General features: G+C 33.6%; 3 protein-coding genes and 1 non-coding gene across 8 annotated transcripts; 2 read left to right on the top strand and 2 right to left on the bottom strand.

The window, feature by feature from the left end:
- Positions 1-19403: 19403 nt before the first annotated feature.
- Positions 19404-26613, bottom strand: LOC134233581 (N-acetylglucosamine-1-phosphodiester alpha-N-acetylglucosaminidase-like). The gene is made up of 11 exons (XM_062715561.1): positions 26490-26613; positions 24852-25417; positions 24466-24559; positions 23835-23968; positions 23486-23594; positions 22193-22321; positions 21757-21959; positions 21386-21562; positions 20824-20946; positions 20500-20569; positions 19404-20301 (listed from the first exon to the last, which is right to left on the bottom strand). Exons 1-11 carry the CDS (start codon positions 26552-26554, stop codon positions 20052-20054), a joined length of 1920 nt encoding a protein of 639 aa, XP_062571545.1. The 5' UTR covers positions 26555-26613; the 3' UTR covers positions 19404-20051.
- Positions 26614-26673: 60 nt separating this feature from the next.
- On the top strand, positions 26674-50653 carry LOC134233580 (engulfment and cell motility protein 1-like). Of its 5 annotated transcripts, XM_062715556.1 has the most exons (24): positions 26674-26935; positions 28016-28056; positions 28255-28330; positions 28563-28613; positions 29341-29516; positions 29637-29736; positions 29922-30007; positions 30184-30255; positions 30762-30834; positions 31001-31051; positions 31360-31413; positions 38884-39006; positions 39703-39813; positions 40701-40808; positions 40934-41042; positions 41287-41423; positions 41664-41833; positions 42451-42566; positions 42671-42772; positions 43254-43333; positions 45570-45605; positions 47421-47450; positions 49680-49808; positions 50436-50653. In XM_062715556.1, exons 1-24 carry the CDS (start codon positions 26816-26818, stop codon positions 50589-50591), a joined length of 2307 nt encoding a protein of 768 aa, XP_062571540.1. In that variant the 5' UTR covers positions 26674-26815; the 3' UTR covers positions 50592-50653. The 5 variants fall into 5 exon arrangements, with proteins under 5 accessions (XP_062571540.1, XP_062571543.1, XP_062571541.1 ...); XM_062715559.1 differs by lacking the exon at positions 31360-31413; XM_062715557.1 differs by lacking the exons at positions 45570-45605; positions 47421-47450 and adding an exon at positions 45968-46021.
- Positions 50654-54483: 3830 nt separating this feature from the next.
- Positions 54484-54555, bottom strand: Trnae-cuc (transfer RNA glutamic acid (anticodon CUC)). Its single transcript has one exon. It is a non-coding gene; the product is annotated as a tRNA-Glu (tRNA).
- Positions 54556-59200: 4645 nt separating this feature from the next.
- Positions 59201-63930, top strand: LOC134233599 (uncharacterized). Its single transcript, XM_062715583.1, has 4 exons — positions 59201-59257; positions 62960-63076; positions 63314-63430; positions 63778-63930. Exons 1-4 carry the CDS (start codon positions 59225-59227, stop codon positions 63928-63930), a joined length of 420 nt encoding a protein of 139 aa, XP_062571567.1. The 5' UTR covers positions 59201-59224.
- Positions 63931-72089: the final 8159 nt, after the last annotated feature.

The raw sequence follows: 72089 nt of genomic DNA, 5'->3' as shown, positions 1-72089 counted from the left end.
TGGTTTCTAAAAGAGGCCTTGTGTCAAAGATTACATATGGAAAGTATGAAAGCGCTGGCCCGATCCGTTCAAAAGTTATGGCTAAGGTTAAAGTTTGTAAAAAGTAGGCCAAACTCCATGATCAAAGGGTTAAAGTTGTTGATATCCAATGAAAGGTCTTGTCACAAGGATTACATATTTGAAGTATGAAAGCTCTAGTCCTTACTGTTCGAAAGTAATGACCAAGGTTAACGTATGTTAAAAGTAGGTCAAACTCCAAGGTCAAGGTCAAATAGTCAAAGTTGGGGATATCCAATGAAAGGTCTTGTCACAAGGATTACATATGTGAAGTATGAAAGCTTTAGCCCTAACTATTCAAAAGTTATGGCCATGTTAATTTTTTTTTAAGTACGGATATCTCCACGGTCAAGATCAAAAGGCTAAAATTGTTGATTTCAAAATGAAAGATTTTGCAACAAAAATTGATATTTGAAATAAATTCCTGGTATCTACCGTTTAAAAATTAGGGCCAAAGTAAAAGTTTGAATTTTTTGTGTAAAAATGGGTCAAACTCCAAGGTCAAGGTCAAAGGGTCAAACTTCTTGATATCAAATGAAAGGTCTTGTAACAAGAATTAAATATGTGAAGGATGAAAGCCCTAGTCCTAACCCAATCAAAAGTTATGGTCAAGGTTGTATTTTAAAAGTAGGTCAAACTCCAAGGTTTAAGGTCAAAGGGTATCTTGGTATCCAGTGTGTTTTCACATGGATAACATTTTCGAAGTATGAAAGCCCTAGCCCTGTTCCTGTTATACAAAATTACTTCCATATAAGACTCGGAAATGTGACATGTATGTAGATTTTATGTCCAAAATGATCGGGGATGGGTCGTTTTTTTTTGTTTTTTTTTAACTACGAATTTCTAAGGTCTAACAATGCACACTTAAATAAAAAAAAAAGCTTTAAAACTTTTAATTACGTTTACAACGCGTAACCATATCTATCCGGATCTTAACCATGTTTTACGCTGGAACAATATCCAGGTTTCACACGACATTCAAACTATTCTTTACAATGAGAATATAGGGACCATTCAATCTTTACTGAATAACAAATATTGACTTGCCTCCAACGGATGATATACTGCCCGTCGCTGAGGGGACTATCTCAGTTAATATAGCCCTAAAAACAGTTGTCTTAAACAAAAAATAAAACAAAGCAATGAAATTTTTAAAAAATCTGGTATTTTTATACCTCTGGACCTTGACCTTTGGTTTTGAAATGCATGTACTGTTGCAAACTTTTACCAAACTTTATTCTTTGCTTTATGATAACTTTTGAGCAGTCGACACTTTCATATATCACAGGTGATTTCATTGTGATAAGGCCCTTTTTGAGGACCAGAATTTTTTACCTGAAATGGCCCATAAATTCATTTATTTACGCAAAAAATATTTTTAAAAACTTCAAATAGCAAATATTTGCAGCATATTCCGTCAATGGGGTATGTTACGACAGCATTTCTTCATCACCATAAGATAAATACTTCGCAATTTTTAAATCATTTGAAAGTGATGAACTTCATGGACTATCATCGATTTATCACGGTATGTATCAAAAGTGGGTTATGTTTTAGCCCCCAGGCATACTTGAGTGTAATACTGCACACACATACGTATGTAATTACGAAGAAACGATCAAGCGCAACTTAGCATTAATTCCTATAGTGACTACACCCTGTTCACGTACTCCTATCATCAAGGTTCTACAAAAACAAATGTACTAACTTTCAATTAATGCCGTAGTTATTCTTTAACATTTAAAAGTATGCTAAGGAAAATAAATTGTTCGAGTCGATTTTTCGAGGAGATGTTTTACAAAATAAAGTGCATGTCTGAACATTGTGCAAACAGTATGATTTCACAGGAATGTAGCTTTTTCAGGCACATTATATCTAGAAAAGAGGGGCTGTCGATCACGATTTCTTTTTCTCGATAATGGTCTTTGCTGTTCAATTTGTTTTTGTTTTTCCCAAAAAGATAGAAGACCCCTTCATTCCCCGAAATAGGTTTAATACTCAGTTCAAAAAAGAAGAAAAAAAACAAAAAACTAGGAAGGGTGGATGGGTGGTGATAATTTTTTTCATCACATTTTTATGCCCCACAATTGAAGATTTGGGGTATATATAAAGAGTTTGTTCCGTCTGTCTGTTTGTCCGCAAAAGTGTTCCGTTGCTTTTAATCAGTTAGAGCTACATGTATGGATCTCATATATATATCACACGTGCCTTCCTTTTTTACTATATCAACATATTTGAAATCTTGACCGTGCCCTTGAAGTGTTACCCCATTTTGTATTAATATTGAATTTATACAACTCGATCGGTCATAGCTTTGGTGTTAGGCCTATTATACTTCGCATGTGTATTTACTATGTCCCTGTACTCGATAATTTGGGTAAATTGTTTTTCATGTCCGTCCGTCAATCAGTCTGTATTTTTATATTTTAGTCCGCAAAAACTTTATTATTGCCTATATCTTTTGACAAGTTGGATCTATGACTCTCATAATTTATTTGTATATTCCTTGTGGTGACACGACCTTCGAATTTTGAAAGAAATGCTAGTACCCATTTTAACATTGTTTATGACTATGGATTTTCACAAATTCACATGTATACGTATTTATATGACATTTCTTGAAAATATTTTTAGCTTGATTTTGGAGTTTGACCCATCAAAAACTAACATTGAACAGAACTTTTTAAGAGTTAGTAGGGGGAATCCTGCTCTAGAGTAAAGATACCGACGTGAAAGATAAATCTATGGGAGAAATCTTTCTATATAAAAGATTCCGGCGGGAAAGCTATCGATTAAGATATCCTACACTAGATTACAGATTTCAGCGGGAAAGGTATATCTACAAGTAAGGAGGAAATCCTTTTCTAGAGTACAGATTCCGACGAGAAAGGTATCTATGGGGAATTCCTACTCTAGAGTTCAGATTCCGGCGGGAAAGCTTGATCTATTGGGAAAATCCTACTCTAGAATACATATTCCGCCTGGAAAGCTATATCTACGGGGAGAAATCCTACTGCAGAGTAAAAATTTCGGCAGGAAATCCATGTCTATTTGGGAATTCCTACTTAAGAGTACAGAATCCGGCGGGAAAGCTATCTATGGGGGGAAATGTACTCTAGAGTACATTCCTCCTGGAAAGCTATACCTGTAGTAGAAATCGTACTCTATAGTACAGATTCCGGCAAGAATGTGTATCTATTGGGGGAAATCCTTCTCTACAGTACAGATTCTTTTAGGAAAGCTTTCTATGGGGGAAACTTTCTCTAGAAAACAAAATTCCGGTGGGAAAGTTATCTAGGACGGTTCCTTCTTTAGAGTACAGATTCCGGCGGGAAAGCTATCTATGGAGGAATTCTACTCTAGGGTACAGATTACGGTGGGAAAATTATCTAGGGGTATCCTTCTCTAGAATACTAATTCTGGCGGGTAAGCTGTATATTAGAAAAATCCTACTCTAGAATACTGATTCAGGCTGGAAAGCTATATCTATGAGGAAACTCTACTCCAGAGGAAAGAGTTCGGCAGGAAAGCCATATCTATTTGGAAATCCTTCTCTGGAGTACAAATTCCAGCGGGAAAGATATCCATGAGGGAATCCTACTCTACGGTACAGATTCCACCTGAAAAGCTATATCTTTGGTGGAAATTCTACTCAAGAGTTTACAGATTCTGTCCGGAAAGTTATTTATGAAGAAATGCAACTCTAGAATTCAGATTCCGGCGGAAAAGCTTGATAATTGGGAAAACCCTTCTCTAGAATTTTTCTAGAGATTCAGCCAGAAATTTAGCCATCTATGGGGAATCCTACTCTAGGGTACAGAATTCTGCTGGGAATATAACTATCGGGAAATCCTACTCTAGAGCACAGATTCCGACTGAAAATCCGACTGACATCTATGGTCGAAATCTTACTCTAGAGTATACAGAATCCTAGGACAAAGCTATCAATGGAGATATTTACTCCAGGGTACAGATTCCAGCGGTAAAGCCATATCTATGGGGAAATCATACTCCAGAGAAAAGATTTGTGACAGGAAAGCCATATCTATGGGGAATTCTTTCTCTAGAGTAAAGATTCCGACAGGAAAGCTATCCATGGGGAAATCCTACAGTGAGTACAGATTATGCCTTGAAAGCTATCTATCGAGATATCATTCTCTAAAGTACAGATTCCGGAGGCAAAGCCATATATGTATAGTGGAAATCCTACTCTATGGTATATAGATTCCGGCGGGTTAGCTTACTATGGAAGAATCTTACTCGAGAGTACAGATTCCGCCTGGAAAGCTATCTTTAGGGAAATCTTTGGGGGGGGGGGGGTCCTACTCTAAAGTATACAGATTCTGGTGAGAAAGCTATCTACATGTATGATAGAAATCGTACTCTGGTTTACAGATTCCGGCGGGAAAATTATCTATGGGAGAATCCTGCTCTTGAGTACAGATTCCAGCGGCAAAGCTATATCTATAGGAAAAATCCTACTCTAGAGATTGCAGATTCTGGCGGGAATACTACGATACTACGGTAGAGTACAGATTCTGGCAGGAATGCCTGAACTATTGGAGGAAATACTTCTCTGCAGAATCCGATAGAAAATCTCTCTAGAAAACAAATTACGGTGGGAAAGCTATCTAGAGTACAGATTCCAGCGGGAAAGGCATATCTATGGGGAAAATCCTACTCCAGAGTAAATATTTTGGCAGAAAAGCCAGATCTTTGGTGAAGAAAATATTCCACGGGGAAAGCTTTTGATGGTGGAATCCTACTCTAGAGTACAAATTCCGCCTGAAAAGTTTTCTTTACGGAATTATACTCTTGATTACAAATTCCAGCAGGAAAACAATCTATTGTGGAATCCTACTCTGGAAAAAAGATTACGGTGGGAAAATTATCTAGGGGGATTCTTCTCTAGAGAACAGATGCTGGCGGGTAAGCTATCTATTGGAAAAATCCTACTTAAGATTACTGATTTCAGTGGGAAAGCTGGATTTATTGGGTAAATCCTTCCGGCTGGGAAGATAAGTATGGGGGAATCCTCTAGAGTATAGCTTCCGGCTGGAAAGGTATCTATACAGAATACAGATTCCTGCGGGAAAGCTATTTATGGTGATATCCTACTCTAGAGTACAGATGCCAGCGTGAAAACCATATCTATAGGGAATTTCTTCTCTGGGGTAAAGATTCCAGCAGGAAAACTATCTATGGGGAAATTCTACTGTGAATACAGCTTCCGCCTGGAAAACTATCTATGGAAGGATATTGAGATAACGAACAGTAATAAATATCAAAGTCCATAAAACAATACAAAACAGGAGCAGAGCAAACACGGACCTCTGAAACATCAGAATGGGATCAGGTGCCATGGAGGAGTGAGCATCACCTGCTGACCGGGCACACTCGCCTTGTGCTCTCGTCATGGTCAGGAAAAAAAACCCGGAAAAATCCGTCGTCAATTCGGTGTTTAAATAATGGACTAACAATTAGTATGAAAAAAAGTCAGTCAGCATTTGACTTAATGATAAATTGTATTTGCTGACAAGGTCATTGTATCTACCATAGAACTTACGAAATGATGACTTTAAACGAGACTGCTTATATTCTTGTTTCATCAACTTGTTTGTCAATAATTTACCTCGTTTTAAAAATTGTTCACACGTAGAGCATGCTCTTGCGTATAGAATCTGAGATATATACACACCGTATGCAGGTGATGAAGGTATATTGCTACATAAGTAAGGGAAGTTGACGATAGAAAAGTTAAAGTCATCACGTTTATCATATAGCGTGGTTATTAGATTACCATTAACGTCTTTTTTCAAGTAAAATATCCAAGTATGAAACAGCTAGATGTGTCAGACTCTGTGGTATCTTTTATCTCAAACTCACCAGGATATATCGTATCGATGTAGGAATGGAAATTTCCAATGTTAATTGACAATACGTTGTCGATATATCTAAATGTCGAGTTGAAGGCCACAGCAAGTGTTTTCTTCTTTTCACGCATAAGATTTTGAATAAATTCTGCTTCATATGAATATAAAAAATAGGTCTGCTAATTACGGAGCGCAGTTGGTACCCATGGGAATTCCAATAGATTGTTGGAATACATGGTCTCAAAAAAAAACACATAGATATTGTCAATCAGAAACTCAAGCATCTTTTTGATGTCAACTTCAGCGTACTTGTATGTGCAATCGGAATGTGTTTTAACAAAATAATTTTGCTAATGACCAATGACCAGGTAAGTAAATTTACGAGTTTCATTTTATTGAAGAAGCAGCTGTCAATGATATCAAAAAGCCTGGATTTTAATTTATCGTGGGGAATGATTGTGTACAAAGTTGAAAAGTCGTAAGTTTTTAAGCTGTTGATTTTGGTAAAATCTTGTGATTTCAAATTGTCCAAAAGTTCTTTAGAATTCTTGAGTATCCACATCTGATTCACACCACTTTTTGAATATATTGTTGCACAGTACTCTTGAAGGTGTTCCTTCTCCAGTGTCAATATCTTAGTGAGGAGTAACGAAATATATATTTGTTTGTAAGGATTTTTATAAAGTTTCGGAATCCAATACATTGGGTAGTTATGTTCCCCAAACGAAGTTGGGGAACATATTGTTTTTACTCTGTTTCTTATTAAGGTCTTCCGACTTCCTTCGGAAGACCTTATTGTTTTTCTTCTGTTTTCTATTATTATTATTATTCCACTTTTCATAGTACAGGTCATATCTCAGCTGTGCGTGGACGAATTTCAACGATTTTTTCAGGAATGATGCATATTGTCAATATCTCCAGGGGTGTCCCTCACTTTTTTGAAATTTTTTTCCGTTCGCGATTTTTGGGGAAAATTGTATTTTTTAAATGGAATTTTGTCGCAAAAAATTCTCGAGAACAGTAACAGATATAAAACTGAAACTTACGGACGTGATAGAACATCGAATGTAGATGTGTTGATCGACCTTCATTTTTCGTCGTTCTGACTTCCGGTCGCAAACGGAAGTGAATTCTAAAAGTCTAATTTTTCAACTTTTTTGTTTTTCACTATTTTTCTTTGGAAATCACAGGGTTGATAGAGTATCTTTTAAGAACTCTAAATATGTTTTCAACATTTTCATGCGTGCATTTGTTGCAAAGATATAACCGATCCAAACTTTGTCTCACTGTCGGGGGTTCGAATCCCGCTGGGGGCGTTGCAAAATTTTTTCTTTGTTTCTGTCTTTTTTCAGTTGCATATGACTTTTCTTTCTTTTTTATAATGTATGGAAGATTTTGTCGATTTTTAAAAGCTATATTTTGAGATATTTTGTGGAATAACTGTAATAATCACGATCTATGTTGAGAGACTGCTGTCAATGAAAGTAAACGATAAAAATACATTCTGAAATTTATTTAATGGCCTGTCGGAGCAGAGATTTCTAACGAAAAGTCGGGCGGAAGACCTGCTTGTTGCCTTAGCAACAAGAACGCATCTAGTTATTAAGGTCTTCCGTCTTCAGCGGAAGACCTTCTTGTTATTCGTTTGTTTCTTTTCCACTGTTTTTCTTATTATTTTTTTTCTCTCCGATTTTGTGCACGTGATTTCTCGAAAACGGCTCGTTAGATTTTTATGAATCTTTCAGGTCTGATAGAACATATTAAAAACTTGATGCTTTTTTTTTCATTTTGATGACGTCACTTCCGGTTCGAAAATTTTCGCAATTTTGTGATTTTTAAGGGTCATTTTGTCCGTCGCTCTTCTTAAAAATCGCTCATCACAGGAAGATGAAACCTTGTCTGGAAGATAGAGCAACAAATGTAGATTTGCATTGTGTTGTTAACTTTCACCGGAAGTACTGCACGTTAACGCTCGGTATGGTCTGAAAAAAGCCATATTTAGCGTTTCAAAATTTTTTACACTTTTTCCATTATATCTTTTTACTTGTAAATATTTTGTTAAAACATAAAGAACAAAAATTGTGAAGAATTCTAAGATCTTTCAAATGATATCTCAAAAAAAGGGCTGACCCCTAAAATTAGGGATCTAGAGGGGCCAAAAATTTTTACTTGATATCTCGAAAAGTATTGAGAATTTGTAATACTTCAAAGAAGCAAAGTTGTTCAAAATGACAAGCTTAATCTATCCGAGTCGTCAAAATACGCCCGGCGTCGTCACTTCCGGCCAAACCGGAAGTAGTCAAAAACGGGTATTTTTGCTGTTCTTTTCAAGTTTTTTGGTAACATATGTCTCATAAAAATTAATTTTCCGTCCGTCATCGTCACTTCCGGTTAAACCGGAAGTAGCAAAAATTGCTTATTTTTGCATTAATTAACATAGCTTTAGAGGATTCAAACCATTTCTAGGCGTTATTTCTCATTTTTGTCGAAAATGAAAGCTACTTCCGGTCAAACACGACGGAAGACCTACTCGTTGCTTTGCAACGAGCTTTGCTCTAGTTATTGTTTTTTTTTCTTACCGATTTTGTGCACGCGATTTCTCAAAAACGGCTCGATGGATTTCCATGAAACTTTCAGGACTTATGTAACATCACTTGAACCTTATGCGTTTTTTTTTGTTTTAATGACGTCACTTCCGGTCCGGAGTTATCAGCACTTTAATGGTTTTTTGAGGGTCGGTTTGTCCGCACGATTTCTCCTAAACGGCTTTTGATAGACACGTGATACTTTCAGGTCTGGTAGACCTATGTCTGTAGATTTGCGGAATGTATTTTATTTTTACCGGAAGTGCCGCACGTCGGCGCTCGCTATGGCCCGAAAAAAGTCCTATCACAAATTTCAAAATTTTGGACACTTTTTCTATGATATCTATTTACCTGGAAATATTTTGTTGAAACATATAGAACAAAAGAAGTGTAGAATCCAAAGATCTTTCAAATGATATCTTAAAAAAAGGGCTGGCCCCTAAAATTAAGGACCTAAAGGGGCCGAAAGATTTTCATTTATATCTCAAAAAGTATTAAGAATTTGTAATACATCAAAGGAGCAAAGTTGTTCAAAATGTCAAGTTCAATTCATTGGCGTCGTCAAAATACGTCCGGCAACGTCACTTCCGGTCAAACCGGAAGTAGTCCAAAAATGCACATTTTTGCCGTTCTTGACAAGTTTTAGGGTAACATATGTCACTGGAAGCATAAAAATTAACTTCCCGTCCATTGTCGTCACTTCCGGTCACACCGGAAGTAGCAAAAAATAGCTTAATTTAGCAATAATTAACATAGATTTGGAGGGTTAAACAATTTTTGGACTTCATTACTCTTTTTTTTTTCAAAATTAAAGTTACTTCCGGTCAAACAGGACGGAAGACCTACTCGTTGCTTTGCAACGAGCTCGGCTCTAGTTATTATTATTTTTCTTCTTCCTGGGTACTTTTTTGTCCGGGAGTGATCTTGTAAACTACACATCCGACTTAGGTAAAACCTTTTTAGGGTCAGTAGGCATGTTATGTAGATTTGCGGAACGAAGGTCATTTTGCGCGCACGTGCTTGCAAGAGCGTGCACGTGCAACACGTGAAATGACCGATTTATTTGATATAGGCGTAACTTTTAACATTTTTGATGAAATGCTTTGAAACTCAAAATATAAGGATATATTAGTAGCATAGACAATATGACATGGTCAAAATAGCAAGATCTCACGCGCATGCACGTGCACTTCGCTCTGATTGGCTGAAACTAAAGTCTCAATATCTTTCTTGTTTTTTGACAAAATCCTTTGAAATTTTGAACATAGCCATACATTATAATATCCTACAACATGATGTATAGCAATTATCATGAAAACACGTGCATGCACGTGCGTTGCAATCTGATTGGCTTAAACTTTAAATAGCTATAACTCTCTTGATTTTCAACCAAACAGGATGGGATTCGGAACATAGATAGATATAATGGACCTCTACAAGAAGGTATGGTCACCATGCACATGCATACACGTGCGTGTACGTGTGCTCTAATCTCATTGGCTGAAACTTTAAACAGCTATAACTCCCTTGGTGTTCAACCAAACGGGGTGGGATTTAGAACAAAGATACATGTAGATGTAATGGACTTCTACAAGAAGGTATGGTCACCATGCTCATGTATGCACGTGCGTGCACGTGAAATGAGTAAAATCCAAAATACACTTGAATGAGTATTTTTTTTAATACTTTTGGATAAAATACTTTAATATTTAGTATATTAAAATATATAGATTTTGTAGACAAGATGATATGGTCATTACGCACATGCATTCACACGCGCACGCGTGCAATGCTAAAATCTGAATGAACTTGGTACACTTCTGGGTAAACGTTGTTAAAATCTCAAATGCATAGAGTTTGTCTTAATTAAAGAAGCTTACAGGGAATATGGCACCAAAAGGGAGTTGGGGAGCGTTTGGGGAACATCTGTAACGGTCCCCGTTACAATTAGCACTAGTTCAAATTCATTTTGGTTCTGTGGAATATTAAAAATATTTAAAACTGACATATGGTTTTGAAGAATTTCTTCCTTAGAAAGGAAAGTATGAGTATAAGTAGGATTGCCACTTGTAGAATTAAATCCAAGATCTTCTAAAATACAATTTATATAATGAGCCTTACAAACGAAGACAAAGTTGTTGCCTGCTTTGTCGGCATGAACCAGAACGTACTGATCACGTAAGCTATCTAATTCTTTTTTCACTTCTAGATTATTGAACACAGTAGGATAGATGGTTTTCATTTTGCCCCTCAATCTTTAAATACGCGAGTTTAACATGGATCTGATACATTTAATCCACTCTGACAGGTGTCAATGTCTTCTTTTTCATATCTTGACCATCGCCTGGCGTAATTTTCAACAGAATCCATAATATTTATGAAATTCCGACGCCAATTGAAGGATCGGGGTTCCCTATATTTAGGACCTTTAAAAAAAATTGATCTAAGGTCCTCATTATTAACTATATTTACGTCACCTGTAATAATACGTCCAGCAGGACTATAGTTATAGGGCGAAGAAGAACATGAACACGATAGAGGATTATGTTTCGGATACTCGGTATCCAGGCCATGTAAATTTTTTGTTATTGAAAAGTTTGGAAGCAATGGTCGATGTAAATTTGTAGGAAATACAAGGTGAAGTCTTTAACATGAAATATGGTGGAATACGAGACTGGACCCTTTTGTGATTAAGAATATTTACTTATATTAACCGAGTCAATTCTTTTATTGGCTCATTGAAGTTTAAGGAAAAGACAGATTGTTTAAGCTGCATTTTCTTCCGTAAAACGCCCGGGTTTAAAAAGCCTATTCCTATTTTTGAGTAGGCAGAAATACTATTTATTTTAAGATATCTCCTACTTTAGAGTACAGATTCCGGCGACAAAGCTTTATCAATGGCGGAAATCCTTCTCTAGAGTACAGATTCCAGCTCTATATGATAGAGATTCTGGTGGGATAACTATCTATCGAAATATCCTAATCTAGAGTGCAGATTCCAGCGGGAAAGCTTAATCTATTGAGGAAATCCTTCTCTAGAGTACTGATTCTGGCAGGAAAGCCATATCTAGAGAGGAAATCATACTCCAGAGTAAAGATTTCGGCAGTTAAGCCATCTATTGGGCATTCCTTCTCTAGAGTACAGATACCGGCGGGGAAGCTATGTTTTGGGGAATGTTACTCTAGGAAACGGTAGGAAGGTTATCTAGGGGGATCTTAATCTAGTGTACTGATTCTGGCATGTAAGCTATATCTATGGGGATATCCTGCTCTAGAGTACAGATTCCACCTGGAAAGAGATATCTTTGGTGGAAATCGTACCCTGGGGTACAGATTCCGGTGGGATAGCTATATCTATGCGGAAATCCTTCTCTAGAGTATAGATTCCGGCGGGAAAGAGATATATTTGGTGGAAATCGTACTATGGAATACAGATTCCCATCGGATAGCTATCTTGAGATATTCTACTACAAAGTACAGACTCCACCGGGAAGGCTTTATCTTTGGAAATATCCTATTCTAGAGTACAGATTCCGGTCGGAAAGCTTTATCTATGAAGGAAATCCTTCTTCAAAGTACAAATTCCGGCGGGAAAGCATCGTCTCAAGCCAGGTCTCTAGTACGCATAAAGCTCTCTCCTACCCGTGGCTGCTTGGTCATAAAAAGTGTCGTTATCTTGAATATTTAAGCTTCTCTATTGTGACGTCATATTCAGTCAGTGGGAAGTTTTGTTTCCATCGCAGCAATGGAAATCATCAGAATACAAGGAATATTTCGCAAACTGCGATTGGATATTGAAAGGTCGCAATAAAGTTCACCATCCGACTATGCTTTACTAGCATTGGTCAATATTTTGGAGAGGATCGTACACTACATTTTGGCCGTGGTTTGCGACGATGGCGGGAAAGTTATCTATGGGGAAATCCTACGAATGTGATGGGTAAGCTTTATATTTTAAAATCCTACTCTAGAGTACAGATTCCAGCGGGATAGTTATGTCCATGGGAAAAATCCTACTCCATAGTAAAGAGTTCGACAGGAAAGCAATATCTATTGGGAAATCCTTCTCTGTGGGAAAGCTTTATCTATGGGGGAATTCTTCTTAAGAGTAAAGAGTCCGGCTGGAAAGCTATCTATGGGGGAATCCTACTCTATAAAACAGATTCCAGCGGGCAAACTATATTTGGGGAACATACTCTACAGTACTGATTCTTACGGGTAAGCTATATCTTTTTAGGAATCCTACTCTAGAGAACATATTCCGATGAAAAAGCTTACTCTATGTAAATATCCTACTCGAAAGTACAAATTCCGGCCGCAGAGATTTATCTATGGGGGAGATCCTTCTCTAGGGTACAGATTCCGGCGGGAAAGCTATCTATGGGGAAATCCTATTCTATAAAAGTGATTACGGCGGAAAAGCTATCCATGGGAATCATACTCTGATTACTGAGTACTGATTTTGGCGGGTAAGCTTCATCTTTTTTGGAATCTTACTCTAGAGTAGAGTTTCTGGCAGGAAAGTTATACCTATGGGAAAAAATCCTACTCCAGAGTATAGAACTCGGCAGTTAAGCAATATCTATAGGGAATCCAATTTCTAGAATACAGATTCCGGCCGGAAAGCTTTATCTATGGGGGAATCTTTCTTTAAAGTAAAGAGTCCGGCTGGAAAGCTATCCATGGGGGAATCCTACTCTATAAAACAGATTCCAGCGGGCAAACATACTCTACAGTACTGATTCTTGCGAGTAAGCGATATTTTTTTGCTGGAAAGCTATCTATTGAGATATCATTCTACATGTATAGAGTACATATTAGAGTAGGAAAGCTTAATCTATAGAGGATATCCTAATCTAGAGAACAAATTCCAGCCAAAAAGCTTCATCTGTGGGGAAATCCTTCTCTAGAGTACAGATTCCGGGGGAAATTTTGATATCTATGGAGAAACCCTACTCTAAAGCACAGATTCCGCCTGTAATTTAGCTATGTCTATGGTGAAAATCCTACTCTAGAGTTTACAGATTTTTGCTGGAAAGCTATCTATGGTTTCCGACAGGAAAGCGATCTATGGGGGAATCCTACTCTAGACCATAGATTCTGGCGGGGAAACAAATTTTTGGGAACATACTCTAGACTACAAATTTTGCCTCGAAAGCTATATCTATTGTGGTAAGTTACATTTTTCGGAATCCTACTCTAGAGTACAGATTCCAGCGGAAAAGAATTATCCATTAAGATACCCTATAATACAGCACGGATTCCGGCCGGAAAGTTTTATATATGGTGGAAATCCTTCTCTGAAGTATAGATTCCGGCGGGAAAACTTGATGTATTTGGGTAATCCTTCTCTAGAGTACAGATTCCGGAGGGAAAGCTATTTATGGGGACATCCTATGTTAGGGTACAGATTCCTCCGGGAATTTAACTTTCTATGGGGAAATCCTACTCTGGAGGACAGATTCGGGCTGGAAAGCTAACTATGTGGTAATCGTATTCTATACAGATTCTGCCTGAAATGCTATACCTGTGGTGGAAATCTTACTCTAAAGTATACAGATTCTTGCTGGAAAGCTTTCTATGCAGATATCCTTCTCTAGAGTACCGATTTCGGCGGGAAATATTGATCAATTGGGAAAATCCTTCTCTATAGTACCGAATCTGGCGGGTAAACCATATCTATGGGGATATCCTACTTCAGAGTACAGATTCTGGCGGGAAAGTTATATCTATGGGGAAATCCTACTGTAGAATACGTATTCCACCTGGAAAGCTAACTATTGAAATTACATGTACTATAGAGTACGGAATCCAGAGGGAAAGCTTTATCTATAGAGATATCTTTCTCTAGAATACAGATTTCAGCGGGAAAGATGTATCTATGGAGGAAATCCTTCTCGTGAATAGAGAGCCCGGTGGGAGAGCTATCTATGGGGGGGGGTCTTACTCTAAAGAACAGACTTCGGCGGGAAAGGTATCTGGTGGCAAACGTATATAGGGGGTTTCTACTGTAGAGTACAGATTCCGGCGGGAAAGCTATATCTATGGAAGAAATTCTAATCCAGAGTAAAGACTTCGGCAGAAAAATACATGTCTATTGGGAAATACTTCTCTAGAGTACAGACAGGCGGAAAAGCTATTTGTGGGGAATTCCTACTCTAGAGTAAAGACTCCGTTTGGAAAGATATCTATGGGGGATTCCTACTCTAGAGTACAGCTCCCGCGAGAAAGCTTGATCTATTGTGGAAATCCTTCTCTACTGCACAGATTCCGGCAGAAAAGCTTTATCTTTGTAGGGATCCTTCACGTGAGTACAGATTCCGGCGGAAAAGCTATTTTTTGGGTATCATATTCCGCCTGAAAAACTATATCTATGGTGGAAATCGTACTCTGAGTACATACAGGTTCTGGCGAGAAAGCTATATCTATGGTGATATACTCTATTGATCTATTGGGGAAATTCTTCTTTAGAGTACTGATTCTGGCGGGAAAGCTATATCTATGAAGATATCCTACTTTAGAGTACAGATTAAGGCGAAAAAGCTATATCTATGGGGAAATCCTTCTCCAGAGTAAAGATTTTGGCAGTTAAGCCAAATATAAAGGGATTTTCTCCTCTAGAGTACAGATTTCCGCGGGAAAGCTATCTATGGAGGAATCCTACTTCAGAAAACAGATTCCTGTGGGAAAATTATCTAAGGGAGTCCTATTCTAGATTACTGATTTATGCGAGAAAGCCATATCTAGGGGATATCCTACTGTATTGCACAGATTCTGACATTTAAGCCATATCTATAGGGAATTCCTTCTCTAGAGTAGAGATTCCGGTGTGAAAGCTGTCTGTGGGGATATCCTACACTAGAGTTCATATTTCGGCTGAAAATCGATATATGGGGGAATGCTACTCTGGAATCCAGGTTCTGTCTGGAAAGCTATCTATTGAGATATCATACTCTAGAGTACAGATTCCGGTGGGAAAGCTTTAACTACTTTAAATCCTTCTCTACAGTAAGGATTCCGACTCCTCTTCTAGAAAGCAGATTCCGATGGGAAAATTATGTAGGGCGGATCCTCCTCAAGGGTACTGGTTCCAGCAGGAAAGCTTTCTATTGGGGAATCCTACTCTAGAGTATTGATTATGGCGGGAAATCTATTTCTATGAAGGAAACAATCATCCAGAGAAAAAAATTTCGGCAAGAAAATCATATCTATCGGGAAATCCTTATCTAGAGTACAGATTCCGGCGGGAAAGCTATTTATGGGGGAATCCTATTCTAGACTACATATTCCACCGGGAATTAAGCTTTCTATGTGGAGTTCCTACTCTGGACGACAGATTCCGCCGGGAATTTAGCTTTCTATGGGGAATTCATACTCTAGAGTACAAAGTCGGGCGGGAAAGCTAACTATGGGGTAATCGTACATTAGAGTACAGATTCTGCCTGAAAAGCTACATCTATGTTGGAAGTCTTACTGTAGAATACCCAGATTTGGGCGGAAAAGCTATCTTTGGAGATGCCCTACTCTAGAGTACAGATTCCGGCGGGAAATCTTGATCTATTGGGGAAATCTTTCTCTGGAGTACTGATTCTGGCGGGAAAACCATATCTCTGGGGATATCCTATTAAGCGTACAAAAGTAGGAAATCCTACTCCAGAGTAAATATTTCGGCAGGAAAGCCATATGTATGGGGAAATCCTTCTCTTGAGTACAGATTCTAACTGGAAAGCTATCTATTGAAATTAGATACTCTAGAGTGAAGACTCCAGCGGGAAAGCTTGATCTATTGGGGAAATCCTTCTCTAGAGTACTGATTCCGGCGGAAAAGCTATATTTATGGGGGAAACCCTACTCAAGAGTATATATATCGGCAAGAAAGCAACATCTATCGGAAAATACTTCCCTAGAGTACAGAGTCCGGCGGAGAAGCTAACTATCGGGTAATCCTACTCTAGAGCACATGGTCCGCCTGGAAAGCTATATCTATGGTGGAAATCCTACTCTAGAGTACATACAGGTTCTGGCTGGAAAGCTATGTATGGTTTCCGGTGAGAAAGCGTTCTATGAGGGAATCCTACTTTAGAATACACATTCCGGTCGGAAAGCTATTTATGGGGGAATCCTACTCTAGAATACAGAGATTCCACCTGGAAAGCTATACCTATGGGGGAAATCTTACTCTGGGGTATACATATTCTGGCGGGAAAGTTATTTATGATTGAAATTCTAGAGAATATTCAGATTTCGGCGAGAAAGCTTGATCTATTGTGGAATTCTTTCTCTAAAGTACAGATTCCGGCAGGAAAGCTATCTATGGAGGAGGCCTACTCTATAATCTTTCCAATTCCACTTTCACCCCCCCCCCTCCCACACACACACACACGTACACACCCACACACAGAAAGATGAGCTTCGGGTGTGCACATTTGTGTGAAAGGAAAATAAAGTCTTGCACCCATTATGCAAAATGTACATGTATTTCCTGGGTATTTCAAATTCGAAGTTTTCTTTTTCATGCTACTAGTATTTTCACAGTAAGAAAACTCTTTTTTGGGTTAAATTGTACTAAAAATACCAGTAATACAGAAGACTTTCACTTTGGAATTGGACAGTTTTATTTATATGATTGAATAATTAAAAAAAAAGAAAATTACATGAAAAGTTCATTCACTTCAGGCAAACTAGGTCAGATTTTTTATTTTAATTTAAAGAGCTTAAAGTGGAAAATTACACAATCCATTATATAATAGGAAATTTGATATCTATTTACTCATATAATGTTGGTTTTGTAATTACCAGACAGCTGCTTTGTATAAGCTATCACACTGTACATGTAGTACATTGTAAGTGTAGTTAGCCTAGATATTTCAGTGTGTCAGTAGACCACTGCGTCAATTTTAACAAAAAATAGTAATGCAGTTTGTAATTTATATGTATAGAAAAGATAGCATGTATGCTATATAGATATGTTTAAAAAAATAAATATCCTTAAATGTTGTTTGTAAAAGAGAAAGTAAGAACTATATAGAATTGACCTGTCAATGACTAGAACCATATGTAGGTGACTTTGTTTACTAAAAGAATAGGGGGATCTCTGACAGCATCTGCATATTTTCAATTTAAAGTAAATAAGATTTAATAAATTAATTCACCAGTTACACAGATCTAATTTTACAAAATATATTGTATTTAAATAGTTATCTTTAGCAAAGTTCAAACTAAGTTGAAGGAAAAAAACAAAACCATAAATTACTCTTACTTGCAACATATTGAAATATTAATTTGTAAATTTTGAATCTTTTATTTAACTAAATTAATTTTGTTTCATATTATTATATTATTTCTTTATTACTTTTTAATGCATAACTTATGTTTTCATATTTCCGACCCATTTAATTAAAATTTCATTGAGCTTGTTAAATCTTTGAAATATTGATTGCACTTGCGGACTTTGTTTGAACTTGCTATTATTTGTCTTTGTCCAACTTTGCTAAAATGTTTGAACTTCGAATTATTCATGAAATGCTAACTTTAAAATATTTCCAACTTGTTTCATCATGTCTTGACCAGTTGTGAAAAAGTTACTGAAAGCAACCCAGTATCTTTCCTCATATACTTTCATGACCTTTTCCTGCCACATTCTATCCCCAGGTCATGATTTGAACAATTATGGAGACACTACCTAAGATACTTCCACATCTATGTTTCTAATCGTGCTCTAGCTGTCATTGAAAGAGAGATTTAATTTTTTTTTGTATATTTATGAAATAAATGAATTTACTTTTTAATGATTCATGAGGTTATGAACTACGATGCTTCAAGCCAGCATTGCACGCTTCATGATAAATATGTCAGAGTGAAGTGTTGTAGTTCATTTACCTCATGAATCTTCAAAAATTTAATTCATTTACATTATTTTTCTTCATTTCATTTACATTATTTTTCTTATGATTTGCCACAAAATGTTTCCCATTCAACTGTCATTTTTAAAGCAAAATAGTTTGCACTATAGTATTGACATCAAGTGCGGCATAATGATGTAACAATGGAGATGTTCATGCTCACCCATGGTAGTTCATGACAAAATGAACATTCTCCCTATTTGCAAAGAATCTTATGGAAAATTATTCGGAAATGTATACATATTCTGATGTAAAACTTTGATCATTTAATGTGACATTGTGGTCCCACCCTTCCCAGGGGTCATGATTTCAACATTTTTTTATAATTATAGTGAGAAGGTTATTCCATTCCTATTACAGCATTTTACAAGAGAAATTCAAAAATTTTGAATGGAATCATATACAGTTACCAAATGAGATCGAAACTAATAGGGAACTGATTTGAAATATTGATTATAGTTTAACAGGCAACATAGATTAATTATAACAGACATTTTATCATGTAACAAAGCACAATACTTGTCTTTATTAAGACAAAACAAAAAAAAACTTGCATGATTGTTCAAATCTTAAAGTAAATGAATTAGTACCATCATAGAAAAGTTTAAAAAAACACATGAATAGAAAATGTCAGCATTAGATTAGACATTTTACCACCATGAGAGACACAAGCAGATTTATGTGCGTGTGTATTCAGATAGTAAATACTTGTCTGTCCAAATTTGATAAATCAAATAAACCATATAGTACGTAACATACAAAATTGTTAATACCGTTACTAGTATATTGCATCTAATTCAGACTAACTTAAAAAATACCATCCCAAATGATCCCCAAAATACCCATGGTAATTTTCAAGTCACCTAAAAAATCCTGATACTGAGAAGTCAGTATATGTACAGTACTGTGAAGGAAGCACTATAGTCTAAGAATAAATACACATGAATCACCGATTACTCGATCTAGTGAAAAATCTTAATAAAACTATTTTTCAGATATCAAAATAGCATTGTTTATAAACTTGAGCTCCCCTTTCTTATCTCACACAGGCTTCCCAAGTTTCCAAAAATTTACTCTTAACTGAGAAAGATTTTTACAAAGAATTTTGAATACAACAGAAAAATCCGTGCGATATCAAGTCAATAACATTGACCATACATGTAATAAAAAAATGCTAAAAGATAGTTTATACTATTAAAATTTACACAGAGTTTAAGATTTAAATAAAAGGTATCATGGACCACGACACTCACATGTGACTACAATCTCTTCCAGACAAAAATAAATCTCCTTATTCTGATTGTCAGATTTATTTATTGTTGCCCCACCCTAGCCCCATGCAGGAGCCAGTATAATACAAGTCTACATAATATGGGAATACATATTTTTGTTCTTGAAGGAAGGATTTTTTCTGCCTTACTACTACCTAGTACATATTTCAATGTCCTATTGTGTCCTTCCAGTAATCTAGTATGTAATAACTAAATACAACTTTTTGTATTAATTTTCAGTTGGAAAAAAAATTGACTGTTTATCAACCATCGATCACTCTAATCTGATGCTAATTTCTGGTACAATCACATGTATTGCATTCAAGGAAGACATGTATTAATTAAATTATATTTATATAAACTTTATGAGTATCCTTTCTGTTTCTTGATAAAGCTGGTTTGTTCCATGGGACAATCACTGAGGGATGAGAGATCTCCATCCGTGTCGGAGCTCGGAAACCTGTACAGCTGTTTGGACTTCGCTAACACTGCCTTCTTGTGCCGCGGTTTTTTGTGTTTTTTCTTTGTGTACACTTTGTATGCTAAAACTATATTTATCAACAAACTGATAACTGCCAAGACGCTGATTATAATTAAAGCTAGTAGACAGGATCTGAAACAGAGGAAAAGTTTTAAAGAATGCTGGCACATTTAGATAAATAATATTTAAAAATTAGGAAGATTTGCAGTAAATGTTAAGCATATAGAATTAGAAATGTTTGGTAATCACTGGATTAAGTACTAATTGTATTACATGTATTGATTAAGATTTATTTTTCATGAATCAATTGATGAGGACAAAAATTGAAACCTGTAAACACTGGACTGGTCTGGGACTAGATGCTCTTCTTTGATTTTCTTCTGAGAAAAACACACACTAGCTGTAAAATTAAATTTCATAGCAATGTAAATTTACACTTGGGCTGGTACACACATTGAACAAGTTTAATTCCCATCCCTTGTCAGTTAACATTCAATTCTCCTAATTCAATCCAGTAGTATTTAATCAATCTATTAATAAAGTTAGCATTAACAAGGACTATATTCTGTGTGATATGATACTTTAATCTTTTGGAAGTATTCAAATTGTTGTATTCTGATTAAGTTATCTCTAGAATTCCCTGTGAGATGATACCTTTCTGAATGTCGGTATTTAATTTGGAGAAGTTACAGCTTCCTGTGATTGGATGACAAGGACAGCCATCGTCACATAGACACTGGTCCTTACAAGAGTCGCCATGGTAACCATAGGGACACACTAAATAAAATTACTCAGGTGTTCAGAATTTGCTTCAATTCATTTTAAGAATTAAGGATGAAAATAACCGCACTGTCACCAATTATAACAAATACCTCCTGTGAAATATGCAAAATTCAAAGCTCAGAGGGCTCAATACCCTTACAATATATTGATCTTTAATCCTTGACAAATGAGCAAGTAAAGTATTGTATTCAATATGAACATTCACGGAAAAAATAATTTTAAAATTAATCTTTCATGACCTCTAAATCTGTAAGTATCATTCAATTATAGTGAAAAGAGATTTTTATATTAACATTATAATTGAGTAATAACATCACTTTATTACGAAAGGTACCATAAATGCCTTAACCTTTGGTTTGATATTTAACCAATGACCAAAATCTAAATATATGTTATATTGCGTACATAATAATGTAGACTATATAATTCTTACCGTCCTGACAGAAGGTCCCTGTATAACCAGAATGACAGTGACATGCTCCACTCACACTGTCACACTCAGCACCATTCAGACAGGTACACCTGAACTCGCAACCGACACCATATTGTCCAGGTGGGCAGGTGTTGTTACAGGTGTCACCACGCCAACCAGCATCGCAGGAACAACCATCTAAAAAATTGTAGTAATGTTATATAATTATGTGTACTGTATGAATTGAGTAGTATGCTTGCAAAATTATAGAGAAAATCCACATTTATCATAAATACCTTGAGATATATATATAATAATATTATTCATTATTTACTTTCATGACGTATTGTAGTTAACGTCCTCATGAATTCTGAAAAAAATAATTTTCATACCTTTCGTGCATTTTCCATGCCCACTACAGTTTCTTGAACAAAACAACTGATCACATTTACTTCCTGTCCAGTATTTATCACAGTGGCAAGTCCCTAATACACATGCTCCATGACCTGAGCAGTTGACCTCTGGACATCTTGGTCGATGAGCACAAAGAACAGTGGACACATTTCTAGCACAGTTGAATTTCTTGTCGTCCATGCTGCAATGATTGTATATCTTTATCAATAACTGTTACAGAACAAACCCTTGCGCTTCAAAATACATTCCTTTCTCCTATGTTTAAAAACTTGATTATATGCATTTATTTTCAGAGATATTAATATCAATTACAAATGCCCTGTTCTTTAGCTGCTTTTAATATAAAAAATTAATCTTCTTTACATTGAAGTAGAAAGTGATAAAAATATAATAGCTAAATATTAATCTGCATACCACTGGTCTGATGGGTAGTTTACAAGAGTTCCATTCACAGTGTATGTTGCAGAACCCCCTCCATCCAAGTTGATTGCATTGACAATACCATACTCTAGCATCACGTCAATAAATTCTCTCAGGTCTAAGCTACAAAATGATATAAAATATTATTATGCTTCCTGTCAGTTTGTCTCTATATAACCCATACCCTAATATTCTCGCATAGTGGTCTAAGGATTTATATAGCGTAAACATACTATGCCGAAATAGTGCACGACTTTCTTTACTGAATAAAATTCTTCAAATGCACACACCGGGGATCGAACTCCCGACCATGAGATTGTCAGTGCGATGCCTTATCGATTACGCCACAGAGACGATCACTGATTGGTAGAATTTTATTAAATATATAATCTTAATTTATACAATTGACACAAGAGGGAGAAAATAGACAAATATTATTTGAAAACAGTTATATTATTCTAAGGAACCTTAGATTAATGTGTACAACAAAGTTTCAAACTAATTACATATAGATCGTTAGATGAACTGATTTCATAGGGTCATTAAAACGCTTTTTTATATGACGCTTGATTGAAGGATGTAAAAGAAAATTATCAATGAGAATCGACGTCTGCAAACAAATAAGACTTACTATCAAAACAGAAAATAAAGATGAGTTGCTTTGGGACAGAAAATCCCGACTTATTTAGAAAAAAAACTAGCAACCAAAATAACTAAAAATGCAACCAATTTTAGCATGAAGATTTTGAATGAGTTCTTGCAAGTGCGCTGTGTTAGCACCGATATTTTCAGGAAAAAGTCAAATGGATTGCCGCATAAATAATTACAACAGTCAGCATAATAGTAACAATAGTGTTGCATTATGCATGTACTATGCCTAAATAGTAGGCAGGGTTTGACACATAGTGCACTCGCCTCCGGCTCGTGCACCATGTGTCAAACCCTGCCTACTATTTAGGCATAGTACATGCATAATGCAACACTATTATATAAACAGTTTCACTTTCCACAATGAATTAAGTGTACTGTTAAAGTGGAATATGTTGGTTAAAAGTTCAATGTGTTGGCAATCTAAGAATTTCTGCGATCATTAATCCATCATGAATATTTCAACCATTGTAGCATGCACATATCAATTATGAGGCATATTTCTAACATGCCAACATAAGATTCATAATATAAGGTCTTCAAGATATTAAAACCATTTTATAAGGAGTGAAATGTATAATTATAGTTGCTATATTTTCTTGATTTCAGCCTTCCAGTGGGTAAATAACAAATTCATACCCATTTTCTCCAGTTTTTCCATCTGCTTGCATAAATATAACTCTCCCTTCTTTGTCATGGCCAACAATTGTTCTAGCTGACATTACTGATGCAAAATAGTCCAAAGTGCCTGAAATGTTAATCACATCTATCATGTTTATAAAGCCTGCAAAACATTATTGTAACATTATTAATTTCAAATCTATGGTAAAATCATTGGTGAATTAATTTATTTGTTGGCTTGTATACTGGAAAATTTCTTTAAAAAAATTTAAAAGTAGTGAACTTTTGCATTTGTATAACAATATACTGCTTCTGGATAAAGTGTGTATTTAATGGTCCTTTATAGTTTAAGATGAGTAATTTTTACCTGTTTCTTCCATGTCTGAACACTCAATTTTAAGGCTCTCATCCAGATAGGACTTGCCATCTCTAATCAACCACAGCACACCTCCCACCAGCTGTTGAAAATCCTCAGTAATTAAATCAATCTCAGATAGATATCTACAAATACATACAAAGTTGATTGTTTTTTTTTTCTCACTGAGACGTAACTTATAACAAGCAAATTCAAAGAATTGTGGTCCCCCCTCTTTCAGTGTCTTAGTGATAATACACTTACGAAATATGAAAGTCCTATTTCTTCTCATTCAAAAGTTATGTCCAAGATAAAAAAAAAAATTGGACAGACAGAATGACTGACTGCTGAACAAAATTTAATGTCCCTCCACTTTTGCAAAAGCAGGATACAACTAAAGGCTATATCCATACACAATAAAGTACTCAGGTAAAATCTTAAAATGCATGTACCTGTTCATGTATGTGTATTGTCTCAATACATATACATTCATAATGAAGGACTGTGCAATCAAAGCTCTTCATTTAAAAATTTGTCACCTATACTTCTACTACCAATAAAGTCAAGAGACACCAAGTTTTAGCTTGCAAGACAATATTTATTTTAACAACTACCAGTAATAACTCAGCATGTCATTACATACCCTATGTAGAGATGTCCACTCTTTGTAATTCCAAAGTGAGCATTCTGTATTCCGCCAGAGTCTTGCACTATTCTCCCATTGCTGACAACATTTCCTGCATGGAAAATAAAAACATTGTTATTTTTTTTATGTACTACATGGAGAAATCAGACGATTTAAAAGCTACATTGTTTCAGCTGACTTCTCCATGCTGAAAGAATGTAGCTTTTAAATCGGTTGATTTCTCCATGTACATGAGAGAATAAATGTAACTGTAAGCCAAAATACTAATGATTTTCATGTGTAAACGCATGACTTTACATTTCTCAAAAATAATCTTGAAAATATACTTAAGATGGATCATTATGCTTTTAATACTTTACTTATTGAGATCAACAGATTGATACCTAAGCATGCTCCACTAGTGGTGTTGAAGAAACCCGCATTAATTGCTACAATGCAATCCTCCTGCTTAGCTGACTCCAGTACGGAGGCTCTTATTCCCTCTCCCTCTTTACATCCATGCTCCATCTTTGGCTCAAGGACAGATACAGTTTGGAATGGATTGTTTATCACAGAAAAATGCATTAGCACATCTCGTCTTACATAGTAAGATTGTCTTATAACATGTATCAAATGTCTGGTTTCAGTGATTGGAAGACTTAGGTTTTTATTAAATCCATGAGACAGAATTTTGGAATGAGTGACATTTCCATACTTAACATCTTGGCACTCTCTTACTTGGCGGTGTGTTCGATGTCGAGGACCATGGTGGTATTTATAAGGCTGTAATATATCTAGTCCATCGTTCTCAGTGTAACTGTGCTCCCCTGGTAATGACTTACGACCATTTGAATGTCCATCTTTGCTGGTAGATCCTGAATGTGCACCATATTCGTTGCTTTGCTGATGCTCTAAGACATCACTGTATGTTTGTGGAGTTTTTTGTTGGATTGTGCAGATTACAAAAATGCTGAAAATATTCAAATATGTGAACAGTGCATGATCATAACTGTCGCATAACAGAATGTCAGGAAAAACTTTGGTTCTGTCTCTGTGTAGAAAGAGGGTCTAAACTTGAAAAATATTGTTAAAGAATAGCCCTATAATGCACAAGCACTAGTTTCAATCATATAAGGGGCACCCCTTTTTATTTTTACCAGAATTGAAGGTACATACCTATTTCAGGCATCCCTCCTTCAAGCTCGTATTTTATTAATATATGTATATCAATCATTAACCTACTCATGCAGGCAAAATTTTTCTAGTCAAATTTATCATTTCAAACATTTTTGGTAGAGACTCATTAATGTAAACTACATTTATTATTCCTCGAAAATTACCTCAAAAGGTTTTATCAATAGACTTAAGATGGGATACAAAATTTGTACTTGGGATTGAAATGTAGGATAAATCCAGAGAATGATGAGGTATCCGGTGTTATACCACATTTAAAACCCAAACGAAAGTTCTGTATTCCGTCTAAAGTCTAGCTTATATTGTGCGTATCAAGGTAATTTTTGAAGAATAATTGAGTGGTTTACAATAAAGAGCCTCAAACAGACACATTTGAAATGATTAGTTTGAAAAAAAAATGTTTGTCGAACCAAATGATTTAAAGTAGGTTAATGATTGATATATTAAAAATACAAGCTTGGAGCGGGTGTCTGAAATCGAGTTAGGTACCTTGTGGTAAAATTACGTAGGGGATGACCCATATAGGAAACAGCTCAGGTGCCTGTGGCGTGTGCTTTAACCATAATAACGTTATACATTTGAAAACATACATAATACACCTCTCTTAAATTTCATTTGACAGTGACTGAGTGACATCATCACTATGTACATTTCTTGATAAGTTAACTATATTTCATACACTCATTTATATCAAGGAAATAAATATATCACTGTAACATATAAACATGATGCATGGTTGACCGGCTTTTCAAAAACGTGTCAGTCACAGCAACTGACAGACTGATGTCAGAATAATATTCCTTGACCAGTTGACTTCACCATGTTCACAGTTTATCAGTTGTAATTACCTGAAGTTTATGATGAAATTGCAGATTAAGATACATCGAACTTTACGTGAGCTGCCACCATTCATATCGTTGGAATCATATCAATAAGGCAGATACAATATCTGCTCAAATCACGAGCTTGCTAAGCCCTGCACACGACGACAGCTCTTCAGTTCATGGAGGTAAAATCGGTATAAATAACATCGGGATCGGAATAAAAACAAGGATGACTTCCTAAACAGGGAAGTGTGAAAGAAGGAAGCTGAAATGTGTTCAAACTTTGATTTAGTTTTGTATTGTCTTCCAAGTTAGTGTTTATTTGAAGTCACCTACTGTTACGTGCCAAAATGTCGGAGAAAGTTCCTGGACTTAATGTCCGAATATCTTCGAAAAACCAGCTGGATAACATAAAGAAAGTGGCCATCACCAAACCAGGACAGCAGGCTTTGTTCTTAGAACTCGATCAGGTTAATGCGATGCTCAGATATTTGTTAATTTATGACAAATTACTGTAAGAAAATGTTAGAAAGCCTTTGGCTTCAGGAAATTAAATTTACTTGTACAAAACCAAAACCAGTCAAACCAGGACCAGCACAATCTTTTGACTTATGCTATAGAGCTTGAATGAGCTGCTTATGAAGCTTTATTTTGACATTCAATTCAGCTTATTTACATGCAGTTTTTCACCCAAAAATATACATATATATTTATGTGAGAAATAAAAAAAAAATATTGAAAGGTATTTGATTACTCAGTCACACACTGTGACATTATCAAAAAAGAAAAGAAAAGAAAAAGCATCCCAAGGATGGTTTTGACATTGTAGTTTTTTAATATTATTAAGCAAAAAGTGTATTTTTCCCTGTTTGGATAACTGTACACCACTGTATGTGCATTTAGAACTGAGAAGTGTATAACTATGATTACTTCTTATTTCGTCAGATTATTGAAAATAGTTTTTGAGGCAAAACTAAGATTCTTTGGGTGACAGTCAGTTGTTCTTTGGCTGTTGACTTGACCAATTTTGACATTGGTAGACCAATTTTGTGTCTGTCAGCCCAAGAGTTATTTTTTTTCTGTGTCAATGACCAGTTCCTTCAATGGAAGCAGTTGTTACATGTAAAGAGTAAATAATTACACAATCAACCTTCAATCATTGTCAGACTATCACTGGCAGTTTGTTAACTTGGTCCTTAATGAAACATGAAGCCCAAGATTTAAGAAAATTGCATACAAAGTCTCCTAAGGAGAAGAGTGATTTTTGCATGCATATAGGAGGCAGGTATGAGGAAATAGTAAAATGAAGATTGTTTTTCACACATTGGATATTACCCTTTACATCAAAGTTCTAGGGATTTATATGTTTACCAGTGTGTATTTCATTTATTGTATAGTATTATATCATAATTCAATTATCTTTAATTTTCATTTTGAACTACATTATCTCTTAAGTCAATGTTATACTGAATCAAGTATTCAAATATTATGTATGAAATACATGTACCAATGAAATTAATATTAATTAATCTGTACTCTATTCCCGACAGAATCGTCCATTGGCTGGCATCATCCAGGATATTTGTGAAAAGTAAGAACAGTTCTATGTAATATTTATATAAAAAGCTTCATTTTATCATTGTCCATTGTGTAAAAAGTTGCACCTTCTCTAAAAGACTATTGTTTAGAAATTTTGTACTGCTTTTTAAGAAGTCAAAACTTTCATGATTTAATTAACAGGAAATTACAATATTTCATATTTATTTATTAATTTTTTTTTTTTTGGTAGATGGGGAATAACTCAACCAGAAGAATATGCCATACAATTTGACAAGCGTCAGCTAAATATATACATTACAGAAAGGGTGAGAATTGTGTTTTACATCAATGCATGTTTATTTGCAGTTAAGGAACTGTAAATTGAAAAAAAAGGTATTTTACCTGGAAAAAACAAAATTGTTTTATTGATGGATTTTTACATTTGATCTGCTTTTGATTGCAGTACATGTATATAGACTGTGTTTTTTCGTGTGTATGTAAACCTTAAATAATTTTTTAAAGAATGGTTAAAATATGAATGTATTTGATCTTTTACAGAACCGTTTGGATATCAGCAATGGTGATGTATTGGTCTTGACTTCTTCTCCAGTAAGTCTACTAATTAAAATAACATTTTTTAATATACATGCATATATATAAATTAATTTTTAAAATATATTTATTTACTGTCATTTTAAGACTTTGATTTGAGACTTTGATTTGTAAATTCATCAGTTTCTATCACTGGATATTGCTGATAATTAATATTGCACAAAATGTGTATGAAACCTTAATGGCTCTGTGATAAACAGTCTAAAATTGAAGAGGTAACTGTCAAAGCAGAGTCCTGTTCAACAGAGCAAACATTTCACTTGCAAGCACTCGCCAAAATTTCATATACCTCCAACAGAAGTGTTCACAAGCACTAGCTCTGTTGAACAGGCCTCAGTATAACTCTTTGCTAAAGCAAAAAAAAAAATGTAAATAAATTTACTTGGTTCCCTGACTAAGAGATTTTGATCATCAGTTTGCTTATTGGAGCTATTTGATAAGATAGCATTATAGAATCTTTTTATACACAATTAAACTTAAATATCTCAAACACGGATATCTCAAATACCTGTGAAAAGTCAATTGGCAGTCCCAAACGATTTTTCTGTAAGTTTTTTGTTATTTCCTGTTAACTCAAATTGTTGGATATCATGGAGTTTAATTTTGGATCCTTAAAAGTTAGAGATAACAAGATTTGTCTGTATTTAAAACGCCAAAAAAATTAACCATTGACGGAGGTTATGTTTTTAATCATTTTATACATGTGCTACATGTTCTTTTACAGGCTAGAACGGCCAAACAAATCTATGATACCTTGAAAGATGGAAAAAGTGCTGGTGAGGAAAAATTGGCAGCCATGGAAAAGTTGAGCAATCTGGCCTCAGACATAACATTTGCCATGGAGTTCATTACAAACGAAGGACATGAACTGATCAAACAGTTCATACGAGAAGCAAAATAGTAAGCTTTATTCATCCTCCTCCAACTTCTTACCCTAGCCGTAATTGAAAACTATATAGAAATGCTTCTCATGAACCTTGAAAGTTAAAAATATTAAAATAAGTTGTGATTTATTTTCAGCCATGGAGACCCTATGGCCTTGCTGTTGAAGTCATTTGTTTCTCTGATGGAACACAATGTTGTATCATGGGATACTATTGAACCAGAGTTCACAAAGAAGGTAACTATGTTTATAACTTTTATCAAACTGCTCATGATTTATTTTTTTTTATCATTCATGTTCCTGTTCATGTTGAATGCAAAGCGATTTTAACATGTACACTTGTGATGTGCAAACTTGCATGTCTGATGTGCAGTATATTGTACTTAATGTGGCTTTTGAAGATAATCTGTTCTTTGTTTCAGATCACTGATTACATTTCTAGTCCGAAACATGGAATTAAAATAATTCAGCCATCCTTAGAAATTTTAGAATCGGTCATCCTGAACAGGTAAGTGTCTTAACTGATTCACGTTATTATATATTCACTTTGGGAATATTGGTATTTATGGACACAACTTTTTGATATCAAAACCAAATGGAGAATAAATTATGGTACATTGTATTTGATTATTTAGTTGACACATATTAACATTTATTATGTAGTTGCTGGCTATCTTTTTTCAGTACCAATTTACACAAGCACAAAGAAGTGGAGGCACAAGTGACTCCAGAGAGAATAAACCCTCATCTCCAGCAGTAAGTTCAAAACTAGCGCGGGCAAAGAGTTCAGTCTGCTTAGTCAGTTAATTAAGATAGTCACATCTCCAGCAGTAAGTCCAAAACTAGAGCAGGCAAAGACTTCATTTCACTTAGTTAATTATGGTAGACAAAAGTTAAGCATTAGGATTACCACTTAACTTTCAGTAGACATTAAGGCAGATAAACATAACTTGTGATTTATTAGTTTCTACTCTTTTGTGATACTCAAGAAGCTAGAATTAATTTTGGAAAATATATTTCTATTTTCAATTACCGGGGGTAAGTAAGAAAATATTTATCTACTGGGCATAAAGTTAATGTAATCAAAAGTAATTAAGGAAAAAAGAGATTTTTTTCGTTCTATTTTACAAACACAGAAAACATATTGCTGATAACTTATTAGAGGAGGTAAAATGATTTAATCTTACCCAGTATACCTATAATGCAATTACATGAACTATTGCAATGAATTTAATTTTTTTTTTTATTTCTTTTTCTTGTAGACCAGAGTTACAGAAGAATGCTCTAGCCCTTTTAAATGCCTTATTTTTAAAAGCTAATCCAGAAAAGAAAAAGGTATATATATACACTCTGAAACTAATGATTGAAAGAGTTGTTCCCCTTAACACAATCTTCATAAAATAAAGGCTCTGCGCTTGGCTGATTTCATGTATGGAATTTTTTTTAGATAAGTGGACTAGATGATAAAGAGTGTAATCTTACAAGAAATTTTTCTTTATAGAAAATCAATACCAGTGTTCATAACAAGGCATTCAGGAACATCATTGTTACAGTAAGTGTCATACTCAATTTAAAGATATCCATAAACTAGAACTGTGGCAGTCTCTCTCTATGCCTTTTCATATTATGATCTTTTTACAATAACTTATACATGTAATACTGTTGACTTTGTTCATTAACTGTGAAATACTTTTTTCCCATGTTTGAACACATATATAATCTTTCTATTAATGAGCTTATTCAAGTTTCACTTGAAGTTTGGAATGTCATTTCAAATATCAATGCTAATGACCTTGTTCATGGGCTATGAAATTCTTTTCTTCATTTGTATATATTCTCTCTATGAATGATCTTGTTTAGGTTTCTCTTGAAGTGTGGAATAGAGAATGGAATGCTGCAAATAATGCAGAGCAGGCAGGTCTTAGAAACCAAAACAAAAAATCACATCAGAATGTGCCTGTACTCTAACAGTTATACTCATCTACTTACATTTAAATCTATCAAAATTCATGTGATTTTTAAAAAATAAGATTTTTGATTTTGTATTAGTTTTACTTTATATCTCAGTGACAAGAAATTAATACTTCATATTCAAAATTAATAATTTTTTTCTTGAATTTTATTTTTGAATACTGCTAGTAAATTAAATAAAATTAAATTTGAAGAGACCACACATGTTACAACATTCTGATGTGAAGCAATATGTTCTGATGTGCTTTTTGTAGAATTTGGTGTTGTCTGAGTTTGCATGGAGTTGTCCTTTGTCACAGTGTTGTGTTCAGTGTAGTATTTAAATAGTAGCGATGTATTCTTGTGATGATAGTAGATAAATCATAACTGATGGATTCCCAACTTTGTGGAGAAAACTCCAAATGTCAGCCATTCAAATATCAGTATCACCATTTGATTTCTACATTGTGTGCTGTGAATTGTGTGACACTGTTCATTTTAAGTCACAAACTTTTTTTTACAATTACTTAAAAAGACATCAAGTATTCATCTTTCTTAATGGTATACAAAATATCTGTTAGCTACCGGTACATCATTTTGATAGATCTGCATGATTTCAAAATTTACGATGATGAATCAAAAAAATTTATCTGCCCATACAGATGGTCAGTTTAGCCAAAATATTACATATTTTTCCAAAAATTATTATATAGACTTAACATGTACAAGCATTGCATGGAATAAAAAAGAAACTAAATAGAAAAACACTGCAGTTGAAATTGTTTAGCAATAAAAAAGCGTGTTCATTGCTAACAAATTTTTATGATTTTGTATGAAACAGATTTTCTGGACAGGCTTTGAACATGTCTGTCTGTGGAATTTTTTTAAACACATACATATATATTCTGAAATTATGCTAAGTAGATTTAAATTCTATACACATGACATAGTTGAAAAACTAAGTAGAGCTCTGTGTCTGATGTCGGAGAGTCTGCTTTGATGTGTCAAATGTGAGTAAATAACACTTTTGATAAAATATCTAAATTCAAAATCTAAATTCAGCTGCAAATCTGTCAAATGTTCAGTTAATATGAATATGAACTTAAGATATAACATTCTTACCTCCTTTTTCTGGAGAACTTCCTAGGAGAAGCTGAAGACTATATATATAAATTAAGGCATTGTCCTAGAGCTTTTAACAAACTGTACAACTTCAGAGGTACAAAGCCTTGTAATTACTACCATATTGCTGACACTTATGGGTGGGAAACAATATCAAGGTCACATGTCAGAGCAATATCCAATTTTATTATGCATAGTGTTGGATATATATATATTTCAAATAGAAAAAAATTAAATGAAAAAAAAACAAAACAATCTGACACAAAAATGTGAAGATTGGCAAATTTTAAAGTAGAATCTTTGCAGTATGACCCATGAAAATGTTTCTCAATTCTTGAAAGTATAAAGTTTCATAGAAAAAAAACTATCAGTTATTGTCTGGCCTAGCTAAAGCAAAAAAATATTGCAACAATTAATCTACCCTCCTTACATATGCATGTCGATGTCGGAACCCCCAGTTTTCTCTTTGTTACACAGCATTCAACCTGGTTAAATGCAGTGTAACAGAGAGAAAACCAGTAGGTTCCGACAATGATATGCATGTACATAAAAATAAAAAAAAGTTATCATGGTCTTATAAGTCCCAACAAGAGAACTTTGATAGACCAATGATTTTGGGACACAATCTTTAAAGAATAATCAGAATATATATTCCATGTCTTTGCATGCTTCCAATTCAATGTTGTTTTGAGTTTTTTGCTACATGTATGGATAAAAGTGTCATTATACCTTAATATGTCAATTGACATAGAACAGATAACAATGAAGATACAACCTTTGCTTTTACTGTCAATTATATTTTGCACTTTTTGCTTGCTTAACAGTGCAGTCGAGTTTTATATGCCAAAACTTTCTTTTACATTTTAAAGTATTTTGTATTTTGAAACAAACTCCACAAAAGAAACACTTTAAATTTTTCATTCATGTTGCTTGAAGTCAAGTCACTTTTTCAAGCTATATATTTTAAAAGTTTATATGACCCCTGAGACAAAAGGGACTTGACAAAGTCATGTAGCTTTATGTTAAAGTTGGAGTCTCGATTTTATCCAATTTATGTATTACCAACATCTAAAATTCACACATCATTACGGAAAGAATGTTTGTGACATCATAAAAGCATAAAATGTGAGGGGATTATATAGATAGGGCTCATATAGTTCACTGTAGCTTCATTGCATCATCAAGGTTTGGGTTGCTGATGAGATAATGATTTAGTGGTATGATGTGATGTTAATAAAGTGATGGTGTAAAAGGGGATTGACAAATGATGTGATAGCACCATAAAGTTATAGTCTGATCATCAACATACATTATATTTCTTATTACTATCAATCACTAAATTTTCGCAACAATTCTTCACAAGGTTGTCATTGACTCTTTATTAGCGAGACATAATTTTCACAAAAATAAAGTTCTCGTGAAAAAAAAGTGATTTTGGGTACTATAGATTCCTTATTTTTCGCGAGTACTTTTTATCGCGAACCAGGTCTTGAACGTCAAATCGCGAGAATTATAATTCGCGAATGGACGATTGACCAACAGAATTTCCATAGATTTCAGTACCATAAAAATAAAAGCGAGTAGTATTTTTTCGCGAGTGACGCTTTTCGCGAAATTACGCTGAAATTAATTCCTCGCATATAATTAGGAATCTACAGTATTAAAGGTACATGTACTGTATTTTTGACATAAATCGGGAAGGGGGGAGGGGATTGGGCATTTTAATAAAAAGTACTGTAACAAAAAGTCATGCAGTCTTCTTAGCATATATTCATAGATTAATCAATGGTCTATGCCTGTAAAATGATTGTCAATAAAAGACAAAAGAGAGCTAGACTAATTGAAATGGACTGGTGAAATGTACATGCCCAATAAAATGATTTGAATTCATTTATTCTTAATTGAGACGAATTGTAGTTTTTAATTTTGTTTGATCAGAATTTTTTAATTTCTATGTCCAATGATATCAATGTTTTGGTAAAATATGTTGCTGATTGTAAACAAAGTCTTCTGAGACAGTTCATGCCTATGTAAGTTGAGAGTTCATTCTTTTAAACAGCAGTTATTATTTTAAATTCTAAAGTCTTGGAAGGTTCCTCAAACAATGGGTGGATTACAACCAGAAAACTCTATAAATTGGCATGATTGCATTACCGGTAGATTATTGGATAAGGCAAATGTTGGAAAACATTCTTCTTTTCTTTGCTGCAAAAGTACGGAGCAGGTGTCTTTTATTATATGATTACAATTTAATGTCTGTAAAATCTTAAGTGACAACATCTGATGAAGAATAAAGTCAACAGTATTTCAGATTGAATGAGATATTATAATTCCTTGTGCTATTTACATGCATTATTTTTCATAAAGAATTTTTCTTTCCCAAATAGATTTTTCTCACCAAAAGAATTCTACAAACTGTAATGAATAGTTCTCCCCCCCCCCCACCCCCACTTCATACTCCCATGCAATAACTTGCCAGTTTATCTCATTACAATGTTTTACTGTCTGTGTCACAATGGTTAGAAACTTTTTGCGTAATTATACATGTAGCTTTACAATGAAATTTATGTAGTGGGTAAAGTATTTCAAAAGGGTAAAGTATTTCTAAAGCATTTTCTCAAGAACTGCAGAGCCACAGAATTCTAGCATCAAAATGACATTTGTTTGCAAAAGTATTCAATTCTGTACTGGGATGGGGCACAAAGTTGCCAAGAAATGAAGAAAGTATTTAAACCTTTAAAAGTCTTCTATTAGAAAAAAGGCTTATCTATACTTTGTCCGTTTTAATTTGCAGACTACTCCAAATAATTCAGATTTCAAGTTTGAATTATAGCCCTTTGGGCAGAATCTTGTATCCCAAACTTCAATATACATTTACCCTAATTTGAAATTGAAAGTTAATGTACTATCATATACTCATATACTGTGGAATTTTCATTGATTGCTAAAATTTTATGGGTTTGAGGGGATGACATTTCATCTATTCACTAATTAACCTACAAAAGCAGTAAAGAATTTTTATAAAATCCAAATATTAATTCACGGAGAATATATTATTCATGAATGTGGGTTACCTTCTAATTCCACGAAAATTGAGACTCCACGAAATCTAATGATTCCACAGTAGACCCTAGAGCATGTAGAAGTTAACCAATACTAGTTAACAACAAGCTAATTATCATACTAAATGTTTGACTGTTATTTAGACACTGAATTGATGACAGACTTTTCCATTATTTCCCAATCATGACAAAGAGCACACAGTGTGACCAGTCAGCAGGGGATGCTCAGTCCTTCATGGCACCTGATCCTGCACTTCTGATGTTTTGGAAGGCCTTTTTTGCTCTGCTCCTATTTTGTATTGTTTTATGGACTTTTTATCTCAAATACGGTTCAGTATCTCCATATGTTTCATTCAGAGAATCTGTGTCTCCAGCTGAAGGGAAACAAGAAGAGAATGTGCTGACCTTGAAAAGGGGGGGGGGGGTTGAGGGGAATGGGGCAATCTTAGAAGGGTGGGATGGGCATAGGGAATTATGGTTTAAAATTTAATTGAAAAAACTTAACAGCTTCTTGAGATGTTGCCCGGAAATAAAAGCTTTACACACAGAGAGAGAATTAATGAATAAACAACCTTGATCTTTGACCTTTTGACCTAAAGATCAATGTGGGTCTTCCGCAGGCCATAGGGAGTTGTGGTATAAAATATCATTACAAAAGCTCAGATGCTTCTTGAGATATGGGGTGGAAGTGTTAAAACAGACACAGTTTTTGAATTTATGATCTTGACTTTTGACCTGAAAATCAATAGGGGTCGTCCTTAGGCCATAGGGAGTTGTGGTATAAAATGTAATCGCAAAAGCTCAAACGCTAATTCTCAAAAGAGTTAGAAACAGAAATTTTATATTTATGACTTTGACCGTATTTGACCTCAAAATCGATAAGGATCTCACTTAGGCCCTAGAGAGTTATTGTGTAAAATTTCATTGCAGAAGCTCAAGGCTACTTGAGATATCAGGTGGAAACGAAAGTGTTTCAGAAAGTCAGACAAACAAACAGATCGAAATTAATGTCCCCCACTTTCATCAGCTGGGGGACAATAAAAGTCGAAATAAGACATCTTTGATCTCTCGTACATTATAGTAAGTGGATAATATATAAGCAAAAGAATCTTAATTTTTTTATAGACAGCACAGTAGTTTACTCTTACATATAACATACATGTATATATGTGAAAGAAGAGGTTGGAAGGATGGTCAAATGTATTTTTATGAATGATCAAACTCTATGTCTAAAAATTAAAGGACGTTACAATATACATTGCACATGTACTTCTTTTCAGCTTTTAATAAGTTTTCAATATTGTAATGATCTAAAATACACCACCTCGATCCTTGCACAAAAAAGTCCAGTTGTACTACAGTGTAAGATTGCATTAAGTTAATTTCATTTGTCCTGTATTGCCTAAGCTAGATTGTCTTTCAGTCTGTTTAGAAATACAACATTCTTTGCCTCTCTGTTTAGAGTATTAACTAAAGGTAAAGGTGATTTGAGTGTTGAACTATAAGGAAGATATTTGTTTACACTTCCTCGAGGGCTCAAGGCATCTGAAGATTTTTAAATGATCTACAGAAAAAAAGTTTTTATTGAGATTATTTCCTTATCTAACAAAAAGTCACTTAGTGTTCCTAATAAGAGTTTGTGTCTTGTGAGATTAAATAAAAGAAAAAACTTGAATATTTAAAAAAAAATGAGAAATGGGGGAAAAAATGGCTTGATTTACATCTTTCAAGTTTTACATGCAAATTCAAAGTTTATAGATTTATTGTGTTCCTGCATAAACTAAAGATGAGTGTGTAATTGTGAAGTAACATGACCACTTTACTTTCACTTACCATGTCAAAGATGTGGCCTGGCCAACAAAATAAGAAAATAATATCTATGATACAGTTAAATTGTAAGAGTCTGCATGTCATTTGTGAAGTGTTTTTGCTTAACACTAGAGATCTTTATGATTTATGTAGATCATAATTTTTCAATTTTTTTGGAGATTATGTAATTTTTTCTATTAAATACAGATTTCCCACATTAGAGATGAAAGCATTAATAGTTTTGATTTGGGAACTTATTTTACACACGTAATTTTATAGTTGTGCTAACTGCTTGATTCACATATTTTGCTGATTGTCTGTGAAAAAAATCTGATAATAGAATGATAAAAGTCTGAGGTGCTGAGGATCAAAGAAGGGCGAAACATCACATTATATATGAAGGCATAAAATGAGTCTCATTCAACAAAATCTACAGGAAAGCAAAGTCATGTGACAAGGGAAGAATAAGTTCTATATCTTATAGGATTAAAAAACGACAATTCCTTGAAAAAGCTTATAGTTTTTTTTACAACGTTTAGATCAGTTTTTACAATGTTTAGATCAGTTGTTCATACAGGAAGTGTTTTAACATAAAATATAAACACCCTGCTAGCTAAATGACTGGGGAACTGTAGGGATAGACCACCATTTGTCTTAAATTGTTTACATACAAGTCCACCAGGAAGAAATAACTGCAGCAGCTAGAAAATAGCCAATAAGATCTACAGAGCTCTGTCCAGTGTGATGTCTGTCAGAGGGTTATAGGCAGGAATAGGTTGTCCACTCCACGCTTAGTGTGAAGAATAAAAATCACCCATTGTCTGTCTCTCATTTGCAGACATTTACCTAGAGGAAATGTCAATTGCCTGGTGGGAATTTTAATAGTGTTGCTAGTGATGCGATAATTGACTTCAAATGTCACTTTACGTGTAACCATTGTAAATAACATGTAATTGTGTAGTGATTGTGGGGCTGCAAGATTCAGACTTTTCATTTTAATCATGGATTCATTACGATTTGACCGCCTGCAATTATGGGTATAATTCACCTTTTTTTATCATTTGTTACTAGTAATTAGCATGTATTTCATGTCTTAGAGTAAAATTGTGTTTTGTGAAATAGAATAGAACAATTAGGTTTGATGCCATATTGTAAATGAACTGAAGACTATTTGATAAACATACATAGATTTCTGAAAAATATACCTTAAAGTTAATAAGTTGATTCATATTAATAAGAATTTTTTTTTACTTATAGCTTAGATATTTTGGGAAAAAGTATATAATTGCCAAAAATGAATTTCCTTAATGTAGTTAGTTCACCTGAGTTGCATTGCTTGCACACTGTGATTGTGTAACACTTTTTCAGATATGTTCTTGATCATTTTCTCTTTTCAATCTGTCCTGAATCGTACTTATTGAGGATCATATCTTTTTTTCAGTCTGTCCTGAATGGGTCCCGCAGTATTGGGTCTGAGATGGGTCACCAGTTGTACTGTCTACAGACCTTGATGCTGAACATGCACGAGGCCAGAATGAACACCCCAGCTGACCCTGATGACCCGGTTAGTATTTATAAAGCATAGTAAGGTCCTCCTGTGTTAACTGTCCATAACTACTTATGGGCTTGATCAAAGAATGGAGAAACCACATACACCTATTTCATAAATGTTTACTGTGAGACTTGTCAGCATACAGTTCATAGATGAGATGAATTTACTTCATGGAGAAACCATCTTTAAGTTTATTCAATATTCCACTTGATTATTCAGTCATAATTTTGAGGTCCTTTATCATCTTTTGGAAGTAAAGTAAGAGATTAGGGGTTGGGGTGGGAACGGAGGACAGGGTAAATGGGGGTACCTGATATTATCAACTTAATTAGTATATGTGCAATTAAATCAGAAAAATGTAACATATTGTTTAGTTCTACACTGTGTTTTACGTATGTATAGACATGCATACCACAATGTATAAGCATATTCACACACTGCAATATTTTAACTTTGTCATTTATCTTAATTTCCCTGTCCATTTATGGGGAGTCTACTAACTTATCTGATGTCTTGTAAATGGCAGTCATGTTTCCTCTGTGTTGTATATCAATCAAAATATGAAAAAAAATATATTTTAAAATGCAATGAAAGTATTCCAGCATTAGAAGAATTAATAGGGCTTTCCTTGGTATATAATGTAACTTTCCTTCCTCATAAGATTTCTTAATTATGTTTTTGTGATGTCTTCTTTTTTTCCCCTTATAGAATGTTCAGAAACAGATTGACTCACTGACCAAGATTTGTTTTGATGTGGACAGTGAGACAAACCAAGCAGGAAATCGTAGATCCACACTGTACAGAAAACTCGGCTTCCAGGTAGTATAAAGCAAAGGGCACCTGTTATAAAGCAAGGGGGCACCTGTTATAAAGCAAGGGGGCACCTGTTATAAAGCAAGGGGGCACCTGTTATAAAGCAAGGGGGCACCTGTTATAAAGCAAGGGGGCACCTGTTATAAAGCAAGGGGGCACCTGTTATAAAGCAAGGAGGCACCTGTTATAAAGCAAAGGGCACCTGTTATAAAGCAAGGAGGCACCTGTTATAAAGCAAGGAGGCACCTGTTATAAAGCAAAGGGCACCTGTTATAAAGCAAAGGGCACCTGTTATAAAGCAAAGGGCACCTGTTATAAAGCAAGGGGGCACCTGTTATAAAGCAAGGAGGCACCTGTTATAAAGCAAAGGGCACCTGTTATAAAGCAAGGAGGCACCTGTTATAAAGCAAGGAGGCACCTGTTATAAAGCAAGGGGGCACCTGTTATAAAGCAAGGGGGCACCTGTTATAAAGCAAGGGGGCACCTATTATAAAGCAATGGGGCACCTGTTATAAAGGAAGAGGGGACCTGTTATAAAGGAAGGGGGCACCTGTTATAAAGGAAGAGGGGACCTGTTATAAAGGAAGGGGGCACCTGTTATAAAGCAAGGGGGCACATCTGTTATAAAGCAAGGGGGCACCTGATATAAAGCAAGGGGGCACCTGTTATAAAGCAAGGGCATATTTATTATAAGGCAATGGGGCATCTGTTATAAACAGTGTTTAGTGAAGATTATTTAATAAAGACTGCTCTGGATTGTCATGAAATGATTGACTTATGGAAGTTATAGAGTTTTAACTAGACTCTTTTTCATTCAGCATTACCTAAGAAAAATAGACTCACAGTGGCAAATGTTGTGATATCATGTTAACACTGCTGTCATTTTATTGCAGGATCAGACAAACCCTGCCACTGATTTTGCACTGAACACACCTCCGGGTATTCTAGCGCTGGACAACATTTGCTATTTCTCCAACAAATACCAGGAAAACTGTGTCAAGGTAATTCTAAATCAGTGGAGACAGTCCCACCCTCTGATATTTTTTTGACATGCACATTTCTTGTTTTAAAGTTATTTTTTGTAGTATAATGATATTTTAGATAATATGCTATTTTTCGTTTGAAGGTTGTGCTAGAAAACTGTACCAGGGCAGATGAACATGACTGCCCTTTCATAAAGGCAAGCATCATGTTGACCAAGACCCTCTGTGAAATTCTCAGAATAGGAGAACCTCGTAAGTACAGTTGGTTACTAAAGTTAATGACGTAATTCTAACTTTTCAAGTAGTCAATTAATTTATATCAATTTAGGTCCCTTTATGTATGGTAATTATACAAGAGTATTAATAAATCAGAAAAAGCATTTTCTAGAGACAATCTTTGTGGTAAAAAAGATCAAAGTAATTGAGATCCTAGTACCCGTGTGTCATATACACGTATAGCAGTGTGGGTAATTTACACCGTGTGTTTTGATTGTAGCCCAGGATGAGGAGTCTACTTACTACCCAATGTTCTTCAGCCATGACAAGCCGTTTGAGGAGTTTTTCTGTATTTGTATCCAGTTACTCAATAAAACCTGGAGAGAGATGAGGGCTTCCACTGAAGATTTCCCTAAGGTCTGGTCTACCCTGATCAAATAATCAGATGTCACAGTGTCAAAATAGGTTTTAAACAAGGAATTAATGAATTAATTGCCACATGCTATTAATTTAAATTGAAGATGAGCAGTTAAAAAATTTTGGAAAAAGGGAAGCGAAAAACAAAAAAATGGAACTGTAACTACGTGTATTAGTTTTACGTGATGAAAACTATTGCAGTGTATTTATTTTCCTATTTCTGCTCTGCTATTGTAACAGGTGTTAGGTGTTGCAAGAGAACAAATCACCAGGGCTCTCCAGATTCAGCCGCCCACCTTTGATGCCTTCAGAGTGAGGCTGAATCAGCTGACCTATGCAGAAATAATCCGACTGTGGGAACGTGACAGGAAGAGCAAGGAAGAGGATCAGGCACAGGCTGCTCCTATTGTGTAAGTGGGATTTCTTATCTTGATCAGGCACAGGCTGTTCCTATTGTGTGAGTGGGATTTATCGTGATATCAGGCACAGGCTGTGTTGTGTGAGTGGGATTTCATATCTTGATCTGGCACAGGCTGCTCCTATTGTATAAGTGGGATTTTGTATCTTGATCTGGCACAGGCTGCTCAGATATTGTGTGAGTGGGATTTCTCATTTAACTTCTACTAGATACCTGGTAAAGGTTGTGTAGAGTGTATTTATTGATTGTTGAAGTTCAGCTGTGTAGAAGAAAGATGGAAACATGAACATCTTTTGGTAAATATATCATAAATTGTACCTTGCATTGTATCATGTCCTTTAGTCCTTGTTGAAGATCATGTAAGTTCAAGGTCATTGGCAAGAAAATTTTCAAATTTGTCTTTGTGTTGGAAAAGTATTGGACATTCGTACTAAGAATAAAATGATGCTTACAAAGATTGCTTTTGATCTGAAGAATTCTTTCATCTACCCAAGGTTATTGGGCATATCAAACACAAATTTATATATAGAAGAACTTTAAAGTTAAAGATTTCAATAGTTGTGTCAAGCAATGTCATTCAAATTCTTTTGAAATCCTTTCTTTATATAGAGAGCTGAGGAAAATGATCACACCTGAAATGAAAGAACTGATTCGCCAGCAGAGGCTGAACTACCTGATAGAGGGAACCAAATTCTCGAAATACACCACAAAAGGACGGGCAAGGGGTAATCAGAGTTTAATATCAAAATCAGAGTTTTCTCTCAAAAAATTGTTTTGAATATTGTCTCTGAGATTAAGTTTTCTTATTTGAAATACTGTTTTATAATAGATAAGTATTGGCAGTGGAAACTCTCCCCGAATTTGAAAGCCTTTTGTTATGGAGATTGTGCTGAGAATGATAACCTAGCTTTAGAACAACTAAGCAACAAATGTGAGTACATTTATTGTAAAGATCACAGTATAGTTTTCCATCTCTGATCATGCTGATAAGAAATGATTATCAAATGAACTCCCAAGATACCACTGACATTTAACAATCACAACTCAAATTTGTATATAATTTGAACATGAATGAATACATATTTCTGAAGTTTCTTTGTTTTGAGTTTTTCTTCTCTAGATCTGTTTTACAGATCATAAACATGCAATTAATTTTTTTTTTTTGAACCCAGGATATCTTTACCTCTAAAATCTTCTTAGAACATATTTATATCTTCTTCATCAGTCAGTAGTTGACACTATTGGACTTGCAGAGACCAAATCTCATCAGTTCAAAAACAAAAAATAATAATTAGATGAAAAAAATTATTTATTGTCTGATCATTCTGAGCTATTGACTGATCAGGCATAGAATAACTGCATAATAATAAATCTTTTCAGCATCTTTTAGGGTGTATATGTATATTTTTCAGTGCCTGTGAGTGACATTAAATCCTTTGTAACAGGAAGAGAATGCCCTCACATCAAAGATAAAAAAGATAAAGCTAAAACTGTAAGTATACATAGGGACGAGTAGTTCATACTGAGCATGAGGGATCTAGAATATATCCTTCTTGTCTTTAAACACATGTCATACACATTTTCCTTTTAATTTCAGTTTTTGTTACATTGTTGTTGTTTTTTTTGTTTTTTTTAATACATATAGCCTCAAATGGGGATCTTATTTCAGCTCCTAGATATATTGTCTTAGATAATATTGAAACCAATCTCAATGATTTAAATAAAATTATCAAGAGCAGATAATTCGATCAGCATGTTCATAAACAAGATCTTGAGTTCTGTTCAGTGTCAAAGGACACCATCTATACACTAAGATAAACTTGTCTAGACATATTTAGATCATCTAACAAGTTTTTCAAGATTTCTGAGTAACAGTTATAAAGTCACAATTAATGTTTTATTGATAAAAATATTTAAAAATATACTTTATTGTACCAGGATAATATCACTTTGTTCTAAGTAAATTTCATTTTCTAGCTTTTGTAAGCTTATTTGCTGAAAACACATGTAACATAGATTCTTAGAAAGCTCTGATGGTCACCTTTTCTGATCTGCTTACAAAGGGTAGCTGTTTAGCTTGCATGAAGAAAAAAATGTATATACTCAGATAACATTAGCCTGTGGAATGAACTGTATTCCAAAAAAAAAAATTATATGCACATAACTTAGCTTATGACAGCAAGTCTGAATAGGTATTAAATTATCTTTTAAAAATAATCAATTAATTTTTAAACAATATCTATATATTTTGACCTTGTTATGGTGTCCCAATAAGGCATTTTCATTAGAGCAACAGCACTTGATGAATGCCCCAGCACAATATTAATATCGCCCTCCACATTGTTACACTTTTTAAGTAATAACATGCTAGCTTGAAGTGACAAAGCACTGTTACTTAGCACTAGCCTGTTTTTCATTACTTGCTGTTATACTTTTGCAAATGGCCCTATCGGGACACAATAGTAGAACTTTATTGTATAACAGACTGAAACAAAACCTTTCAAATCTATTTCTCTATGTTATCTTATAAGCATTTTGATCAAATTTTGTATCCTTTCTGTCTAAATCTTTGACAACAATTAATTTTTTTGGAATCATAGCCAAAGAACTAGATTTGATTGAACATTCTTCAGAACAGCCATGGGAAGAATGCTCAAAGATACGACTATTCCTTTCTCCAAGTTGACAGAATGAAGAAATACAAAAAAAATACAAGTGAAGCTAGAAATCTAAATCTAAAGTGTTTGTAATAAATATAATTATTATTTGTGAAGTAATATCCAATAAGCCCCGGGATTGATATTGTATTGGGGGGGGGGGGGTGTCCTGTCCACAAGCACATGTTCCTGTGGCATACTATGCTGGTAAAAGTCTGTGAAATTGATAGGATATACCTAGATTGAGGAGGCAGAAATATAGGGCTCAAAAGCAGGCAAATTATGGACCAAGAGTATTTTGTTATAAAACTTATATATATTTAATAGGCAGAAAAAAATCAGTAAGAGCAAAAATACTAATTTAATGTTTCTGGCTCTTTATGTATTCTTTAGATTATAATAATTCTTTAAAATGTGACACCTAATTTTTTTTCATAATTAAATTTGAAATATATCAAAGCAATATTGCTCATGTATCTCTTAAGTAATTACTGATCTCCTAAACATGCATCATGATGCGTGTATACAATTATAAAGTATTTCCTTTTTATTTTCTCATTTTATACTAATCCTCTTTATTTTTAAATTTTTCTGTGGTTAGCAAAGATAACTAAATTCTAACAACTGTAACAGTTTGGACATTTTCTAATTTATGATGTATATGATTAAAATTGTACAATCAATTATCATTGTATACACATGCAGTGTACATTTTTGGTATTATTTTCTTATGATAAATTCCTGACATCAAAATTGGATTCTTCATCATCACAGATATTAACCAAAACAACAGGACTACATTGTTAAGTTCTCTCATTTTTGCTTTCACCATTCCACAGATTCACTAAATTATGAAATTGATATCTCTTGCTAGATTATATTAAAATATAGATATTTGTTCATACGTGTAGACTGGTTTATGAGAACACTTGTCATCCCTATAAGATATATTCCAATTACATTTTATCGATGCCACCTGAAATTTTGCTAGTAGGACAACCAAGAATATGTACAGGTAGGTTCAATTAACTATTGACATGAAATATTAAAACAGTCGTGATTAATTATAAGGCAGCAACAGGGACTTTACCAAAGAATAAGTTTAAGGTAAATAAAGTTTAATCTTCATCTTTAACTTTAATTTGTGCTACATTGAGTTTGACTGAATGAAGTTTGTCTTTAAAAGTACTTTGGAATGTACTGGGGAATTGTACAGCTAAGTCAGATTGGATTGAAAGTTCGTTTTGAAATGCAATGGGAAATGATTTTACATTTCAGCTTATTGCTTAGCTTCAGTGTGATTGTGCATTTTGATTTTCTTGACAAAACTAAAAAACTTCCTAAATTCTGTTATGTTTGGAATACTTTTTAATTTTTTTTTTTACAATATTGATAGTCTTTAGAGGTGAGAATTAGACTGATTTCGAGATTTTCTGAGCTTGATTTTCCTTTGATTTCTTTGTATGTAGACAGAACATCACCCTCATTTGTTTTCGGGTTGGAAAACAACTGACCATGCCTCGGTAACCTTAACAGGGAATATCTTACTGACCACTAAAGCTAGTCTGACATACACTAGTAATATAAATCTTGCTTGCTTCCAGTAATGGCCATTTTATAGATAACAACTCATTCATGCCAATGTTATTTTCTAAACTTTAGCTTACATCTAGGCTGTTTTAGAGATAATGAATTGGCTTGCATCATCAACGTAACAGATTGTCATAAAATTTGGCCATTTTTTTTCAAATGGACAGCAATTATTTGATAAATATTGTATCAGATTTATTGGTATCAGATTACCATTGTGATGATTTAAAAATATATTTTTTTATGATATGCAAAGTAAAACCGAATTTGTCAAGTAAAACACAGTATAATATTCATACTTTAAATACGAATTAACTTGGCAAACAAGAGATACTTCTAAAGGAACCCCTCTAATCATGTACATGTAGTAATGAATTATAGATAGATGTACATGGCATGGGTGGTTGATTTCATAAAGACTTGTTGGAATTCACTAATTAGGTGTTATGTTCATTGCAGGATTATACCAGCAAACACATGTACTCCAAATCTTACAAAATTTAAAACATTAAAAATTTCGAAAATGTTTTACATATTAATATAATGGTCAGAAATCTGTGACATCTGCATTATATGTATACACTGTTCTGAGTGCATCAAGTATACAAATGTACAGATATTACATGGAATAAGAAATTCATTGACAGTGGGTATATACAAATATTAACAGTGGGTATATACAAATATTACATACCGGGTAGAATAACATTCATTAACAAAGTTATAACAAAAGTTTTTACAGTACATCAAAATGGAATTTTTTGATATATTCCTCAGCAATATCATACATATATATTTTTTTTAATTTTAAGAGAAATGTTGAATATTTCCTGGTACACTATGTATTTCATGTGCAAAGAAATGACGAAACTTTGACAAAATAAAAATACACATTTTCTGCATTTGCTCCATTGCTTAAAATAAGTATATTTTATTTTTATTTTTTATTTATTTTTTTTTTTTTTTTTTTGCATTAAGAATATTTGTGCATTTAACAATAATTTACATTGTTTGACATTTCCTGAAATGTTTTTTACCAAGATGAATCACTGTATGACCACATCAAGCATGCACTGTACAATAGCAGGGCTGCAGATCGAATGCAAGGCCTCAATGCTTTTTTTTTTTTAAATAAAGCTGAAAAAAAGTGAATCTGTATCAGTGATAGAAAAAGAATTTTTAATAAGAATTTTAATCTTCCTTAAAATAATCATACAATGCTAACTGTACATTTATGTGATTGCCATAAATTACTATATATTTAGCACCAATTTCAACAGAAATTTTTGAAGCTACATGTATTAGTGAATTTCTATATGTCTTCCTTTGCAGCATTTGACACACAATTTAATCACAGATAAAGTAGGCAATCAGAGTTCTTAGACTGAACAGAATGATTTACATCATTCTCATTTAGAATTTTATGCATGATTCTTTTTCTAAATCCATCATATTATGTTCCCTACTTTTAATTTTAGCATTATGTAGGGACGTCACAATTTTCAGTCGATCATTGGTTGAAGCCAACTTGAAGGCCCGAGTGTTGTTTTTTTTAAGTACTAGAAATTACAATTATTAGCTCAACTGAGCTGAAAGCTCAAGTGAGCTTTTCTGATCACCAGTTGTCCGTCGCCAGTCTGAATAGCAGTCTAGCTGTCCGTCTGTCTGTAAACTTTTCAAATTTTCAACTTCACCTCAAGGAGCTGTCCATCTGTCTGTAAACTTTTCAAATTTTCAACTTCACCTCAAGAACCACTGGGCCAATTTTAACCAAATGTGGTACAAAGCATCCTTGGATGAAGGGGATTTAAATTGTAAAAATAAAGGGCCAAGTCCCATGGGGATATAATCAAGAAAAGCTAAAAGTAGGGTGGAGTCATTAAAAAAATCTTCCTAAGAACTATTTAGCCAGAAAAGCTGAAACTCATTTGGAAGCATTCTGGAGTAGTGTAGATTCTAAATTATAAAAATTATGACCCTCAGGTGTAGGGCGGGACCACAATAGGTAATCCAAGTTTTACATTGAAATGTATAGGAAAATCTTTAAAAATCTTCTTCTGAAGAACCATTGGGCCAGAAAAGCTGAAATTTTTATGGAAGCATCCTGGGGTAATGTAGATTTTAAACTGTCAAAATCATGACTGGGGTATGGCATGCATATGGCCACAATAGAGAATTCATGTTTTTCATTGAAATATATTGGAAAAATCTTGAAAAATCTACCACTGGGCCAGAAAAGCTGAAATTTGTGTGGAAGCATCCTGGTGTAATGTAGATTCTAAATTGTCCAAATCATGGCCCTTGGGGGTAGGGTAGGGTCACAATTCCGTATTAAAAGAGGGGATCTGTTAAGAACAGCATGGCCAAAGTTACTCAGGTGAGCCATGTGGCTCACGGGCCTCTTGTTATTATTAAAATTTACTTTTCAATATTGTTATTTTTTTATTTAATCAATTTGGATGATATATACCCTTTTACTCTCCTATTTGTTTGTTTATTTGTTTTTGTTTGTTTGTTTGTTGTTGTTTTTTTTTTTGGTCATCTTTATAACACTTTGTCTAATAAATCTTTTTACTTATTAACCCTTATACTTTTTACTTTTAATATACTTAACACTGACAGACTTTTTCTATGAAGTCATTATTAATGACTTAATCATGTAAGTGGTGCATTAATTCAATATGATACACTAATGATTTACTTCTTAATAATTAAAGTTAATTGACACATAAAAAATCTTGAACAAAAATTAGGGGAGGTCACTCCCATTACGTGTCATTCTAATTTTATCTTGAAAAATCATTTTCCAGACATACCTGAACTATATAGTTTATTTTCAGAAATATTTCTCAATTAGTGTATGTTATTCAATAGATTAAAATATATATACATGTATATATAACTAATTGATTGAACTTTGTAACACTATAGACAAATTTATATATTGATCAATTGATAACTTAAACTTTAAGTTAAGTTATCACTAAGGTGAGCATTGTGGCCCAAGAGCCTTGTATGGTTTAATTTCAGAACTAGATACATGTATGTATAGTATTAGCATGATTCTTAAAATGTATAATAAATTAAATTAAGTTGAAAGTGTATGCAAGTTTGGTGCAACTTTTGCCTTCCACTATCATGATAAGAATAAGTCTATAGAACTCCAGTCTCATCAGAGACTTTTGATTTCTATCAAATTAAAATTGTTAGGTGTTTGGATACTTTTTATGGATTAAAGTTATCATACAAAGGATCAGATTTACATTTTCATCAGAGGTGTTGGTAAACTAAAATAAGAAGTTTTGTAGAGTTCTTTAATTAGAGGATTTACATTTCAATGATTTTGATGTTCAGGCAAACACAGATGTAACTGCTAATACTAGTGTGAAATTTAGTTGAAAAAAATGAATTGTTAATCTGTCTAAATTTACTGATAGTGTTGAGTTTGTGTTCTTCCTTCCCTTTCTTTTTTGTTTGTGTTATTTTTTTCTTTTGCATGTGGACAGTTATTTTCTTTTCAGCAAAAATTAAATCAGCCATCATTTTATTTTTCCATTCTTGTGTCTGACCATTGATCTGCTTTCTTGACAGATGACCACCACAAGTTTCGCTATCCAGACGGTCAATTCGGAGACCACTGACATGATCTGCTTTGTGGCCAAAGACGAGGTCGAATTTGACATGTGGACTGATGGACTCAATGTCTTACTAGGACATGAGGTAAACAACACAGTCTAAAATAAATACCTTGGTATCAGTTATATTCCTGTTTAAATTATGCTATAAGATGAGATGTACTCATTCTCATGTGCACCCATACAGTGAGTGTGGGTGTGAGAGAGGGGGGAAGGGGATGAAAAAAGGAACAAGGTTTATGATAATATCAAGATTCCTGTAATATATATTTATCTATGTATTTCATATCTATAAATATCTTTTTTAGAGTTAACTTTGAAAATGGTAGACCTATTTGGAATTAGTTGTCAGACTTTTATTTTATGAAGAATATTTTCATTTATCTGCTGAGAAAGTAAATGTAAAAGGTAAAGATATCAAACAGTGATCAATTTCAAAAAATCTATAAACAATACAAATAAATGTAAATATATATGTGAAGAGGGCATAAAACACAGACCACGGGAAATTCCGTAGGTGGGATCAGGGGCCTTCTTTAATAAGTCATGAAAATCATTTAATTGAAATTTATCTACTGATAGATTAATATAGGTTCACTGGGCAGGTTGCCATTGATTCTTTTAATACTGTAATATGTTTCTGAGTTAATGATAATGCCTAATACCCTGACAATTGTAAACAGGTAACAGCTTTCTTTTCAATGTTTGACAGATGACTAGTCCTCAGATGAAGAAGGACCTGAGCATGTTGTTAGACATGGAGATACGTATTAGACTGCTGGATGCTGAGGGGATAGCCATTCCAAACGAACCTCCCCCCATACCCCCAGAGCCCGATAATTACAATTTCGCCTTTCCAGAGTTATAGGCACCAAGACTGTGTTCAGTTCATCACCATGGTTATCATGCCCTCTCATTCTCAAAAGATGATATATGATCTGATTTGTACATGCTTGTGCTCATGTTTTATTTTTCAAGAATTCATTTTTAGACAACTTGATTGTTAATTAATATTTTGTACTTGTTGACTAAAATGCTTGTTAAAAATCATAAACAGGATATGCAATATTATGTATGTTACCTAGTAAACTATATGTGCTGTTAAATGTGTCTTATTTTGAATTACATGATTATGTTACTAATATGATTACTTCATGTAATTTAGCTCAAAATCACTGGTCATGTGACAGAAAGATAAACTTTTTTTATAAACATGGACCAGATATGTAGATCTATTGGTTTTTTAGGTACTTGTATTATAAATCATGCAGAATCTTCTATAATTTGCAGCATTATTGTTTTTTTTTTATTATTATTATTTAGCTGATGCTTCTGATGGTGTTGCAAGTCTAACGGTACCATGTGTGGTTAAATAAATGAAACTTTCTAGTGTAGATATGAGAACTCTTTTTGTTCTATTGATGAATCATGTGGATACCTGAAATGCTGGTTGCAGATTTCTGCAATTTCTACTTGCTTAACTTAAGCATAAAATCATTAGTTCTGTTCTTGTGGGTACCCTTACCAACAAATTTTCAACCTTCAATAAATAATAAAATGTATAATAATAATGCTTTCATGAGAAGACATTCCAAAAGAATAATAATTCCAGTGAATATTAATATTACAAGCTAGTACTTTGGAAACTTCTTGCACAATTTTAACATCAGTAAACCCTATACATACATCACTAGATTTGAAAATTCTTAAATTACATCATTCAGAAATATTTTTGTGAGGCTAGTCGGGTGTAAGGAAGAACTTTAGATGTTTGTAGTAATGTAAAAATTTTGAATTTATAAAGGAAATAAACTTAGATTGTAAACCATTTACTCAGTCATTGGTTAGACTCATCCAACTGCCTGTAATGTATACAATGTACTTATAACAATTTGTATAATAAATATGATGAAGTATTGATCTATAGATCTTGTTAAATACATGTATTGTAAATGATTTTTCTAGAGATCCTACCTATCATGTCAGTTCAATCTTTTGGTTATACATTAAAAACAAAGTGACAGCAGATCAGTTAATATAAGGAGTATTTATACCTATTCATTTGTGATACACAATTTAAGGAGTTTGGATGGTCAACAAGTTACCCAATAAAACACCTAAATATGTGCAAATATGATGATTTTTTTAAGCCATTAACAATTAGTGAAGAAAACTCATGTTCCATTAATATTCTAATATATATATATATATATATATATATATATATATATATATATATATATATATAAGTGAATTTCTTTGTGCTTTCTATATATATATATATATATATATATATATATATATATATATATATAAAAAGCACTAAAAAACCAACAACACTGTATATCCTAGATGTCGGATCTACCAGGTAGATACAAGGTCACGGATGGAAATTTATATAAAGCACTAAAAATGACCAACGACACGAACAATAAAAATTGTCAAATTTTCGGGACGCCCTGTCCCTTCCTCAGGACAAAGAAAAAAGTTAAAAAGTCATAAGAACAAAGGAAAAAGAGAAACAAAAACAACTAGCACTACTACTAAACTACTAAACACTAGATATTTACATACTTAATTACATGTTGAATTGGAAATTTTTAAGAACACTAATAAAGAAAGAAATCTGGACCGCTATGAAATGCGTCCGGTCTATCGGGTATACTCGGGTGAAGTGCGATTTACATAATTGAACGAATTAATTATGCTAATTAATTACGACAATCAGTAAATCGTACATTGTTTCATTCTCTCAAAATGGCGTAACTTTACTTAATAAAGAATAATGAAAGAAAAATCATATAGTAGGGATATTTAAACATATGAATTGTGATCAATTATAAATTTTGAAATATTTAAGGACTTACTATCGGGAAAAAATAATTAACAAAGGCGTTAGCAATACATAGTTATGTGGTTGTTCGAGTTCGAGAGTTGGTGGCACAAATTAACTGTAGAGTTTACACTAAATTGAGAGAATAATTTTGTTTAGTATGATCAGGAATTGGGTCTAATTTACGTTCATTCTGGTGAAGTCATTCAATTTGTTAATACCATTTGGGCGGAATGACTTCAATCTGTGCATCCAGAACTTTTCCAATTCAACATGTAATTAAGTATGTAAATATCTAGTGTTTAGTAGTTTAGTAGTAGTGCTAGTTGTTTTTGTTTCTCTTTTTCCTTTGTTCTTATGACTTTTTAACTTTTTTCTTTGTCCTGAGGAAGGGACAGGGCGTCCCGAAAATTTGACAATTTTTATTGTTCGTGTCGTTGGTCATTTTTAGTGCTTTATATATATATATATATATATATATATATATATATATATATATATATATATATATATATATATATATATATATATATATATAAGAGGCTAGTCATTTTCTGAGATAAAAACATGTTTGTATATGTAAAACCCCTTTTAAACCTTTTTAGTGAACAAATTTCTCAAACTTTCCAACTATGTTTATGCAAGTATTTGATCATCAGTTGGTCAAACATTTTACAGTTTCAATTTGTAATTTTTTAATAAATGATTCAATACAGTGAGAGAAAAAATAAAAGCTATTTCAGTGAGCCATTTGATTTTAATTTTGTTTCTTATTCATGTAGTTCCTAGGAATATGGAATGATGATAGGGTTTTATGAACCAAATGCTGAAGTGAGAGCTTTTTTGTAACTGTCAGACTATTGTTGTTGTGTTTCTGCGATGACATCATTGTTTTCTTTAAAATTGTCAATTTGTCATCATATTAAACTTTTCACATTTTGTCTTCTTTGGCAGTAGTCACAGCAATTGTAATTTCAGGGTAATAAAGAAACTAAAATATCAATATTGGTAATTAAAGCAGATTGAGTGCAATATTCATAAAGATAATTTTTGGTGAGTCTCAAACTAATATATTATTAAATTAACAACCTAAAGAGTTCATAATTGTGGTTTCATCATTTAGTCTGTGTTGAATAATAATTATACCCTTGCAACGGAAGAAGAGAGGAGTATAGTAATGCTGATGGTGTGTTTGTATTTTAATTTGTTGTGAAACTGAAGTGAAGCAAGGAAATTCTCCACTTTACGGTGCCCGATGAAGGCTGCACATCCACACCATTTTCAATAATAAACTTTTGCAGCTGAAAGCTTTAAAATATCCAGAGTAAAGTGTGATATAATTAATCCAGTCATGGTGTAAGACATCATTTCCTGTCAGAATGTGTATAGTACGTTTAATGAATTACTAGTACGTGTCAGCGTTGGGCTTATGATTAGACATTGCAAATTATTCCTGCTCTGTTAAATCCTGGCTCCAACCGTCATTGTCATTGTTCATGACACTGATTCAGTATATTGATTTTGTGACGTATAATATGGCCAACTCTGTTGTATTAATTGTAAATTCTCATGATGTTCCATGAATTGATCATTGATCATGATAGCCGATATTGCTTCAAATCTTGTGAATATTTTTATATGAACTGTTTTGTGCACTTCGATAATGAAATAGGATTTATAAAGAGGCTTAATAATAACCTAATTTAGTTTATTTCAAGTGCATATGTTGAATTTAATCTGCTACCAATACAAATCAATCGAGCCTACAATATTGGCAGATACTTGTTTTATTTGTATTTTTGATATTTTAGTCAGATATTCGACTACATGTGTGTACCAAAGAATTTATTTGGTTTAGAGACTCAAATTGAACAATTCTTTTTCTATTGGAGGAATTGTTACAAAGATTTAAAAATAAAAAAACATCTTCCCAGACGGGGAATCGAACCCCGGCCGCCGCGGTGAGAGCGCGGAATCCTAACCACTAGACTACCTGGGAATTTATGATTAAGAGGAATAAATAATTATTGTATTCTTTGAAAGAGTGTAACCTATATGTTAACTTGTTAGTGATGATCTTTTACGTACAAAATACATATATATTCGAGTGTAATGTTAATAAAATTAATCAACTTCTCAAAATTTAACATTGAGCTGTCGATGTGTACATGAACGACAACTCTCCGTCGGCTAAAAGTTGAAGGTCATCAGTCAGCTCCGTAGGAGTCTCAGATTATGAGATGTATACGGTTGTGTGCCCTTAAGAGCATTTTATTTTTTTTTTCTCTATATATTTCATTGAAAACAACATTTTGAAAGTGGGGGTGCTAATTCAAAGGGGGGGGGGGCTAAACCAACAAAAAATGTAAACTCCAATCTTCAATGCCTATATTATGTATATATTTGCAAAAAAGTTGGGGGGGGGGGGGTTAAGCCCCACCTAACCCACCCTAGCCCCCCTTTCAATTTATCTCCCCTTTTCAAATTGCTTCCGACAGATATGGTCTGAAATATCTTACGTTTTCCATTTTATGATTTTGATATTTTACGTTATGTATCAAAATCTTAAAACATGCCTGGAAAACGTTCTAGATATTTTGGTGTATGTAAAATATCAAAATCGTACAACATAATAGGGAAACGTTTCGGTCTATGTATGGGGATGTTTTACCAAATAGTACGTATGAAACAGACAGACGGATAGGAAGAGCTACTAGGGCATATGTGTATATTTATCTACTACTACGACTAGTAGGCAAATAGTATACACATTTGTAAGCCCAATTTATTGAAAGGCTTAATACAATGTAAATAATATATCCTTAGGGGACCTATACTCCTTAAAAAATATTGTCTACTTTAATTGAACAAACATGGCCAAAATGTATTCTAGAAATGGTGTGAATCAGATTTAGATTCCCAAAACTCAAAAAGCTAGAAATATGTCCATAGGACATGAATGCCCCACCAAAGGTATATTAGTAATGCAACATGAAAATTTGTATATATGAAATTGATCAGAATATCTTGAATAGTGATGCATTTGAATTGCTTACATCAGTATGTATCATCATATGAAGTTTGACACTAATTTCTTTAAAGTGAGGTCAAGGTCAAAAAATGTTGATGCAGTTGAAAAGCTCTCATCAGTATGTATCAGCGTATGAAGTTGAAAAATTATTATAAATTGTTTCTTTAAAACTGAATAACACCAATTTGATAAAGTGAGATCAGGGTGGAATGAAAGGTGAAGGTCAAAAATGTTGATACAGTTGAAATGCTTACATCAATATGTATCAGCATATGAAGTTTGACAATAATTTAGTAATGTTAGGTCCAGGTCAAAGCAAAGGTCAAGGTCAAAAATGTTGATGCATTGCATATCTATCATCAATGTGTATCAACATATTAAGTTTGATAAAAAATCTTGAATGATTTCTTTAAAACTAACTTAAACAAAATTTGAAGGTCAAGGTCAAATGAAAGGTCAAGGTCAAAAATGTTGATGCAGTTAAATTGCTTACATCAGTATGTATCAACATAAGAAGTTTGACACTAATTTAGAAAAGTTGGGTCAAGGTCAAAGGAAAGGTCAAGGACAAATATGTTGATGCAGTTGAATAGCCCTCATCAGTATGTATCAGCATATGAAGTTTGATAAAAATATCTTGGATTGTTTCTTAAAAACTGAGCTAAACACTTATTTAAGAAAAGTGAGGTCAAGGTCAAAGGAAAGGTCAAGGTCAAAAATGGTGATGCAGTTGAATAGCTCTTATCAGTATGTATCAACATGTATAGTTTGATAACACCATCTTGAATGGTATGGTTTAAACTGAGCTAAACACTAATTCATAAATTTAAGAATTGAGGTCAAGGTCAAAGGAAAGGTCAAGGTCAAAAAATGTTGATGCAGTTGCATAGCTCTCATCAATATCTATCAGCATATGAAGTTTGATGAAAATTTCTTGGATAGTTTCTTTGAAATTTAGCTTTGAACAGAGCTAAACGCAAAGTGTGACGGAAGGACAGCTAGACGGAAAGACGGAAGACGAACATGACAAACACTATATGCCCCGGCCATATTCATGGCGGGACATAAAGAAACTTTTAAAATTTAAAATAGCAATATTTTTTCAAAAGTCAGTAATATAAACTTACGACTTTTCTACACTTTTTAAAACCATTCCTCTCGATAAATTAAAAACTAGGGTTCTTAATATCATAGACAACTGCTATCTCAATAAAAATAGAACTAGGAAATTTTGTGAATTAGATATTAACAAAATAACTTTCCAATTGTTTTTAAACATTCAGATTCTACACCCAGTTATAAATAATCTGAAGTTGATAATGAAAGGCTGACAACTGATGATTAAATTTACTTTGATGTAGTCTTCGGACTTCAAACAAACTGTTGGAATTTCAATGGTCACTCAATGTACTCTTTATTGGTTGACATGTATTTATATTCATATGAAGCAGAATTTTAAATTCAAAAACTTTTACAAAAGAAGAAGAAAACACTAGCTGTGGCCTTCAACTCGAAATGCATAATCATTTATAGAAACATTACATTACAGTACGTTAAAGAAGTATGATAGTTACTTACACATTCATACTATATATCTCAGTGAATGCTTTCTCTTCCTGTAAGCTCCTGATCCCACCTCTATAATTTATAGGGGTCCTTCACGGATTTGTATTGTTCATAGATTTTGTTACATTTGTCAAGTTCGTTTTCTTAATCTTTTTCATTCAAATTCAGAATTGAGCTTATGTACCTCGTTGAATACCAGAAAGTCTAAATTAAGCCTAGATGTAGCTCGTTCTTTGCAATTAGTTATAGAAGAAAGTTCAAGATGTCCTATAGACATAAAAAAGAGCATACGAACACTGGGTTTGAGAAATGTTTTCTTTACATGTACAAGCTTAATGGAAAGAAATATTTAAGTTAGACCAAATTTTTGATGTAAAAGGTTAGACAGACGAAGTTTAAGATGAGATAGGAATATGAAAAAAAAAGAAATTTATATTAACAACTAGCTGCAGATCTGTAGCTCTCCGAAAGAAAATACATTGATAGACCAGAGAGCTACAGTGCCACCCATTTAAAAAACTGTATATTTATTGCGCACAAAAAAGTGCGCTCGGTTCTCGATTTATTACTCCATGTTTTTAAAACTATAATCTCAAAATATTACTTACCTTGTGTTCCTAACATATTCTTTCACTGTTTCCACAACCAAACATTCCTCATAATTGTTGTTAATAGTCATCCTGACCCTGATATTGTAATCATCGAACATTTCGCTTATTTATACTGCCATTTTGGTTTCAAAGATAATTCGGTCCAATATGCTTCGTTCGGATGTCAACTAGGAGAGTAATCGAAAGAAGATAAAGGATTTTTTAAAAATCTTTACTTATTTGCAGTTGAGGTAAGAATTTGAAAGAATTTATCAAGAACCGAGTGCACTTTTTTGTGCGCAATAAATATACAGTTTTTTCAGTGGGTGGCACTGTAGCTCTCCGGTCTATCAAAATATTTTTTTCGGAGAGCTACAGATCTGCAGCTAGTTAACAACCTTCAGACTTTATTGAAAGTATTTCAACAAGGACTCGACAAAATACCTAAAAGTGCATGCTAAGAGTTGGATCTAAAGTAGCATTTGGCATCATCTTCATTTCATTGCCAGAACTGTCGTTTGTGAAAGATAAATCACTTTAACAATAAAAATAACATTAAATAAGTAGGATTTTTCCTGCAAAAAATGTGAAAAATACAAAGAAAAAAAAAGAATATTATATAATTTCAGATACTATATACATGTAAGTTTATCAAAGAAAGGATCTTCTTCAAAGAAGAAATAAAATGTATAAAATGAGAATAATAAAAAAAAAATTAAAATATAATGTATCTAAGGAGGAACAGGACCTTTAGCTGAAAAAATTCCTGTCAGTGATTTTTTTTTCGAATTTTTTATATTTCTAATTTAATGTGTTCTTAACATTTTAAAACGGTACTGTCATGGGATTTCTTGACTTATTTAAAAGATATCGCCCCACTAATACCGCCCTGTTTAGAGTTTGTATGGAGTTTAGATACTTCATATTTACGGGCCCATAACGGAGTCCACTGAGAATTCAAACACTACGTCTATGACGTCACTGACGTCAGACTGCAGGGTAAAGAGAAACAAATGTGTTGATTGGGCAACTTCACAATATCTAAATGATGGCAAGATCTTTAAAAATTTTATTTATAATAATTTCAAAAATTAAATGTTTAAATAAATGTTTAAAAAACAATTTTAGAATTTAGAATAAGATTACACAAGAACTGTTGATTTTAACAACGTTTAACACGTATATTATCACCGATTATGTAGTGATATTGTCTTTCCTGATATACTTTATTTTATCAAATAAAATATACCACATGACTTTGTCATATACAAATTTTAATTGAAAAATTCAAATTTTTGTAGAGGACAATATGTCTTTTTAGTCATATGACATGTGTCCTGTCTCCCCTTAAAAGAATAACAAGACAATGTCGTAATCTAATAACAGAAGAAAGCTCCTAAGTCTTATCTTGTTCTCTGGTACCTCCTGTTAAGGTTTTATATATAAAGTAGAACCATTACCTGAGATTGAAAGTGCTAAACATGCCGAAGTCTGTTTACTTCCCCATTGTGTTGGTAAGTCTGCAGAAAGTACACATGTTAAAAATAGTATTTCAACTATTAAGAAAGTGTTCATCTGCATGAGAAAATATTTTTGTCATGCTTGTAATGTTTATTTGAATCCCTGACCCTATTATCTGTATATATGTATAAAAACGTGAAATTCAACACATGACAGAATACAACATTTTAAACTCACTGGCGGTGACAGACCTTTTAGCCTAACTCGCTCTTTAAATCGCTCGGCAAAATTATTTATATTACTAGTATTATAAATATCATCTAGGATTCATTTGGAAGCAAAAAATGTCAAAGGTTTACAGAAAGATCACTGGGTTATTTGATAATCCATGAAGATTCATAAAATAATGAAAATCTGCAGCTGGTTTATTTTATTGAGGTCAGGGTTAACAATGATAATAATGATAAAAATCATAATAACAAGATGTGTTTGTGAAACACTATGCGCCCGGCGAAAAGAAAGATAAAAAAGCTACCGTAATTTTAGAATATAGGTCACAGTCAAGGTCGCAAGGTCAGGGTTAGGGTTCAAAAGTTATGGCGACAGACAGGCAAACATAAACAGACGGGACATAAACAATATACGCCCCGTATCTATCGATGCGGGCGCATAAAATGATAAATTCTGAATGCCTTCAGCATTCTGCCTTTGATACATGAATACCTATCACCTAAATGATGAGCACAGAAATCTTGTTAAGTATTCTTTGTTCTTTCTTACTTCTCAGTGCGTTTTCATCCACTGTCTTTTAATAATTGATGGAAGGCCACGATCTAAGAAGACATTTGTACCTATACACACAGAACCAGACGAGTCGTCGGGCTATCATTTCCTATATAATAAAGTGAGTGGCATTCAATACATTATAGGAGGGTATAGTTAGTTTCTTGCTCACCATGTGAACACACCCATAACACAATCCAATACCCAGAAATCCTGTTTTCGTGTTGTCATTTATTTCAAGGAGCATATTACTAGTATCTTAAATGTGATAAAAATAAATCTGAAATGGAGGAAAAACAAATAACTAAACAAGCAAGCAAATTTAGCCAAAAAATAAACAAGCGAACAAACAAAACTTTAATTAAGTACATATGATACGATAGCGAACAGTAATGTATGTGGAAGGTTATGGCACGCCAAATTCACAAAAATGAGATAATCATAGTTTCACAATTGATAAACTAGGTTTATCGACTGTAAACTATAGTTTACAAACCGTAAACTATAGTTAACGATTCGTTAAGTATAGTTTTCATCTGTAAAACTATATTTAACGGTTGTTAACTATAGTTTACGAATGTTAATTTAAGTTTATCTGTCTGTAATAAAGCGTTAACAATAGATTTTGTTGATAAACATAGATTCACGTTTGTAATCTATAGTTTACAATCGTAAACTATAGTTAAGAGTTGTTAATCATAGTTTCACAAATTGTGAAACTATATTTATCAGATCGTTAACTATAGTTAACGGTTTGTAAACTATAGTTTACAAATGTGAATCTATGTTTATCAGATAATCTATGTTTTGCAATCGCAAATGATTGTTTTCGGTGTAAAGTATAGTTTACGGTTGTGAAACATAGATTATCGCGTTAACTATGGTTTACAGATGTGAAATATAGATTAACGTTGTTAACTATAGTTTACGGTTTGTAAACTATAGTTTACAACCGATAAACCTAGTTTATCGATTGTGAAACTATGATTATCTCATTTTTGTGAATTTGGCGAGCCATAGAAGGTTATTGTTACAGCATTTTATCAGCATGAAAACGGGAGGGACCCACCATACAAGCATAACCTGCTGGCTGTACAACACGACTGCTGAGGAAGTACAACTGGTCCACACACCCGGCGGGATCAAGCTGGTCGAGGTAAAGCAACAGATAACTATTTATTTCTTTATATGCCCATTTTTGAGACAGATTTTTTTTTATCATATCCTTTCCTAAAAAAATATTTTAAACAGTTTGATGTATTAAAACTGACCTATGTGTGAAAATGGTACAGATCTTAGGAAATTCAATATACCTGGTACGTTCAAATGTCAAGAACCTCCACAAGACCACAAACTAAGAACAAACATAAGTTAAAATTTTGATTTTGAATAACTTAAGGTCTAATCAATAAATGTACATGCATTTTGCTGATTTGTAAAATACACAATTTTTTTTTTAAAAGCTATGGTTCATTGTCAAAACTTAAAAAAATATATATACTGATTTGAAATTTTGACAAGTCCCTTCTCAGTTTATTGTCTTAAATTAAGCCAGTAGTTTTGTTTGGAATACAATTGACGATTGCAGCTGAGGGTCATGCAGCTAGCCAGTACTCAGGTGGGCAGAGTGGTGGATATACAGGAAGCACACCAGACACTGAGTGCCCTTGACAACCGATTTCCAAACTTCTGTCATACGAAGAATAACTCCACAACAATCATCTGGTTGGAAGACAACTAAAAAGGGGGAAGGGGTCTGGGAAATTGTTCGTTCTTGTGTATTGAATCAAAAACCCCATGGCATGTGCACATAATAAAGTTAAAGAATTGGATTATCTTATTGTCCTTTCTGACATATTTTATTATTTCAAATAAAATCTGCATTTTAATTGAAAAATTCAAATTGTTATAGAGGACATTATACTAAACTAACAATGTAGAGGGAAGTGTATTTCACCTTCACTTTAGTACTGAATATAAGAAACAATGGAATAAATTTAATGAAAACATATCAATATATTGCAAGGGCTAAATGTAACATTTCACTTGTAGGCAATGACCTTAAATGAACAAAAAATAAAACAAAAACCTATGAATATTTTATTTCAGACTTCGGAAACTAAAAATTAGGGTTCAGTTGCCTAGGGGGAGTAAGCATCCCTGACATTTGGTTCACACTTGCCAAAAGTTCTATGTATTGATCTGGTAGATTGAGTAATCCGTAATTAAATCTAGTGTACACGTGTAAAATGGAAAAAAAAACCAATTTCAACTGGAAATAAAACCTTTTTTATGTTAAAAAAAGTTTACATCAAAATGGTTAATCATAGTAAGACCATTCCACATTTGTGCCTTAGACGTCAATGTCTCGCAAACAATGCTCCAAAGATAATTTAAGTCTTATCAGTGATTCCTCCTCTTATTAAAGTTTATCTAGATAGATAACACAACCTATATTTAGATTAAAGAAAAATGTCCAAATCTGGTTACCTCCCCATCTTGCTGGTAAGTCTGTCAAATGTAGATTTTAGTGCTTTAAATATATGAAATCTGTTTGCTGAAGTTGAAATTAAACACGTTTTTTCACTGATTTTATGATGAGCCTTTTCCATCATAACTAATGTTTATATAAATCGATACAATATGAAAATGAATACATAAATGCCAAAATTGTACTGTCACATCATATTGGTTTATTCTGCAACTATCAAATATAATAATTCATAAAAATATTTTTTCTAAATTTTCTACTGATTCATTAAAAATCTGCTCCTAAGTACAGCTTATTTTTTTGTTTTTGATGAAAATAACAGACGTCTATACAATCTTTGAAGAATTTTGCAAATAGGAAAATTTAAAAGTAAAAATTATTTTTCATTTTTAAAAATTTACAAACTAATTTTCATACTAACACTTACTCGAGCATAAAGACTCTTTTAAGTATTCTTTCTTACTTCTTTCTTACTTTTCAGTGCGTTTTCATCCACTGTTCTTTGATCACTGATGGACAACCACGATCTAAGAAGACATTTGTACCCATACAAATAGAACCAGATGAGTCTGCAGAATATAACTTCTTGTATAATAAAGTTAGTCATATTGATTTAAAGTGTAGTATTCCATCATGAAATTCTTTAAAATTTAATACCCAAATATAGGCAAAATTAAGCTTTATAATACCGGTAATAAAAAGTATTTGTTTACATGATACTGAAAATTTTATATAATTATCTAGAGGCATCAAAAATGAAAGATATCTCATATAAAGCTAGACAGCTATAGACAGAATGCTATGAACATACTGTTGCATGGAGTTTCTGTTACAGCATTTTATAAGTATGCGAGGTAGGCATCACCACGCGAGTTATACCTGCTGGCTGTACAACACGACTGCTGAAGAAGTACAACTGGTCCACACACCCGGCGGGATCAAGCTGGTCGAGGTAAAACAACATTTCATTATTATTTCTTGAAAAAAAAAATGAAAGGATTTTGATTTTTTTCATCAAATTCTTTTTATATGAATTATTGTTTGCACAAGAAATGCTGCATTTGTCTGCTGGTGCCTGAAACGATTTGAGACATAACCTACTTTCTCTCTCTCTCTCTCTCCAGGGCAGGAAGAACGGTAGATCCTAGAAAAACAAGATAAATGTCCGATGCCAACGATACTCGGCTTTTTTCTTCGAGTCGAAAAAACGACTTGAAGGAAAAGACCTAATGATGTGATGATCGCCATTATATCATTTGTCTTGTTAAAATAGGATTGAGACATTTTTTATGATTTCAGCTGAAAGTTATGCAGCTAGCAAGTTCTCAGGTGGGCAGAGTGGTCAGTACACCGGAAGCACACCGGACACTGAGTGCCCTTGACAACCGGTTTCCACGCTTTTGTCATACAACCAACAATGACACGAACATCATCTGGCTAGAAGATGTCTAAAAATGTATTTGAGAAGTTACTGGACAATGCTCATCCTATCGACTTTTTCTTGCAATAAAAATGTGAAAAAAACATTAAATATTTATGGTTACAAACTATAGTATTATTATGTATTACATCACAATCTTTATAGTTAGGAAGCAACTCATCAATTTCATATACATGTATTTAAAATGTTGAAGAACTTCTACAAAAAAGCCTATCCATGTAACCTTCAGTTCCACAATTAGACGTATAGATGATGTTTTTAAATTGATTATGTTCATTTTCAAGCTTTTCGAGCTTTGATTTGATACCTCCTTGATCTTTTTGGGGGTGTCCGTGTTGGTCCTGGTCTTGATTAGGACACTCTTCGTTACCTCAATGAACATGGAATAAAAGAAATAATACGTCCAATATCAATAAGGGGTATTATATGGACCAAAACAGCATTACTTCAAATTTTTAAGTGGGTTCGCACAGTAGATCATTTATCGGATACTAACAAAGTTGCAAAGTACTAATCCTTTCTTTCTAGATTGTTTTTCATTAAGCTTTCTCCATTCAAAATCATAAATTGACCTGTACAGGGTATTAAAAAGTATCAACTTTATTTTCTCAACTTTATAACTGCTATCTGGAGCCCCTTTTTCCGCGACGAATTATATTTTATCTACAACGATGTTGGTAGTTTTCAAATATGAGTGAATAAATATGACACCTTTTGAATAGTTTCAATAGTTCAGACACATTTTAATTGTAAGGAATACTGCATTATCTTTGATTTTTTAGACCCTATCACAGCTAAATTCGGCCAAGTTTGTGAGAATATGTTCTTTTAAGGCAAGAGAATGGGCGGGTTTTAGTACAATAGAGGAATATGTGTACCCGAGGAGACCTTATTTGGCTTTTGTTATTATTTTGCACATAGTCATTGTCCAATCCGATGACAAAACAACAAAACATGCTGGTTTACTACGTTTACATTTTATCACAGACATGTGGTTTAGGTCAATTTACCTGTTATCCTTTTCTACATTTCAAACTTTTATAATGGTCAGCCAAGGCTCTTTATACTTAAAAATATGCATGGATTTTTAGCATTTACAGTTTTTAGGTCAAGAAATGCACATGAAACTTGTATTCACTGATACTCGGGAATACGTGCAGATCTAGCGAATTGCTCACCAAACACGCTACAAAACTTTAAACTAATGTATATTTATCAATTGTTTGTAACTGTATATAAATTTTACTGTGATCTAAGAAATTGTACATATGTAGATCCGTGTCTAATATGTGACTCAAATGCATAAAAAATTATCGGAAAGCAGTTGATTCCATAGCATAGTGGTACTCACTCGTAACAAAATTTCATTTAGCTGATTGGTCTGTTAGAAAGTATCGCCAGTGCCTCGATTAACATATGAATTAATTCTTACGTCAGATAATATAGTTCCGTCAATCTGTTTATTATGGGAAAGGACAGCTAGATTTTACAATTAAAAAAATAGCATGTGAGCGCAGTTAGGTACATTTTCTTCTTTCACATATAGATAGATTTCAATGAAGGATATGGAGAAAACGAACAGTATTCAGTCTCAAAGTCCATAAATCAATACAAAATAAGAGCAGAGCAAACACGGACCCCCGAAAAATCAGAGGTGGGATCAGGTGCCATGAAGGAGTGAACATCCCCTGCCGACCGGTCACACCCGCCGTGTGCTCCTTGTCATGATCAGGAAATAGCGGAAAAAAATCCGTCGCCAATTCAGTGTATAAATAATGGACTAACAATTGGTATGAAAAAACGTCGGTCAGCATTTGATTTAATGATAAATTGTATTTGCTGACAAGGTCATTGTATCGACCATGATAGAACTTACGAAATGATGACTTTAAACGAGACTGTTGATATTCTTGTTTCATCAACTTGCTTGTCAATAATTAACCTCGTTTAAAAAATTGTTCATACGTAGAGTATGCTCCTGCGTATCGAATCAACTGAGATATATATATTTCGTATCCAGGTGATGAAGGTATATTGCTATATAAGTAAGGGAAGTTGACGATAGAAAAGTTAGTCATCACGTATCATATAGCTTGGTTGTAAGATTACCATTAGTGTCTTTTTCAAGTAATATATCGAAGTATGAAACAGAAGTATCGGACTCTGTAGTATCTTTTATCTCAAGCTAAACCGGGATATATCGTATCGACGCAGGAATGGAAATTACCATCATTAATTGACAATACGTCGTCGATATATCTAAATGTCGAGTTGAAGGCCACAGCAAGTGTTTTCTTCTTTTCACGCATAAGATTTTGCATGAATTCTGCTTCATATGAATATAAAAATAAGTATACTAATAACGGAGCGCAATTTGTACCCATGGGAATTCCAATAGATTGTTGGAATACCTGGTCTCCAAAAAACCACATAGATATTATCAATCAGAAACTCAAGCATCTTCTTGATGTCAACTTCAGAGTACTTATGTGTGCAATCAGAATCTGTTTTAACAAAATAATTTTGCAAATGACAAATGACGAGGTAAGTTAATTTACGAGTTCCGTTTTTATTGAAGAAGCAGCTGTCAATGATATCAAAATGCCTGGATTTTAATTTGTCGTGGGGAATTGCTGTGTATAAAGTTGAAAAGTCGTAAGTTTTTAAGCTTTTATTTTTGTAAAGTCTTGTGATTTCAAATTGTCCAAAAGTTCTTTCGAATTTTTTAGTATCCACATATGATTCACACCACTTCTTGAATATATAGTTGCACAGTACTCTTGAAGTTTGTCCTTCATTACTGTCAATATCTTAGTGAGGAGTAACGAAAGAGGCTTGATTGAACATTTACTGGAACCTGCAATGTATCTTTGTTTGTAAGGTTCTTATGAAGTTTCGGAATCCAATATATATTAGGTAGTTCAAATTCATTTTGGCTCTGTGGAATAATAAAAGTATTCAAAACTGACAGGTGATTTTGAAGAATTTCTTCCATATTAATGGAAGTATGAGTATAAGTAGGATTACCTTTTGTAGAATTAAATCCAAGTTCTTCTAGAATGCAATTTATATAATGAGCCTTACAACGAAGACAATGTTGTTACCTGTTTTTTCAGCAGGAACCAGTACGTACTGATCGTATAATCTATCTAATTCTTTTTTCACTTCTGGTTTATTGAACACAGAAGGAAAGATGGTTTTCATATTGCCCCTCAATCTTTTAATACATGACTATAACATGGATCTGATACATTTAATCCATTCTGACAATGTGTCAACGTCTTACTTTTCATATCTGGCCCATCGTCTGGCGTAATTTTCAACAGAATCCATAATATTTATGAAATTCCAACTCCAGTTGAAGGATCGGGCTTCCCTATACTTAGGACCTTTTAAAATAAGCGGTCTAAGGTCCTCATTACGAACTATATTTACGTCACCTGTAATAACGTGTCCAGCAGGACTATAGCTATAGGGCGAAGAAGAACATGAACACGAAGGAGGATTATGTTTCAGATAGTCGGTATCCAGGCCATGTAAAGTGTTTTTGTAATTGAAAAGTTTGGAAGCAATGGTCGATGTATATTTGAAGGAAATGCAAGGTGTAGTCTTTAACTTGAAATATGGGGTGGAATACAAGACTGGACCCTTTTGTGATTAAGAATTTTACTTATTTTAACCGCGTCAATTCCTTTATTGGCATATTGAAGTTTAAGGAAAAGACAGATTGTTTTAGCTGCATTTTCTTCCGTGAAACGTACGGTTTTAAAAAGCCTATGATATGCAATATCCATAATAACAGATCTGAGCCTATATTCTGGTGACGAGGAATCTAAAATTGGATGTTCGTTGGCCTTTTCAAGAAGACTATTTAAAAGTTTCAAAGGGACAGAGTAAAGTTTTGTTCGAATATGATGTAGACCTAACTGTTGATTTACATAAGGTAGTAATGAATCAAAGGAGACGTCGTGTATTGCAGATTTATTGTACGAACGATGCCCATGACTACACTTACGTCTCTGAGTATGGTTAAAACTAGTCCCATCACATTTACATTATTACACTGTGGACTGGAAAGATTTCCTACACTATCGACATTGTCATTACATCCATAGGGAAAGGCTGTCCCTAGTTTTCTAATCCAAAATTCAATTACAAACTGATTAACTGTCTGTTAAATACTAATATAAGTGTAAGTAAATGGAATAAAGATGTATCACCAATGTGTGAGTTATGTAATGTATCAGAAGATAGTGAACATCTTTTATTTTCTTGTACAATTACAACATATTTGTGGAGGAAAATTCGTATATTTTTAAAATTTAATGTTTCATGGAAACGTATTATGTTGGGATTTTTTGGTGATTTATCAGAGAAAACATGTATTTTGAATAATCTTATCTCATTTATTTGTTTTACAATCTATAAATATAAAATGAAGAGTCGATTCAATAATGAAGGAATGTCAGAAGAAAATTTGAAATCTTGGCTTGTTTTACAAAATTCTATTGTGAAAAAAACTGGTAAAATAAGAAACAACATGTACAATGACTTAGCAAATTGTTTATGAAAAAAATTATGGTGTAGACAATGACATATCCAACACATGAAGAAACCAGTCTTCATGTGTGGTAGCTAGGGGTCCTCATTATGGACAGTGCTGGTGTTGAGTAGGACTCCCTTTGCTACCTGGATTCAATATTTATTTATTTCTCCATATGTATTATACATTCTATGTTTATACGCTCTTAGACTAATTGCATTAAATTGAACAGATAAATTTGTGAATGTTATAAAAGAAAACAAAATGCATGTTACATACCTATGATACGTATGATATATTTATATATTTTTCCTTTCTTCTCTATAGAAGTAATATAACTACTGAACAGATAAATTTATGAATGTTATAAAAGAAAACAAAATGCTTGTTATATACCAATGACACGTATGATATATTTATATATTTTTCTTTTCTTCTCTATAGAAGTAATATAACTACTCTGATATGAACATAAAAAGCATTAATTGTGATGTATGTTACAATTTATATCCACTATGTTGTATATTGCATATGCTTTTAATAAAAAAAAAAAAAAAAAAAATCCAAAATTCTTCTCGTTGCCTACGCATTGGCGGATCCAGAGGGGGGGTTCCGGGGGTTGGAACCCCCCCCTTTATTTTTTTGCCAAGTGGGGAGAGAGAGAGAAAGAAAGAGAGAGGGGGATAAAACGTTTTCCGAGAATAAATATTTGTACGTCTAACTTATGTATTGAATAGATAGAGTCTCACACATTTAGTTTCCTCCACTCACCTTCACTTTTACTTTTTTATGAGAGAATGGTAGAAAATATTCTACTTATTTTATATACCAGATATGATATGTAACATGCGAGGTTTAATTTGATATTAGATTCCCGCGATCTGAGGCTGTGTTGGCTATATAATATATGTACCGTTTTTGATCATATATCTTTTGAAGGAACTAACTTGTAACTCTTTGTTTACACCCCATCCGCATCCCACCCAAATTTTTTTTTTTCAAATTCTAAAAGAAAATTCTTTATACTCTTCAGAAATGCTGCAAATCCATTTAATTTAAGGCTTCAGTAGTTTTTGAAATGTGTTCGTTTTTTTTAATTCGCACTGGGGGTACAGTACCTTTTCAAAGAAAAAAAAAGACGTAAAACAAAGTTATTATTTTCTTTCCATACGTGTGTGTGAATCTTTGCTTGAGAGTGTGTAAGGGGGGGGGGGGGTTAAAGGGGCACAACCCTGGAACCCCCCATTTCAAAAATTGCAGGATCCGTCCCTGCTACGGAATGTACTCAGCGACGGACTATTTGTGTGGTGATAAATCGTTTCGAGAATTCTAACTTTCATTGATAAAATAGAATAACTTTCATTGATAAAATAGAATGATCAGAAATAGAATAAAATACAGTGACCATCCAAAGGAGAAAATTAAATTGTACCTAACTGCGCTCGTATATTTTAAGGGCTTGAAAGAGTGGGGCGGGGTTAAAATGCAATGGGAGTTAGATGTAAACATGATAGTCCTACCCCAATAAAAAGATCTATATCTTTCAAATCACGTTTCTATTTTCTTTAGAATAGTATTCTTCAAAGGTGCACTGTTACAACGCACTTTGAAAAATTACGCACTTTGAAAATTTTTTTCAAAATGCGTTAAAATTTGGGACCAAGCTAACGCACTTTGAAAAAAAAAAATTTTTTCAAAGTGCGTTAATATCGACCATATTAACGCACTTTGAAAAAAATGTAAAGATTGATCAATATTCCTTCAAATAATCGGTATGATAAATAACAGATCCTGGTTTGATAACTTTTTTTATGATAAAGTCACTGTAGGACCTGAGATACTGACGTTTTAAAAATAAAGGTTTTGATAAAATAAAAGGGAAAATTAAAGGGTCTTGAAAAAAAGAATGACGATTGTTTAAGTTCATTAATTCGTTTCTTTCTTTTTTTTTATTCTAGTCTTTCATAAGTAGATGTAAAGGTGTATAGGGGGCACTAACAGAGGACAGCTTCAAGCAACTTAGCATTTATCATAATAAAAAGGGGCCAATTTGATTGTTCAAAACTATAAAATTCTTTCTCTCTCATACATTTTACTGTACTTAAAAATTTCTAGTTTTCATCTGTTTTAATTAACTCATTTATTATTGAAAGTTTTTAAAGTCATGCCAGTTAGGTTAATACATAATTATACGAGTGAATGCTTTGAGTATAGCATAGACATCGAGACTGGCGAAGGGCCAGGGGAGGGGATGGGGGGGGGGGGGGCTAAGCCCCACACTTAATTATGTAATAATGGAGAATTGGAAATATATTGTATATCTGTTGGTGTATATCAGTATGGGATTCAGGCAGATGGACACTAGGGGTTCCACCCCCCGCAGACTCTCACCTCTCGTCATTATGTATTTTTGTTTATATAAACTGATGAGCCACATGGCTTAAAGTTATTGAATAAAGAATTATATTTTGGAAAGATATATACATCGTATAAGCATTGAAAATGCAGCGTACCCTTTTTAGGTTTATTGCTCCCCTCCTCCCTTTGTTACCGACACCTATGTATTGGAAAGATAAAGATTTGGACTTAGGGATCTTATACCCGTCTTCTCCTCTTTTCGACGGAAGTAAAATCAATTCATTTTTGAGGTTAGGGTTAGGTTTAGTTTTTTGAAAGATAAATAACAAAGAAAATCTTTCCATGACTAAAATATGATTTTTTTTTCAAAGTGCGTTAAGTGCCTCCATGGTAAAATATATTGATGTAGACTCTTAACGCACTTTGAAATTTTTTTTCAAAGTGCGTTGAGTCGGTCCCAAATTTAACGCACTTTGAAAATTTTTTTTCAAAGTGCGTTGATTTTGTCCCAATTTTAACGCACTTTGAAAAAATTTTTCAAAGTGCGTAATTTTTTCAAAGTGCGTTGCCACAGTGCACATAACAGTGTTTAGTAACATACAACAATTTGAGTAAAATTGAGACATTTAAATTTTTGTCAATTTACCGCAAGTCCAGTCACCCCATCCTTTGAAACCACTGGAATAAATAACGATATCATGTATAATTTTCCTTTGCTCTGTCCTCTACCAAATTATTTTTCTTAATTTGTACAGGACAATTTTGTCATATATACATTTTTGATAAAAAGAATGGAGAATGGCAAACTCCCACTAAATGAATACAAAGTAGTTTGTGCTCATTTTATGGTTTCTGTTCTGCTTGAGTGAAAAAGCTGAGTTTTTAATTACTATATATCTGAAATAATTGAACAATGAACGTTTCTACGAAAGCCATGAAGGGACACGTTGATTTTTCAAAAAAGTAAAAATTAATTTGAGATCTCGAATTACACAATCCGTTCCCACAGATTACCTATTCGTTCCCTCGATTTATAATTCGAGATCTCGAAATACACAATCCGTTCCCATGGATTATCAATTCGTTCTCACAGATTATCAATTCGTTCCCTCAAAAAATACAATCCGTTATCTCGGATTGTAATTCATTCTCTCAGTTTAAACAATTCGTTCCCTCGGAATGTAAACCCTTCTGACGATTTCATTGATATCAGCTATCTGTCCATATCGGATATGGCAATACGTGTTTAATGAATAGAATATTGTAGGT

Source organism: Saccostrea cucullata, unplaced genomic scaffold, assembly GCF_032062105.1.
Source record: "Saccostrea cucullata isolate Sc308-1 unplaced genomic scaffold, CSIRO_AGI_Scuc_v1 ctg902, whole genome shotgun sequence".
Classification (NCBI taxonomy): domain Eukaryota; kingdom Metazoa; phylum Mollusca; class Bivalvia; order Ostreida; family Ostreidae; genus Saccostrea; species Saccostrea cuccullata.
This window is presented reverse-complemented; position numbering and strand designations above follow the sequence as displayed.

Excerpts from the sequence above, each read along its gene's own strand:
- LOC134233581 (XM_062715561.1), bottom strand. The coding sequence starts at position 26,554 with ATGAATGGTGGCAGCTCACGTAAAGTTCGATGTATCTTAATCTGCAAT. Across the intron at positions 23,595-23,834 it reads TTCAGACATGGAAGAAACAG|GCACTTTGGACTATTTTGCA; the intron begins GTAAAAATTACT and ends TTAACATTTCAG. Across the intron at positions 20,302-20,499 it reads GACCAGTCCAGTGTTTACAG|ATCCTGTCTACTAGCTTTAA; the intron begins GTTTCAATTTTT and ends CCTCTGTTTCAG.
- LOC134233580 (XM_062715556.1), top strand. The coding sequence starts at position 26,816 with ATGTCGGAGAAAGTTCCTGGACTTAATGTCCGAATATCTTCGAAAAAC. Across the intron at positions 30,008-30,183 it reads GAATCGGTCATCCTGAACAG|TACCAATTTACACAAGCACA; the intron begins GTAAGTGTCTTA and ends ATCTTTTTTCAG. Across the intron at positions 45,606-47,420 it reads TACCAAAGAATAAGTTTAAG|CATTTGACACACAATTTAAT; the intron begins GTAAATAAAGTT and ends CTTCCTTTGCAG.
- LOC134233599 (XM_062715583.1), top strand. The coding sequence starts at position 59,225 with ATGCCGAAGTCTGTTTACTTCCCCATTGTGTTG. Across the intron at positions 59,258-62,959 it reads TTTACTTCCCCATTGTGTTG|TGCGTTTTCATCCACTGTTC; the intron begins GTAAGTCTGCAG and ends CTTACTTTTCAG. Across the intron at positions 63,431-63,777 it reads GCGGGATCAAGCTGGTCGAG|CTGAAAGTTATGCAGCTAGC; the intron begins GTAAAACAACAT and ends TTATGATTTCAG.